The sequence below is a fragment of the Aythya ferina genome (genome assembly GCF_964211825.1).
Source record: "Aythya ferina genome assembly, chromosome: 7".
Lineage (NCBI taxonomy): Eukaryota > Metazoa > Chordata > Aves > Anseriformes > Anatidae > Aythya > Aythya ferina.
In genome coordinates, this window is record NC_140302.1 from 19,865,043 (window position 1) to 19,935,924 (window position 70,882).

Sequence of the window (70,882 nt, forward strand, 5' to 3'; positions counted from 1 at the left end):
CCAGGATGGCTGGGTGCCCGAAGCAGTGATACTCAGGGTGAGCACTGCTGAGACTCACAGGAGAGCAGGCCACACGGGAGCTGTGCAGAGCGAGCTGCATGACACAGACCTGCTCATCTCCTGCTGCAAGTACCCTTCTCCAGGCTTTTATCTCTTGTAACTGAATGACTGGGAAGCCCCGCTTCTCTGTGTCACTTCTCTGCTATCTTTTTGCATTATTCCACCTCTCCAAGGGACTGAAATACTTCCTGTTAGCCAAGTCATGCAGATGGTGAAAAAGGAGAATGTGAAATGAGATGTTCTGTATTTCTTTGCTTGCTTGACATGCCATCCCACAGCTGGTGCAATGCTTCTCCAGCACCCAACGAGGAGATTAGAGATTTGCATTCCTTGCAACAGGTAAGCTCGATTAATAGCCCAGAAGAGCAGATCTTTGACCATGAGACTTGTCAGGTAGGGACTTTCTTTATCATTCTGTGTTTGTGCAACTCCTGCACAATGCGGCCTTATCACAGCTACAAGAAAAATGGACAAAGACAAAATCAGACTGGGAGATGAAATACAAGAAGAGGAGAGTGCAGACTGGTACAGTAGGTAGGGGTAGATTGCTTTGCAGGCAATCAAGAGAAACACTGGAACAGCTGGGCTAAGGAAAGGACTGAAAGTTACTATGAGGACCTTAATTTTGAGTGTGGACACTGAGCATAATGGCAGTCATCCATCTGCTGTTGTGGCTGTAGATTCTGGCATGCAGCATTTGATTCCTATTAGCATTCATAGTATTTATATTTTGAAAGAAAAAAAAAATCCTTTCTTTTTCTTCCTTCTCTTCCAAATAGTTTACATAGAACTATTTTACTAGTGCTCTGCCCTGTGGGAAGGCTCTAATTTGGAAAACATGGGCCCGCCTATACAATGGGGCTTGGCATTTGCTCACGTAAGTAGTCCTCCCTTTGCATAGGAATTGTACTATATAATCTGAAGTCTTTTATGTGCCTCTGTGGTGCTCAGAAGTAGGCAGATAGCGTGTGCCGAATATTAAACTTCTGTTGCTTTTATGTGTAGCTGTGGCACTGCGTGTTGAAGGAGTTGGCAATCTGGCAACTCGAGTTTTGTTACACACTCTGAACAACATCCAGAGCGTCCTTTCTTCAGCTTCTCTGTTTTTACAGGCAATGTACAAACATGTTTCACCACAGCCAAAATCTTCTTCCAGGCACTGCAATAAATCATGCAGCACGTTCGGCAGCTGGAAGTGATTGTGGATCTTTGGGTGGAAGACTCACACAAGCTTTTGAGGTTTCAGTCAGCTACAGCAGCATTTTAAACCTCTGCCCTGTTCTTAGGTTATGTTTTCTGCCTTTTGACAGCCTGTGCTAGACATTGCCCTCAGTTCAAACTGGAGGTGGGCCAATGTGGTCCCATCTGGGCTTGACAAAAGCCTGAAGCACCCTCTGGGCTCTGCCAGCTCACAAGGCCAGCAGGCCAGGGTCATGCTGCCTGGGTGCTGGCAGTCAGAAGGAAATCATAAGAGGTCACTGCTTCTCATAGGCAGCTTCTGTGAGGAACGGCTGTGGAGAGTGAAGCTGGAAGGAATGTGAGCTGAGGGCATGCTGATGTGCCAAAGGGTGGTACTGTGGCAGGCAGTGAAAGACTTCAAACTTCACTGGTGGGAATGGACCCAAGAACATAAGCCAAGCAATTCAGCAGCAATATTCAGGCAGCTCCTCTCTGAAAGGACTCTGATCCTGCTCCAATACAGCAGATACAAAGAAGAAATGGAAATGTCCCACCACCTCTGGAAACAGAGCCCTGGCCCTGTTCCAGAGAGCACCGACAAGGGTGAGGACATGGTGGTACTGCTGGGTGGCAGAGTGACAGATGACCCTGAGTCACCAAGACTTGCCACACGAGCTGTGGCTGCCAGGCTTGGGAGGCAAGAAGAGATCTTCAAAGAGCTAGAGGACAGAATGAAGGACAAATGAGGGTCTAGGGCTAAAGGAGACAGAGGAAGATGCTCCTACAAGACCACCAGTGTGAGCACTCCTGCCAGAGAGCACCTACGTGAGCAGGACCTGTGGATCAGGGACAGGGCCGTGGCCTTATCTCTGTGCCATGCCTGTGCCCCTTCAGCTGGAGGGCAACCATCCTGACAAAAAGCACAGGCTTTTTACCCCAGAGCTGTCTCCTGTGTAACAGCAGGAGCCATCCTCAGCCTCGGTCCAAGCAGAGCTGGGACGGCTGACGTACTGGTGTTATTAATCACAGGCAGGCTGAGGAATGCTCCCTCAGAGCAGGGGCTTTCTGTAGATGGGTTTCTAAGGCCAGAAGGATTGTTAGCTCATCGGGTCTGACCCCATCCATAACAGAGGCAAGAGAACTTCACCCAGTGTCCCCTGAGAGCCCATCAAGCTGTACGTGGCTAACACCAGAGTGGCATTCAACACTGCTCTAGAGACAGAGAAAAAATCGGGGTTTCCCCCGCCCCCCTTGAGGAACTTGTTCCAAAAGCTAATCAGTTCCACGCTTAGAAATCTGTTTTCAGTTTAATGTCTCTAGCTTCAGCTTCAAGATCTTGCTTTTTTTTTTTTTTTTAATTTTTTATTTTGCCTTTGCTAATCTCAAAACTACTTATTTGTTTTGTCTGAGAGGCTCTGGATGAACCGAAAGCAAGTAATTTCATAAAACAGGAAGATGTTCACTGGAAGGCAGGACTGACCCTCATCATGTAGCATCACAGCAGCTCCTAGGTGACATCCTCAGCACTTCGTCTTTCCAAGAGGATGAAGTTCTGCTTCTGTGCTTTTAGCAGTTTTCCTTCCTGGCTCTTCGTTTGTGGCACCCCTTGATGCAGGACAGGGCTGGGGAAACACAGGGGGCATTTCAGGCTCCTATTCAGCCTGGTGGTTGTTGAATCTCTCAGTGCTACCCTACCTCTCCACAGGCTGCTTCCTTACTCTCTCCTAACTCTCCTCTGTCTCTCTCTTTGCCTACCTCAGTCTTGACTTCTTCCCTTGACTCCATCCCCGCCATCTCTTGCAGTGTCCTCCACACCTCTCTTCACAAGTCCTCATCTTTCTCCCTTTTCTGAGGCGGGCCCCATGCCCTTCTCTGTCCCCTGTCTCCGGTCTCCCATATCCTCCTTTTTTCTAGTGACAGAGGATTTCACCCTATGCTTCTCACCACCACGGACACATCCCTATCTTCCCATTCAAGCTTGCTGTCAGCCATGCAAAGGTCTCTTCTCCAGCTCACTTCTTTTCACATCACCCATCAAAAAGATTTTACCTTTTTCTCTTGCTCTGTACATTTAACCACAACTTCAAGAAAGGGAGTCCTGTTTTCCCTTGACATAAGCGCTCTTTATTTCTGTTGCTCAAAAAGGGGAAATGGGGAATGAGCACTTTTATGAAAGACATGTAGACAAGCAACAGGAGTTTTCTTACTCAAATCAGGCTCCTTGTTTAAAATGTGAAGACAGCAACTCTGTCACTCCTTCCAAGAAACTTTAAATCATATTCTGCAAGCACCTTCCCTATGTGTCTTGTCCTTGCTGTACTAGACTGTAAAGCAGGCTCTCTCACCTTAGTCAGGCTCCTAAAGAGCACAGGGATCTATCAGGATGGTTCTGCCTGCAGGACCAGGCCTTCACATGGGTGATGATCCTGGATAAACAGGAGGGACATTTCCCATGCTGTCTTCTGGCCTGCTCGGGCCTAATTTATCTTGCTCCTAATCAGTGTCAAGATGGGTGAAGCCATGAGTGCAGCTGATTTCCTTCAGCTTGTTAATATTGGAAAGCTGCCTCTGAAGAGGGCCAGATGTGCTAATAAAGGTGGGTTCACCACTAATTCCAGGCAGCCCCTTGAATGTGCAGTTCATGGATACATTGCCATGATGTTTTGCCAAGGAATTAAGAAACAAAACCTTCACATTCTAGAGAAAATAATTGATGAATGACACAGCACAATGCTCCACTGAACATGCGGCCTTTCCTTAATATTAATGTGTAATTTTGTAGCTAATTACTCCCAGTGCATTTCCTGGTGGCCTGGGAATCTTTCACGGAACATCTGCACACACAATTACCTGCTCAGCTTTTCATAATCTCTTACTAAATCATTGCTGGATTTGCAAGGGGACCATCAGGCATCTGAGCTTCCTTTTCCCTTTTTTGCATGTCTTTTGCCTCGTGTCAATTTGTCCAATATTTTTTGAGTAAGGTCAGTAAGACTCAAGTGCTGTTTCACTGTCGTAAGATACTTAATTATCTCCAGCCTTTGCTCTACCCAGTGCTGTACATGGGGATGGGATTTACCTGTGCTGTTGTGATGAGCTGAGGACTGGCATGTTCAAGCAGGGCAGCTGCAGAGGGAGCATGCTATCTGTCCCATAGCCTGCTGCCTGCCTGCCTTGACCCTGCTGTGTCCTGGAAAAAGCAGCCCCCAGAAGGGCATTGTTCACAACACCTGCTCTTTTGGTATTCCTCAGGGTCTTCAGAGAAACCGTCCCTTCCCCAGCATGGAGCTGGCTGATGATGACCTCTTTTCGCTGGGGAGACTGGGATGCTGGAGCAAAAATGATGAGCCATTTCCCACTGTACCCACTGTAGTCAACTTAATGTGGGAGAAAAGTTGTTAAAAAAAAGGAAAAAAAAGCATAGGCATCTGTCTAGGAAGGAAGTGTTTAAGCTTTTCCTTCTGAAGATAGCACTGGTACCGCCAGTCTGGTAGGCTGCTGCTCCCTGCAATCTGCTGGGCGCTTTGCCTTAGGCCTTAGGTTTCCTGAAGGGTCAGAGCCCAAAAGGCTGCTTGGAAATATCCTTGAAAGTGGATGCTTGTGCTACATCCAAATGGATTTCTGATGGGAAGTGTTTAGCTGTTCATGTGTGATGACAAACCATGAAAAGCAAGTAATCGTCTCATTTAGATAGCCTTTTTTATTAAGAAAACGTTAAGTGCATACACATTTACTGGAGAAATTACAACAATATAAAAGTGTTTATTTTCAAAATATTCTATGAAAGGAGTAATTTCAGAAGCATAATAAAACTCCTTCATAAAAGCTGCCTTACAGGAACACAAATACAAAAACCTTTTCACATTATTTGGGAAGTTTTTTTTTTTACTTAATAAAAATATAAAGTACAGTATTCACCACATTCTGACAACACTGAGCTCTTAAGGAGTGGAAGATGGGAGGTTCATGCAGCCCTTTCCTCATGATAAATATTTTTCTCTGGCCACCAGTTTCATGTTTGCAGGCAAGACTTGTGTCAGTGGGAAGTTGGTTAAAAAAATAAAATAGATTTTTAGATAATAAGTTCTCAGACACCCCTTATTACTGTAAATCATATCACTCAAAACAAATTGCCAGAGAAAAGAAGGACCCTCTGTTTCTGACAAAGGGAAAATATCAACAAAAACTTCTGTAGGAACTGCATTTTCAACAAAATATGTACATTTTACTTGGAATATAGCCTTCATTGTAAAAGACCAATGAACATTTGCTCAAACACCACATTAGTTAAAAACACATCAAGAAGTGATCCTTCATCCTTCCTCAGGCAGAATTCAGATAAAATATTCATACATACAAGTATAAAGCTAGTATAAATAATTAAAAAAATGGCACAGCAATAAATACCAACTATTCTTCTTTAAACAAACAAACGGACAAAAAAAAAAAAAAAAAAAAAACCTTAGGATTTGACAGCTGCACTTTAAAATATACCACACGTGACATGACAGTTTCACATTTATGGAAGCTGCTTTTTCAGCACCAGTTCAGTGTTATCTCTTTTCCCTCCTTCCCTTCACGTGTGGTCCCTACATCACTCCCATCTCCACATGCTTCCTTTCCCTGATTCGGTCTTTGGTCAACAGTTAGAGGCAGAAAGGAAAACCTAGTGCTCTCCCTGAGGGGGGCTCTGTTAGTGCAGCTTCTCAGCCTGCTGGGACTGCGGTGTGCACAGGAGGAATAATAGGGCACAGGGCAGTGAGGAAGTGTGATGCAGCTGTGTGATCAATGTCCCTTGTGTGCAGGGCACAGCTGCTCTTCCTGATACAATGGTTCTCTTGCAAGTAATGCCAAGCAAAAAGCAAAGCTTCCCTCTCAGGGTTGGAGTTTGGACTAAAGAAAGAAAAGGTTTTGATGAGGTTCTCATGTAAGTCTTCAGTTACTCCTGGCCAGGTCTGTACCACCCCTGCGTTCGCTCTGTGCCTGAACTCACCCCTGTGGAGCTGTGCTCCAGCTGAACAAGGGACACAGTGCTGGCCCCAGGAACAGCCCCATGCCCTGAGTGGTCTTAGCTACATGAGCAATGAATTGTCATTGGCCCCGCTCACAGAGTCTCAATAAATGCCTGAGGACAGACAGCCCACAGGCACCCAGAAGAATGTCACCTGGCTGTAAATGTTCCGTAGCATCGCAGGGGGTCCCTTCCTCCCCACTCAAGAGCAAATGTCCTGCCTTTAGCACAGTCTGCCCCTGAAATGACCACAGGTTTGCCCCTAGAAGAGGAGTTTGTTTGCCCAGGCTGCAATGTGAGTTTGGCCTGTACCCAGGGGCCCTTCCCTGCTGGCATTGACCTCATTCCCTGTTAACTGGGACTGCAGCAGGGCACTGGCAAGGCTGTAGAGCCACAGCCTGTCACTGGGCAGCCAGTGTGCCCCTTAGAAGCAAAGGATGTGAGCTCGTGAAGGATGCACCTTCCTAGGTGAGAAGGACACACTTCATGTCTGTGTCAGCATCAAGATTCGCCCACTTTCCCCAAAGTCAGTCCTGTTCTCTTGGCAAACCACTAGCTGTTGCAGATACATGTGCAGGGATAGCAGTGGACCCTAGGATATACAGCACAGCCCAGGGAAGATACAAGAAACTCTGGTTTTCTCACAGAACTTCTTCCTGCCTTTATCTTGACAACTGAGGTGCTGACCCTACTCACATAGAAATCAGCAGCTCACCAAGTGCAGCGGTGCCAGACCTTCCAAACTGGAGACAAAAACATTTAAAGCACCAGTGTGGTGATGGTAACAATAGAAGAAATGTCAAAGTCGCACACACACATTTTAGGCACAGCAGTTGATTTCTACTTCAAAGTAAATGAGGTGGTGTGGTCCCAGCTGAAGCACTCTCTCTAATAGCACCCTTTTGCAGAGAGGAGAGTACTTACAAGATTTTTACCTGAATCCACATGGAAATAAGGTAGTCCCCGGGTAGCCAAAGTGCCTCTTTGGCATTAAAGATGCCTGCCACAGAAAGGAGTGTCTAATGAAACACCCCTTTCAGTGTTCCTGACACAGGCTGTAGGTAAGAGGGAAGATCCTGTTTGAAGCAACCCTCCAAAAAAACATACAAGTTACAACATTTTTTGTTTACAATACAGACACAGATACATACAAACACAAGTATTGTGCTGCACAGATGTGCTTCCCCCCAGATCTCTGTGTGCAACACAATGTGGTTATCATGGTACTTTAGGTGTCTTTTGCCATATACTATATAGCAAAGGTACTTCCTCACACAGGTGGGAATCAGGAGAAATAAATTTCTGGCTGAGAGAGGGAACTGGTGCAAGAAGTGGTATTTGTTCCCAGGTGTACTTTGCAAAGAAAATCCCAGAGGCTGTGCCATTCACCAGCAAGCAGAAGCATGACCACCAGTGAACAGTTATTGTTAGCCTTCATCTCCACACCCAAGAAGCACCCAAACTGGGCAGACACTCAGTATTTTCTCTCTTGCCCCAGTTATCTCTTTCCTCCAAAGACATGGCAGACAACCTCTCTGAGATCTACACAGAGCAATCAAAAATGTTACTGCCTTCAGGCAGGTGTGACTGACTGTTCAGTATCTGAGGCTGTTGGTGAAGGGTCACACGAAAGCTCCTCCATCTACTTCAGCACAAAGCCAGCCGATCTGAAATCACCTTCTGTGGACAGGTGGGAACAGACACCTGGTGCATGGCAGCATCTTTGACTCCTCCAGCAGTTTGCAACATGATCCAGCTGTTAGATCTTTAATAACCCATTCCTTTTTTTTGTGCTAAAATTTGTCATCGGAAACACAGGAACATAGGAAATGCCAAGTGACATCAGATCAGTGTTGTGGCTCCTAACACGCTCAGCTACTACAAACCGAGTACTAGCACTGTGCAGTACCAGATGTGCTTTGCCCCGGCTGCTCATAATTGCCACCGAGGTCTATGGTCTTCAGAGAATGGCTTAGCCCTGCAGCCTTGAATTCAATCCTCCAGCCAAAATACCTATAATCACCACCCCTAATAACGCTGCCCACTTGCATTGCTATCTGATGCTTTTTAGCCTTCCTATGTTCTTGGCCTCAATGACTTCTGGGGGAAAGGAACTCTTCCACTACTTACACAACAACATTGCACTGTACAGTTCATGTCCTTCTAGGTTTAAATCTCCAGGAGACTTGCATGAACCAAAGAAAGTTAAATAAAGCAGGACCTCTACATAGCAAAGGAAATAAAATATTATATAATAACATAGGGTTAGTTTAAATTCATATTTGCCCTCAGTGCTAGGTAATCAACCAACTGTATAAAAACATATTTTTCTCGAAATCTAATACATCTTACTATATAAAAATAGCACTGTGAAAGCAAGCCAATTTGTGAAAAAAAAATAATAATAAAATAAAAACACCTTTGGAAATGCATGAAGCGTTGCTTTTGTGCTGCATGATAACAGTGAAATGTATTCATTCCCTAATACTGGTTATCTGTTCTCTGGGTCCTACAGTAAGAACTCCTGTAGACGGCTTACAATGCTTGCCTCTTACATCTTGAACCTCCTGTTGATGAAGAACAGAGTGAAACACTATTAAGGTCTGTTTCAGTTGCAAAAGCTTTGATATCAGGCCTAGTCAAACAGCAAATTTGCATCTGGACTAACCCAAAGGCATTTCTTTTGCAGTCCCTCCAACCAGTATGCACCAAACAGTTTGGGAAAAGTTCTCCACAAGGAGCTGCTGGGGCCCAGAAGGGCAAACCCAGCCACGGGAGTTATTTTGGGCAGGTTGTGCTCGTCACAGTTAGTAAGGTGTTCAGAGCTAATATAAGAGGAAGGCTGGCTAGGAAGCTTATTCTGGACTTGAAAGCCAGAGCAGAGAATTATCGGTGGGCAAAGACACTTAGAAAAAAAAAAAAAAAAAAAAAAAAGGCAGGAAAAGGACGGATTAATCATCTGTGAGAGGTCCCTGTAACGGAGCGAGTGGCACTGGGAGTGCCTCCTCTCCTTCCCCACCCCACAGCTCTGCTGGAGAACCTGGACTGCATCTCTTGTGCTCCACAGGGGTCTGCAAGGGTGCCAGGTGTCTGTGTGGGTGGAGGAACACAGAGAACAGCCCACACTCTGCTCTTGTTCAGCTCCCGTGATGGGGAGGATGGAGAGCGGAGGCCTCAGACCGGTGTGAGCATGGTACCCAGGAAGAGTGGTGTGTTAGGGATCACAGCACAGTGCAAGCATTGTGTGGGTGTGGATGTGGACTGGGTTCACTCAGAACAAGGAGCCAGGCTGTGCTGGTGGCCTCCAGCTTTTGTCTGAAGTGACCCCTATTCCTGCTCCAAATGATTGATCTTTTACCATCCAGACAAGGTTACTAAAGCTGAGCTACGAGTGTCAGAGGGTAAACACCAGGTATTCAAAAACCCTGATGTCTTGATGTCTTGCCTCGCCTACAGGAGCTACACAAAGATCCCTTTCAATGCCTGCTGGGCAAGTAAGACTGTGTGAACACAGTCAGCAATGGTTGTGGCTACTCTTGGTGAAGGTAGCCTCAGAAAATTCATCTAGGCATAAAGAGGGTGACTAAACCATAAGAAAGATTTTCCTTTTGAAAATATTCTTTCCAGTATCCCACACTGGTAGCCCTAACTCTTTTGGTGCAGGAAGGCAGGACACACTATCCTGATGGGACAAAACAACTTGGGACACCCAGAGGGTTGGTGTAGGTAACACCAATCTCTGAGATTGGTGTTAACTCACCACTGATGCAATGTTTCATGCTGTCACTGCCCAATGCTGCATTTGTCATTGAAAAACACCAGTGCCAAATTCACAGCTGTTATTTATAGTTTAACTCTGTCACTTTAGTAGTGGAGGAATAAGAACAGCTTAAAAGACAGAGGGCATCCCAACCTTTACTATACTTTTGACTTTGGCTTTGCTTCAGGGCTCTTTTGGCCTCTTTGGGTATCAGTTCATCAGTAAAATGGGATGGCCAGGCTTTAGGCAGCATCTCTACAAAGGAGACTGCAAGAATGAGGCAGCTCTTGCCCAGAGACTGCTGACATTAGAAACCATGGGGATATTGCACAGATCCCTCTGGGAAGTTCAATATGGGTAAAATGCATTATCCCAAATGTTTTTGCCCAGTCCCCTCCTTGCCCTGGTCTCCCTGTGGAGGAAATCAGGCATACAGATTGGACAGGAATCAATGTCCTACTCTACGTATGATTGCAACCTAGTGAGAAACAGCCAAATATTTTGTTGCATTCCTCGTGTTCAGAAAACTGAAATATGCAGTGCCATTAAAGCATGGCCACTTTGAAATGAAATAACTTAGCCAAACTCCCCCTTGGTGTGACAAAACTGACATCAACACAGCCACACTACAGCTTTACACCAGGGTTCAAAAATTCTGTCCCATTCACCCCCACTGCCACTGTGGCTGAACTTTTCCCCTGCTCTAAGAGCTTTATCTATATAATACCCCTTTGCAGGGAAGGTAGAGTTGTTATCTTCAACAAACATGGGGGAAAATGGAGGCCTGGACAGGCTAATGTATTCGCCCAGTATCATATAGGATGGTCTGTGGAAGAGCAGGGATGTGAACCTGGGGTATCCCAGCTCAGAAACTAATGCCTCCTACCATTCTTTCTCCCTGGAGACTTTAGTGGTGTTGCACGGGAAGGGCAGAGTGGGCCCCGTTTCTTCTGTTGCTTTTTTTTATGAGTGCGATGACGTGGTCTAAATTAAAAGAAAAATACAAAGAGACTGCCGTAAATTATCCATATACAAAGGCCTTATTCACATTTATTCTATGTCCCCTTCACATCTTGCTGGCAGGGTGAAAATGAAGATAACATCCCCCTCCACATGCTCTCTGCCTCAGAGGAACACAAGGCAAATGGACGTGCCCTGGTGACAGGCCATTTGCAAGTCCTGGGGCCAGAAGTTTTTCCCCAAAACACTGACACCTCCCCAGATGCCTGCCAGAACTTGTTAGCCAGGAGCCTCTCTATCAACATGGCACCCAATGAGGTACAACGAGATTGGAGGGGGCTGGATTTCTGGCTTCCCACCCACCATTTCCACCAATATCCACAAGAGCCGGTTGTTTTTCTATGGGATTTATGGGCAGTCAGCGCCTTAAAATGAGGCTGTGGAAACATTAGCCTACACTGTACCCCACTGTGCAGGGCAGCCACCCAGCACATGCTTGGTGGAAGTACCAGGAGGCTGTTGTTTTGGTGTCTTGCACTCCAGCCCTTATTTAGTAATGAGATTAGAAACGAGGAAGAGCTGCCACACTTGGGTTTACAAGTGCTACGGAGGAAGGCAGCAACAGGGCTTAGCTTTCCTCATAACCAGCCCCTGGAAGTCAGGAGTTTCCTTTCCTTTCTCCCAAAGGGCTTGGAGGAAAAGCTTTTCCTATTTGGCTTTGTTATTTTCTCCAGATCCATCAACTCTCTTGTCTGTGCCAGAAGTAACAACTGAGCTTAATGGACTCCAACATCTTGGGCTGAGGGGAAGTTTTGAGCTGGGACTATGTCAACGTGACAATGGACAAGCCAGGATCATTCTCTGATCTCTGCTTATTTTGGGCTCTGTGAACTCCACAAGGGCCTGATTTTGCAAATCCTTGCATGAAGGGAAAAGGGAAAGACAGTCAAGGTGGGACTGTAAATGAGGACTGGGATTGCCTCGAAGTGGTAAAGGATTTGCTAGCTGATTCAAGAAAGGACTGATTTGCCCCTTGTCTATAAAATGGATGAGTGTTGGATGATGTTGGCCACAGCAGTTGCACAATGATTTTTAAAGCCAGTTAAGGAGTTTGGACTCCTGACAGCTTGAATGTATTTTACTGATGTCTCATAAGTACATATATTACATGGAGATGTGATGAATATCAAGCAATAATAAAGGCTAAGCAGGATTAATGAGCAAAATAATTCCCTATTAAAAACCATATCTACTTTCATAATCACCTGTATTAGACTACTATGCTCTATGACCTTTTGATTGCCTTTAGCTGCAAATTATAACACAGAATATACTCTCAAGTGGAAGCACTGGTATTGATTAAGATGTCTTGACAGTTTGGATTTTACTTAAGCAATTACAAGAGCCCTTTCTACAAAACGTATTGATTTTATTCCAGAAAAATAAATTCCCATGTACAATTGGGTTTTCATAACATGAAACAATTAGCCATTTTATTGCTAGTGCATATAGGGTAATGTCACATTTCATACAATTTCAGTACAAGTGAAAAAATATAATATATGGCTGATTGAAACTGATAGCTACATTAACATTTATAGATCTATATAGATTTATTTTACAAGCTGTTAGTAGTTTAGAAGGATATCGGTGTTTTAAACTACCAACATTCATATGGCTCCAATTCAAATATATGAATTGCTTGATGCGCTATAAATATATTCCAAATACATTTTGTTGAAGAAGTCAAAGCTGTGCACTAAAATATATCAAAAACATGCCTCGTGAAAATGCTACAGACAGAGCCCTGACTGTCTATGGAGCATGAAAATGCCACTGATGCTAGCATTAATAGTTGGAAAATGAAAATAATGCCATGATTACTGGGATTAGGTGATGGAGATGTATGCTGTGATCTTATTTAATAGAATTGGGACCAAATTCTTTTCTGTTAATCAATGTAAATCAGGATGAAATCCACAGAAATAGCAGAGTTGCTTCTGGATGAAAGTTAGGTTAACCAAAAACCAGAAACTGGTTGGAGATCAGGTGTAGGCTCACTGGTTTCAGTAGAGCTGGCCCCAGATCTTCACCAGTGGAAGTGAGAGCAGAAGGTGCTCCAGCTGTGTTGTTCCCCATGGCTGGCAGGCAGGATGTGAGCTTATAATCACATTTAGCCAACCCTGCAAATTTCTTAACTGCCTCCTAAGTTTCAAGTCTTATGAACAGCACCAAAGGCTTCATTGGGGCTGACAGCAAACAGAAACTTAGGCAGGGACTTGAGGATTTTCCAAGAATGGGGAAAAAAGTAGCCCAAGCCCCTGGAAGAGTCAGCATGGGCCACATCCTGCTCTTAGATTCAGCTGTGCCCATATCCAAAGCCATCCTGCCAGTATTAACATGGATTACCTCTGCAGAGAATTTGCCCGAAGGATGAGAGGGCCAAATGCTGGCAGCAAAGAAGGCACTGAGCATCAGATGAGATGGGGAGAGCTGGCAGGGCTGGAATCACAGTCAGTTGGTAGCTGGCTTTCCTCCCTCCTCCTCCTCACTCTTGATCCCAAAAGGGCCAGATAGAAGAATGTCTCTGCCTTTGGTACCATTTTTCCCCTTGGTTATTGTAAAACCACAGGGTAAGAAAGACTTTTTCTTCCTTTACTCCTCTCTTAGAGGATGTGTGTGCATAGCAGACAGTGGAGGGCGTTCAGCTACCTGTACGGCCTCACACCTGCCCTGGGGCCATACCCTTCCCCACCTTTCTCCAAGAACTCACTGTGTTTGCAAATGACTTGATTCCAACCCTGCCTTTACCCTACAGAGGCAGCAGGGACAAGGTTCAGCACGGTTACAGCAGGTTACTGAGGGGTGGCAATGTGGTGGCAATGGTGGGAGGGACTCTGAGTGCACAGGTGGGCTTGCTGGCCAAACTGCCACTGCAGGACCAACTGCAGCCTGGGGCCCTGGGGCCCATTGCTTCTTCTCATCTTCTACTCCAGCAAAGCTGAAGCACTCCCCTGCAACTCAGCACAGAAATGCTCTATGTGCTGCTCTTGCTCACCATAAAATTTGACTGAGATAGGCTGGGTCCTCCTCAGGATAGCCATGACCAGCCACTCGCAAGGGGAATAAAGTTGGAGGAAAAGAGTATGAATTCGCCAAGCATGGCTGGCTTTGTGGGAGAGCCTTACTCATGGCAGCACATCTTGCCTTGGCCGAGATTATTAGCACTCCACAATGGCCAGCAGAGAAACAATTTTTATTGCCAAGCTTCACTCAGCTTCATCCGCCTGTGCAAGCAGACCCCCAGTGTAACATGGAGAAGGGGCTCCAAAGAAATTGGAACAATACAGATTTTGAAGTAATTGTAGTTTTGCTTGGGGAAGAGGAGGTGTAAAGGAAGCATTTTCCTTGGGAGAACGGCTCTTTTTAAAAAAGGATGAGTTGGGGACCTCAGCACAGAATCTTTAGGATGGATTTTGCCTCAAATCCCGGCAAAACTCTTAGTTTAACATTTAGGATATACTAGAAGCTGTTGTTTTAATACAGACTAGGTCAACTCCAAACCCATCTTCAAAACAATATCTGATTCCACGAGTACTTTGTCCGCATGCTTAAAGCCAGCCCTTAATGTTCTACCCTTGAATAACTCAGGATGTGTTAGCTGTTAAGTCCATTTGTCTCTTGCCTTACTTGTTTAAAGCTTTCTCCAGATATTCCTGGATCCACTTTAGCTTGGGATCAATGCACACTTGCTTGCTGTTGCTCTTGAGCCTTGCACTGCCAAAGGAGAAAAGTCAGGGTGAGTCTCGTGTGTGGCACCCCTCAGCCCACACCCCCCCACACACACCTTATTCTGCACACAGGTTTGCAACCCTATTACACACAGTAGAGCTGTGTCCAACTTCCCTGGGTGTCAGTGCTGCTCTCAGATGACTCCTGAAGAGGCTGGGAGACCCCTGCCACCCTCAAGGAACCTACTCTAAATACAGTTCAGAGCACTGGTAGGGTTTGTCATCCCCAGTGCTGATTCCTGTGCTGGGGTGCATGCTGAGGAGATGACATGCAGAACTTGAATCTAAGTTTTCTAATTCCTATCTAGGCTGCTACATGTTCAGTGCTGGGAACAACTAAATTTCATTTGAAAAGATTAGTGTGGTAAATACAGGTCATTTCTGCAAGGAGTTAATTAAGAACATCTTTCAGATTCAACCACAAAGTAAATGTTTGCATGTTTTGAAGATGGACACCAAACCATTTCTCCTGAGTGTCCTGAAAGGGTCTGGTCACTCCTTCACTTTTTGTTTTACTCTAAGGCTACTCAAAGGCTACAAGGCTCTATACAAGGCTATCAGGCTACATGCAAGAAGATAACCGTGTTCCACCATAGTACCAGAGACAAATTTTCCCTTATATATTCAGTCAGCACTGGAAAAAAAAAAAAAAAAAAAAAAAAAAAAAAAGCAGAAATTTCTTGAGGGGCTTCTCCTGCATGTCTGAGCTGCTCCTTCCCAGCCATACTTTAGCTAATTTGAATCTGCTAAGAAGTCGCAGAAAAGGGGACACCTGTCAGAAGAAAATTCCCTGTGATGACCTGGGATTTGGGCTACCTGCATTTTTCATACAGGAGCAGTATGAACAGCTTGCCACCCATACGAGGAGGTCTGACCCTCCAGGGCCTCTGAAGAGTGCAGTGACCCCTCGCTTTCCTCAGAAGGCCCTGCCTCTGCCCCAGCTGCTCAGAAGCCTCCCCTTAAACAGCCTTGCCATGTAAAAGTGCCAAGAACAGCAATTTCATGGAAATGCCCATAGGAGTAAGTTCAGTTCTTGCTTAAGCATTTTGTTGAATCGAGGCCAAAATGTTCCCGACTTCATAAAGCGAAGTCTGCAGAATATAAAAATGTGGAGTAAGAAGAGGTCAAAAAGGCTCCTTGGTCTGAAGTTATGCAACAACACAGTTGTAACATAAACACATTGAAGATCCAGTCCTGCAAGCCCCGTGCCAATAAAGTGATGAATGGGCCTAATTCATATTTCCCTTACAGTAGTGCCAAGCTGGAGAATTTCCAGTGAAGTGATACCAACAGTGAGAATGGATTTGCTGATGTTAGCAGTGCTGGGCAAGTACTAAGCTGGCCGTATGGAGTACAGAACCAAAAGCACACATAACCACCCTCCCGCCACAGGAGATGGAACTCCCCTCATCAAGGATTAAGACACTGATTTTTTAGACATTTATTTCAGAGTCTGGCAGCCCCTGCTGCTTGCATGGCTGTGGCATGTGTAAGGAGTGCTCGTCTGAATGGGCTTTGGTGTATTCTTTAGGATGCAATTAAGTGCATGCTAAAAATGCCTATTTCCATGTGTTGAAAAAGCAGGGAAATTGGGATGGGCTTCGTAGAAGCAGACATCCACAAAGGAGAGTTCTGGATCTGGGGAGATGACTCCCAGTGGAACTGGAGACAAAGGCCTGCTCTTACGCTTTTTGTTCAGGTACAATTTCCCTCAAATATAAAGGGAAATGTACTTGATTGAAAAAGTCTGAGCTCTTTCCGTAAAAATCTGTATGAATTCAGTAACATTCTCTACTCTTGCAAACAGCTTTTAAGTCACTCAGACTTTCACTGTGTAGCATGTATCTAATGAATTCAGAGTGCGGTTGAGCTGAGAAACCATTTCAAGCATCAAAATGATAAATTAGTTTTGATTCCATTTCAACTCCTCTTTTAGCAAAACTCAGACTTTCAGGAGCATTTGGAGGGAAGTTTTTGGTTTAAGTACCTCACATCTGTAAGTAACAGAAAGATGGTGACCTGTAGGTTCATGTGTTCTGTGTGCTACTGGATCCTGTTCCAAACAGACACACTTGGATCAGGAATGGGGCAAGAACACACACTGTGTTTCTGTATTTCATGCTCTTAACCATTCTCTAATGACTATGATCCCGCATTAATTAAGAGAAGAACTATATACTGTATCCAATATTAAGTGCCTGCTGTTTTCTTGAATCTACTCCAGAAAATTCCAGATCTTCTACAAAGCCTTAGCATTGGGACCCTTATGACACCGACTGACAGTCCCAGAACACAAATCCATACACTATTTGCCTTTTGGATGCTTGCCTCCAAAATTGTTTATAGGTATAGATCAGACTTAGTCACAGCTGGTTTTGCCATTTTTCTGAATGGAAATTATTTCTCAGCTGGGTTTTACATTTTTTCTCACTGTCCTCCACCAAGTCCTAAGGCAGAACCACACATGAAAATGTAGATGATCTACACAAGAGTGGTTTAAAAAAAAATAAATCATATGAATAACAAATTGTTCATGAATTGATGCATGCCCTTAAATACATCTGTATATTCCTGAAAAATACCACATCAGTTTTCTTAATGCAGAAATGTTTTGGATGACAAAGAATGGATTTTTACAGCATTTAAGTTACAACTGGAACAGATCAACGTGAATCCACACAGAGCCAGTGCTGGGAGCACTGCACAGAAACCCAGTGCAGTCACTGAGACCCCCCTTCCAAGGTCAGTAGAAGTTGATGGTAGTAATGCTCCCTTGCAATTAAAAGATGAATGCTGATTTTTGTCCCTCTGAAGGAGGGAGTCACCCATGAAAAAATGAACTCAAATTACCCCCTTAAAATCACACACAGAAAATAAAAATCAACAACCCCATTTTTCTGAAAACCAGTGTTTCTTTTTAGCAAAAATGGAGAGGTGATTTTCCATTGGGAATGCACCTTTTCTCTCCTGCTGTGATCTGTGACGTACTGGAGCCAGACACTGCCTGCTAAGTGTGACCAGACTCAGATCACTGTAAAAATTTTTCAGTTAAGGTGTGAAGCTGTATGTACAAGGCAAGGGACTTCCTGCCTGATGTTCCTACTCACATACCTGTGGGAGAAACATGAGATCACAGGGAGCTCAGAGATGGAACACCACTAGACACATCCAGAGCTGGGTTCTGGGGACAGGTTGGGGGGTTAAGCAGTGTACAGGGTAAAGAGGTGAGCTGGGAATCATGGCATGAGACACTGACCTAACTGCAGCAAGGGGAAGAGCTGACCAGCAAGCAGAGCAGGAACCAGCTCTGTGATTCTCCCTTTTGACCCCCTAGATTTGCACCCAGCTGGAAAGAGTGAGAGACTTACACAATCTGAAGTGAGCAGTTGGGGGTGGAGAGGATTTTGAGGTGCTTAATGTTGGCTCTGGCCACGTTGCTCTCGTAGAATCGACAGGGACATCGGTAAGTCAGGCTGACGGGTTTCTCTGTGGGACACAGGGAGAGAAAAGACATGTTACTGCCTCCTGCTCCGGGGCAGCAGCACAGACACACAGACCAGGCACGACAAAGTCCTCTCTTGCCTCCCAAATATGCAGGTGGAAAAGAAAAAAAAAAAAAAAAAAAGTAGAAAAGCTGTAGCTTTGGAAGAGCATTTGTCCACAGCTCACAGCTCAATTCTTTCACCCCACTACCCAGCCTTTTAATCCTGGTGCGTGGGATTTTGGAAGACAAAAGAAGAGGGAGAGAAAATGGAGATAAGAAAAGAAGAAGAGATTAGAATAAGGAGCCCCTCCATTGTGCGGGGATGCTCCTGGTAATTAGACAAGATAAAGGCCAAAAGAGGGGGCACTTGTCCTCAGTGTTGTTCTTGCCAAATGATTTTGACCCGAGGCCAAATTAGAAGGTAGCCAGAAGAAAGCAATGAATTCCAAAGAGATCAGATCAAACCAGCTCAGCTCAGGTGCAGGCTTTCAGGAGGGACTTGCTACAGAAAAGCCCGGAGTCCTTCAGCCTTTCCCAGGGCCCGGTGGCTGACCTTTCCCCACCGCAGCCAACCCTTACTTTCGGAGATGCTCGCACAAGGAGATGCGAGCAGGAGACGTGAGATCACAGTGGTTTTGCAGGAGAGATTTGGGGTCTTTTGAACTTCCTCCAGCCCATGGCAAAGTAACAGCAACTCGAGGAGACAGCTATCTGGCGCTGAGTTCCCCGGGCACTCATCAGGGACCACCGGGCTGGAGGAGAGTCTCATCAGCAGCATCACGAGGTTCAGAATTAAGTTTATCCCCTGGGCTAAAAGTCAGCAATATATATGCATGCAGAACTGAGGAAAGCTGCCTGGCTTTCAACACAGCATCTGATGATGCAGCCCTGCTAGATGATTTCTCCATGGAAGGACTTAATCACTGGCAACCAAGTACACGTAAATGAAGTCCTTGCTCTGTGTGGAAGCTTCGAAGCCCCATGCGCAATACAACACAAACACAGCACCTTTGCCTGGGAGTCTAGAAGGAGCTGCCTAACATTTTCAGCCTCTGGGAAGAAGTGAATTCATAGAGAAGGTCCTAAGCCACGAGGCCTGGCTCATGGTGTTGATGGTCAGATCTGTATCTGACAGGGCTTTAGATCCCACACAGCAATCTGCCATCCTGTGTATGTAGCCACACGGGAGCACTAGCAGCATCCAAGCCCTGCTCCCTTAAAGTTAGATGAAGAGCTAAAGAGCAGGAAAAGGCCTGGAATCCCTAAGCTCTCTTCTAGGAAGGTGAGAAATGACACAGCTTTTCAAAGTGCAGCTGATCTGCACATATTGCATATTTACTAACACCTGTCCCTAGCACACATAACCACAGACAACCTGGTGACATTACCCTGTCCTCAGGAAGGAAAATCCTTTTTTTCTCCTGAGCACTTCTAATGAGAGAAGAGCCAGGGTTTGATCCCATTGACAGACAGGCAAACACAGAGAAATTCATCAGTGGGGTTCTTCCAGATTCACACCTGAATCAGGACTAGAAGTTAACAAAATTGGAGGACATTTTCCATCAGTTTCATGGCAATACATCAGTCCAAATAACGATATAATTTATGAGTGAATAAATGGGAGAAGGAGCTCCCATCTGTCATGTGAAGGGAGCAGGAGGGCTGCAGGGTGAGCCCCCAAACATGTGCTATACGGACTAGTGCTAGTGAGGAAGGGAGGGAAAAGCGCACTAGGATTTCTCACTGCTTATCTGTGCCTGAGAGCTATGCGTAAGTGCACTTATATAGGAAAGGGAGGCTGAAACTGCATGCAGTCATATAGCAACTCTCAGCACAACTGAAGAGGAAGCACCTCTGCAGGCTCGTACTGACAAAGTGAGTTTAAGCTTTACCCTAAACAGCATTCAGATCTGTGACTTGCGAATGCAATCCCATCTTCTCTGAGACCAGGAGAGCGACTTTCGATCCCATCCCACTCACTTGAAATCAGGAGAGAAAGCTTAACCATGACCAACATGTCTCTAAATCCCGAAGCTGTTTCCTGCCCAGGAAAAGGCATCCAGCACCGCGAGGCAGAGGGGGTGCCCAGCACTGGGTGCTCTGTCACCCAATGCAAGGCGCAGTGACAGTTCCCATGCCAGCACAAGAATCCCTTTGGCATTTCTGTGTTCCTTGCTCGCTGACCAGCAAGAGGCATGGATCAGCAGGGATGGCAGCACAAGTACCGGGGCAGTTCTCAGCACCATTCCCAGGGAACCGACATCCCCTGCCCCTGCCCGGCTGTCGGAGTGTGGCTGTGGCTCACCGAGCTCACAGCAAACCTCCTGCCAGGGAAACCCAGCACACACACTGCTCCCCGACATGGGAACCCCTACAGCAAGAAGCAGACGGGACACTGCTGGTCCTGCCCCGTGGCTGACAAGCGCATATTTCTTTATCACATTTCAAAATTTGAAACAAATTGTTCCACATGTAGTAAAGCTGACTAAGCCAGTAACTCTATGGGCTTGTACTGCAGGAGTGGATGCTCCATGGGTTCCCCGATGTCTAATGAACACTGAGCACAAGGTGAGGCTACTCTCTCGTATGGTCTGTTAATTGTACTGTTACATGAAAACACCCGCTTAGCTTTCATGAAACTGATTGTGCATAAAGCTTTTGGGAACTTGATCTGTCTAGCACATTTGGTTGAAATGGGTGACAGAAGAGCTAGACGCTATTCAGACACCTCACTGTCACTCCTGCAGCCACACGTCCTTAGATAAAAAGAAAAAGAAAGCAACTTTTTTGGCTCTTGACTAGCAGGACTTATGTTTTTAATAGTTTGACTGTTTTCTGACCCAGAGCTGAGTTTTGCTGGCTCTGAACACCCACCCCTGCTGACAAATTCTCTCTAACCCGATGTGCTCACTGAAATCTGCCCCGCAGGGTGGACGCTTATCAAGGCTGGCCGGTCACAGCGAGGGAAGCTCTGACCAGGAAAGCAGGCTGGGCACGAGAAGACAAACCATTTGAAATTATGCAAGCATCATTTTACTCCTGTTCATCCGAGACTACATTTGGTGGTATCAGGAGAGGACTGACAACTTTTTAAGTCCATAACTGCTCCAGTTCCCTGGGGGATAAGATGGGGATAGGCAAAACCAGCTTTACCAGGACGGCCGAGAACTTGGAGCTCACCTGCCCTCCAGGACAAGACAGCCCTGCATCTGGATCAGGGTTGAGAGCACTACTTGATGTGCAAAGAAACAGGCAAAAAGCTGTTAGCACCACAAGCCTGTGGTGTCAGTCCCCTTACACCAGTTTTTCTCCGACAGCTCTAAGCCGTTCCTCGCCCGAGCAGCCGGGACCCCAGCGCTCGCCCTGCCATGAAGACACCGCAGCGGAGCGCCCCGGCCACACGGCCTGCCCCCGCCTTCGGCACCGAGCTATTGGGATCATCGGGAGCAATTATCTCGCTCCGGCTAAACAAAGGGTCACTGGGAGGGGACCCTTCCCCGCCCCGGGGGGGGAAGAACACCCAAGTTTCGGTCCCCGGAACGGGCCAACGCGACGGGACCGGCGGCTGCTGAGGACGCTCGGTGCCGAAGAGGGGACAAACGTGGCACACCTGTACCAAGGGAGGACCGGAGTTTCCGAGGCCGAGAGACCCTCAGAGGCTGCGGGCAGGGGTCCCGCTGCTCAGAAGCCCCCGCCCGGTCCGGGGACCCTGCGGGGACTGGCGGCCGCGGTGGCAGTGCCCTGTGGCGCTCGCCGGTGTGCTGCCCGTATAGTCCCGGTGCAGTTCGGGGTCCCCTTTTTGCTCCTCGTTCTCAGAGCCCCCCAAAACCTCCCCGCGGGGCTGCGGGAGCGAGCAGGGGATGCCCTCCGAGCGCCCGCTGCTGCTCAGCCCTGCCCCGATCGAGGGAACGGGAACAGACGAGGCACGGGACCGGCCGCCTGGTTCTCATTTCTTGCAACTTTTTTTTTTTTCGCTCTCTTTAGTGGAAATCAAGGCGCACATTTTGCAGCCCAAACGCCTCCCTGCGGAGCGAGCGCTGTCGGAGGCTCTCAGCTCCAGCACCCCCCGCATACCCTCGCCCTCCTGCTCTGCCTGGGGCTTTCCGGCGGGCAGGGGGGTCCCGGCGGCATCCCACTTACCCTCCGAGAGGGAGACGAGGGCCAGGGCGAAGGCGAGCAGGGCGAGGGCGCGGAGCTCCATGCTGGGCGCTATACTGCTCGTCCCGGCGGCGGCCGCGCTCTGAGCGAGTCCCCTCCTCCCCTGCCTCTATAGAGGGGCCGGGGGAGGGGAGCAGGGGGAGTAGCCAGCCTATGATTTATTGCCCGTGGCATGTTATTACATCCTTCCTCTGTTAAAAAATGCTTGGAAAGGGACCAAAAAAAGAGCGAGGGCTTTCTCGCTCCGCCAGCACCGCGGTCTCCCCCCTCCCCGGGAAGCAAAGAGCCTTCCCCGCTCCCCCCCACCCCATCCCGGCCGATGGGGCTGGGATCTCGGGCACTGCAGCCAGCCCGGGCCGGGGCAGAAAACTGCTGCTCCAAAACCCCAGCCTCGGCCGGCTCCGGGCGTCCCGATCCCGCAGGTCCCGGCCCCGAGCCGCCAGGCTCCCCCCGGGGACGCATCCTGCCACGGCTCGGCCTCCGCAGCCGGAGGAGAAAAATCCCCCTTCGCTCCCGTGGGCGAGAATCTAGGCTTACACCGGCGCCCCGGACATCACATCCAGCGCCTCATATGAAGTATCCTCGAAGAAGTTTTTCTCGGGGATTTTTTTTTTTTTTTTTTTTTGGGGGGGGGGCAAAGAGAAGGAAGCTTTCAGTTTTGCTTCTGCATGCTTAGCTCTAAATACCACCTTTTCACCGTATTAGCCGGTCCCAGTTCTCCATCTGCTGCCCCATTTCGCCCCCTTTGTGTTGCAGATGCTGCTGGGCTCCCTGGCACCTCGGCTGAAAACCCCCAGAGCATCGAGAGCCCCGAGGTCCCAAGGGTGCGCTTCCCCTGAGCTATCGCAGCATTGTCAAGTGTAATTGACCTAAGCATGTCCTCGCTGCCTGCAGTCCGAGACCATGGGGCCCTGTTTGTTGGCATTCAATACTTCAAATAAACATCGAGGCTTTGGTTGAGCTGGGACCCCTCAGCTGCATTTAAAACAGGCGCCCTCAGAAAGGTTGGGATGGGGAGGGGACCACCGGGTAAAGCTAATCCTGGCCTGGAGGTGTTCAAAGGACAGGTCCACGAAGGCACCAAAGCCAGCAGCACAGCCAGATTTTACCCCGGGTAAAGCTCTCTCTGCCACAGCACAGCAGGCTGGAGGCATTGGCTCGAGGGAAATGCCTGCACTGACACCGGGCTGGTTTCCTCCACCGGGACACAAGCTGAAAGGCAATTCTCACACCCAGCTCCCCTAAACCTAGCTATTTGTATTTCCTTGGCTCTGTTTGCCAAGGAGCCCTGAATTTGCTCAGGCTGATCCTTGCTCTCCCCCTCTCCCTAGGCGAGATAGCACAGTAGCGTAGGAACCCGAAGCACTGAAGGGGCCAATAATTGCCACTGGTGCTCGCTGCGGGTGCTCTGACAGTTGTGACATTCTGCAGGGATGGGAGAAGTGCAGGCTTAATCCCAGCGCAAACACTGCTAGGAGCACTGCTGTCCCGCCAGCGCTCCGCCTGGCACACGGGGACGTCCACCATGCCATAAACGAGTGTCTGCTGCAGCTGTTACCGGCACGGCGAAAACACACAGCCCCAGGATCTCATCGAAGGGGCTGGATGGACACAGAGTGAGCTCAGAGTTACATCTGAGTAGTGTTCCCCCTTCCCCCTGCTCCCCCAAACACACACATGTGCTGCAGCCGAAGCAGAAAACTGCTGGGACCCTAGGAGGTGCCTGGTGCCCTTCAGAGCTGCAGCATGCAGATACAGGGGTCCCCTACACCTCCACACACGGTCAGCTTCAAACAGCTCCCCCAGAGGGGCTGCAGGGGCAAGCTGGGGTAGCTGACCCGCACCCAGCGCTGCCTGCATTGCTTTGCTGATGCAGTCCTGCTGCTAGGATGAAGAAAAAATCTTCATAAAAGAACTGAGCTCACCCGAACAACGAGAGATTTGTGCAAGCTGCGATACTTTTTCCACTGAGAACAAATCGTTACCTACAGCACAACGATTCTGTGTTTAAGATTTAAGCAGCAGGAAAGCAACAAACACAAAGCAAAACAAATCAAAAAGTGAAAAAAGAAACTCAATGAGGGTCTTGTCATTTGCCCCCCAATCTAAAACTATGATCTCAGGGAAATCTAAACGATTTATATACTGAAAAGAAAGTTGAGTGACTTGGTAAGGGTTAAATCCCACAAAAAGTTCATTTTAACTTCATGTTAACCCCCACAGAAGTACCTCATGCTCTTCTGAAGGCTCAGAACAGGCAGCCTGAGCCCTCGGTGAGCCGAATCCCACCCCACTCCCAAACCAACGGCAGCCAGAGCTTCCTGGCGGCCACTAACTTTAATCTCTTATCTGAACACTAACAAAGAAAGGATGAATTCAGAAATCTTAAAAATAGACCTGCTGGTGATTTCAATGCAGCTTAAGAGCCTTTTCTAATAATACCATATTACAAATTTTTAGCCTATTTGCATCAAATTACATTTCTTCTTAAACGGGAAGATGATAACATTTCTGCTGCTTAGAATTTTAGACTGGCATAACTCAGCACTGAAATCATTATCGTCTGAGCTTGCTTTAGATCCCCACAGATTATATCTACAGTAAGCCATTTCTGGCCAGTACAACACCACTCAGTATTATTAAGTTTTTTTGTTTTGTTTTGTTTTGTTTTTGTGAGTTAAGGATTAAGCTAAGTGTCCTTGAGTTAGGAAAATAGTATCCCTGATTTCATCTTGTTCTCACTAATGCTATTTGACTGTGATCTCCCATAATATTTCCTGGGCTTATTATCTGTAACTAAACGTATCATTTTTTGGATGGCCACAGTTTTCATGAAGGATTTCTGTTTAAATGGAGTTAAGATTCACTGTGCATCTCAGCAATTGAGAATAAAATACATTACAAATCAAGCATGTAAATCCCAGGAAATTCAGTGATCTAGAGTTAAGGTAATTTACATTTAGAAATCTCTATGTATTAGGCTGTAGGACTGCACAATTAAGATACCAAATCAACCTTATCTCTGCTTTGCTGTAACATCATGCAAGAGCCCTGACGATAACAACTAGCACAGATTAGTATCTTTGATGCAGATTCTTTTCAAGGCACGATTTTTTAAAGAATGCTTAAACTGCTTATTTCCACATGCTACGAAGCTGTGACAGAAAAGAAATGAAAGAAGCTAAAATGTTAACATCGAAATTGTTTAACTATTGCATGGCATCCTTAGAGTGCAGAGCTGAGAGTTTTTGGAGAATTTCAGCGTTCTGATATTTCTGTGTGTTTATATTCTTTTCTAACTCAATCTAACACTGAAATTCCTTGTGTTATCATACTTTCAAGCAATAATAATAAAAAAGCATCCACACAAAGCTCTTCTTTCTTTAGTTACTCACTATGTATCTTTACATTTACCTCCGTCTTACTGCTTACTGTCGTTCTTGTTTGCTTAAGAGTTTTGTTTTCTTTTGTTTTTTTAAATAAGCCTTGTTTTTGCAACTTTCCTACATGGGTGATATTTTTTGTCTGCACTAGTAACCAGGTGAAAGCTTGAAAGCTTTCCAGTATTGCTGAGCACTCAAGCAGCAGCCATAAGAGGACAACTCTGGAGTAGCTTGAAGATCTTTCCTGACTCCTGTCTTTGACCTTCTTGTTTGAAGTGCTTAAAATAAAGATTATTTCCCTCCCTATTGTCCTGTCAAGGTTCCAGCCTCCTCTTTTACAAATGTGAACAGAGCTTTTAGTATTAAGTATTTGCAGCAAAGTAGCATGAACTACAAGAAGTGATTTGTTGGATCTGTCTGCCCTGCAGAAGGAAAAAAAAAATAATCTCCCCAGATCACCAATTTTCAAACAGAATCGCAAGAGGTCTGCTCTCATTGCAGTAGAACAGCCTCAAATATTCGTGTATGCAGAGAGATCCATAACACGTGTTGGCCCCAAAAGATTCCTTGGAGGGCAGAGGGAGAGATCAAATAGAGGTCAAGTGAATAACTGTTTATAGATGGTTAACTAGAGTGACAGAGAACTGTGGTAGCTGCTTTTCTAACAGTTTAAAAGGTTTAAACTTGCTTCCCTGGGAGCTTTGCATGTGATTCCAGTGCATGTGAAATTGGCCCTTAAGGGCAAAATTCATCCCTCCTCTCATCCCAGCAGAGCACATCCCAAGATGGTCTAACCTTTCATGAAGAAACTCAAAACGTGATAAATTTTGCTTGGTTTTAGGTTTTGTTACAAACATCGTTCTTGGCCTCACTATGAGGAGTTTCCTGAAAGCTTGGGGTAGAGCAGAGCCAAGTTTGGCGTGCTCTGCCTCTCCCCGACGCTGCGGAGGGGATTTGGTTCCAAGAGTGCTTAAAACTGTGTGGCTTTGCTTGGGTTTCGCTTGGAGTTTTCAGGTTCACTGAGCTTGCAGGCCACTTCGAGGAACCTAGACCTCAGCAATAAAGGTTCGCTGTTCCCAGCAAGAAGAGGCACCTGGGATGCTTGGCCAGGGCCAAGCTCAGTGCTGCCTTTATGCTCTTTCCATGGGAAACTGGTGCAGAGAAGACCAAAGCATCACAACAGAACAGACTTGTGTCTGAAGGGAAAAGATCTAAGCCCAACTGCCAGGTCAAAATGGTCAGAGGTCCTATGGCACCCATCTCATTTCGTTTAGGATTTCCCTTGACTGCACAAATACAAGTCGTCTGTCTCTTGGGACTTTTAAAGTTTGTTTTTAATTTAAGATAGGCATGAACAAAAAGCCATAACCCAAATATCTATACACCACAGGGATTTTCAGGCTCTGAAACAAACTTTCCAGCTGCCTTCTCCCTCAGCAAGGTCTAGGGGCCTCACGACTTTGTCTACATTAGCAACTTGTGTGGTGTAGTAAGAACAGACTTAGAGAGCAAAGCAGTCACTCCAGCCCATTTCAAGGGTTTATTTCAGCATAGTTGTAGTCTGGTCCCAGACTGAAGGCCTGCTCAGTGACTATAGGACGTGCCCTTCTGCAGCAGCTTTCCCAATTTTGTTTCATCCCAACGCAAAGCAGTTCACACTGAAGACACAGAGACAACTCTGCGATGCAAAGTAAGTAGGGATATAGCTTCAGGACGTCCACTCCAAGGGCACATTCCTGATCCCATTTAAAGTCCTAACGTGAGTGCAACCCCAGGGCCAAGAAAGCCGAGGTCCATCACCCACCTGCATCCCCAGGGCACCCGCCCGGAGCTGCCGCAGCGGCGCGGGGAGGCGGGGGCCGGCGGTTTAGGTGTATTTTGGTGCCCTCTAGCGACTGGACACCAGGCACTGCTTGAAAACCCATCATACAAAGCCTGGCAGCATCTGGAGACAGACTCAAACTTTCGTTCTATTTCGCTTTTGTTTTTGATTTTTTTTTTCTTTCGATTAATATTCAGGAAATGTCGAAAAATTAATCTTTTTTTTTTTTTCCTTTTAAATGCGTTCTTATCATTTAAGAAGTCCATTATTTTAGTGGTGTTTTAAAAAATATTATCAGCTATTAAAACTGAATAATAGCCATCCGAGAAAAGAGTAACCATGGAGTTATATCACATAAAAGCCCAGATTAGTAGGTAAGATAAAAGTGAGGGAAAAAAAAATAAATCAGGTAGGAGGCTTTGTCTGGGGAAGGGGAAGGAAGGCACGCTGTGTGCCAGCAGCTGGGCGTAGTGCTCAGGCAGCAGGTACAGGGAGGGCTGAGGAGGCAGATATTGTAACTAAATCCATACTGCATTTACAGAGTTGTTCTCTGGGCTACAGGCAGCTGAATTACTCCTGCACTGAAGTGAGGTCCAGCGAGTGGCTTGTTTGTGGTGATGGAAACCTCTCACTTGCTGGAACTGTTCTGACACTCGTCGTCTAGAGTTGCTAGATGGTAAACATGTTTAGTTTGTAATAAACATTCATTAATATCACTTAACATATGTGTCACTCACACGACAAGGACATGTGTCATGCAGGACCAGAGCTAACTGGGGTGTGGCTGTGATGTGTCAAATCCTGATCGTTTGATCACTCACTGGATGTGCGCTTTGCTCCGAGCCTTACCAGATCTCATAACCAACAGCAGACAGTGTAAACCCAGGTTTTCAAAGCCATCTCCTAAACCTTTTCTTCACTTGGAGGGAAATAGTTGGTCAGAAATAAGTCCCTGAAGTACAAACCCATGACCTGACTCTCTTCCAGTATATTAGAAATATCAGCTCCTCGTTCCTCCCCTTTTGAGTAGGTCTGGTCTTGTGGCTGCAGCTATTCTTCCTCACTACTTCAGAATCTGGGTTCAAGAGATTATCACCATACATCCTGGAACACAGAGGGAATGGGACCGGTTGGTGCTTCTACAGATCTTTCATCCTAATGGATCCCCAGGTGCTTATAAAACTTCAACCATCCACAAATAACATCAAAGAGTCTCTCGGTTACAAGACCTAGAGAAGTACAGTAAAGCCATCTAACCAACTTGTCTCGGCGCAGGGTTGTTTCTGCTAGAATATTTATTGGCATTGTGTTCAATCTGTTCTTAAAAGTTTTTATAGATACAGCTTCTATTTCTTCCCTTGGGAGTCCTTTCTATAGTCCCACAGACTGTACCTCTTTTTTTTTTTTTTTTTTTTTTCCCCAATGTCTCTATTTTTCACTCCTCCCTCCTGGAGTGTATAAATTCTGCTTACACTCATTTACTACCTTACAAAATCCGTCTCTGGAGATGCTTTCTATTTCCTCTTTTACTCACACAACCAAATCGTAACTGTCAGTGTCATTTCATTATCTTATATCGTGAGTCCACAAAATGTTTTTGTTGATCTCATTTCTCAAACAGGGACCGACAGTTATTGATATGCAGGCGGTAAGCACTTGTGTCTTTGTTAGCTCACCAAAGGCAGTTTGGCATGCTATTTTCAACTAGGCAAAGAGCATTAAGGTAAGGAACTCATCCAGTCTGAATTTCATGCCAAGAAGTTCACCTATGATTTTAATTAACCAGACTGCAATACAGTTGTGCAAATGACGAACGTTTGATGAGCTCTTGTAATCTCAGTTGTAGGGGTTGCAGTCAATTCAAAATCACTGACCTCAGAAAAAAAAACAGCATATTCACAACAATATGAGTACAGGAATTGGTTCCTCCAGACTTCCGTCATTCGGTAAAAAACACTGAAATGAAAACAAGGCAATTTGGAAGAAAATACTTCAGTTTCACCTTACTCTTCATTTACGCTGTTGTTCACACTTTCAGGAAGGAGACAGCTCAAAGTGCTCATATGTACGTTCACCCTTGCACCTTCGCTCTTACGAGAAATGTGAGAGTTGTCTTGTTTCATGACATATACCTTAAGTTAAACGCTAACATCAGCCTCCCACGAGGGAGTAAAGTAGGTGTTTAAATTTGGCATGGCCACCCCCTTCACACATGTATACAATCAGTTCCCCGACATCTGTATCACAGTTGACTTACAGCTTGCTTGGTGTGTGTTAACTTAGCATGTACACGAAGCTCTGCCTGTGTATTCCAGGCTGAGGGCCCAATCCATGGCTCTGCTCTGCCTCCACACAGCAAACACAGCACAGAGGCGTCAACATTTGTTTGAGCTCTGCAGCAGGAATTTCCCCCATGCAATGAGGAACCCAGTGCTAGTCTACCTGGTGCCTTAGCTCTCATCCTGCCCTGCTGCAGCTCCCTCAGTGGTGGTTTGGGCAGGACTGGTGCTGGCCCCAGGCTGGCTGTGTTACAGCCTTAAGGGGGCAGGACATCAGTGACAGCACAACCAGCTAACTCGCACTACAACGGTTACGAAGAACCCAGAGGAAGATGCATGAGAGCAGCACAAAGGCCACACTATTTCAGATCAAAGGTCTGCGTAGCCCAGAAGCCTGCCTCCAGCAATGGTCAACAGCAGATGTTCAAGGGTGGAGGGCAAGCATGGCTGAAACTGCCTGCAGTGTGCCTGCTTGGCACGTGGCCAAGAGTCTAGGCTCAGCCTCAATGAGGATGTGGAGCTCCTGACTTGCCATGGATTTTGGCAGTTCTGAGCAGGTGTCACATCATTTGATTTCTGTACAGCATCAGAAACTTCAATAAAAAATAAGGAACTCTATGACAAAGACTGTTGAAGACTGCTCCACTGTCTCTGAAAAACAACTCAAAGCTTCATTCCCCCCTCCACAAACACTTTTACATAATTTTTTGAACTCCTGCATTATCTGAAAAACCACAGAAGGCATTTATGGACATTTTAAATATTTGTCTGGAAGATAAAGTCAGGAATACCTGGAGATAAGAATGATATTGAACTTTGCTTTTCCAGCAGAAGTTGACTACAGTATCCCTATGCAATAAAATACTTATTGATAATCTCATGGGGAAAGCTAAAATAGTAGAGTTACCTGGACAGCATACACCAGAAAGACAGGGAATTCACATCAGAGAAAGGCTTTAGGTTTGCAGAATTGGTCCTAAAAATACTAAATCCAGAGCATTATGATGGAGTTTCTTCCTATGACTAGACGGCAGATTATAGTTAATCAGTTTTTCCTGCAAAGAACAAACAGAATTTCTGCAGTGTGACCATCTAAGGACATAAATGCTATTTTTTGCAATCTCCTTTCCCAGAACAACAACACAGAAAATTTTCTCTGCTCCTATAACTGGGGGAAGGAGAGGAAGGAATGTGTCTGGACCAAGCAATTCTGCACAAGAGGCCAGTATCTGATGTGCAGGCTCGTAAATGACACAGGAAGATTTTCCCTGGATTTACAGCCTCATTCATTCTGTGGGGGGCTGTAGTTTTCCCTTTTACATTTTGTGGAGGTGTTGCATGTGCTCTCAAACAGCAGATCTGATACAGAAATGGGGAAACAAAAGCCTCTCAGATCTCCTACAGAAGGCAGCTTCTTCCTCCCAAGCAAACACCCTGACCAGGTGGACTGCCTGCAGCTGGGATGCAGGAGGAAGACTGAGTTGTTTAAAGGTCATAAAAACCCTTGGGCCCAGCTTTTATTTGTGAAGAAAAAAAAAGGAAAAAAAAAAAAAGAAAAAAAAAAGTGGTAGCAGATGCTTCTCTGCACTACTCCTACAGGTGCCAGTGAGAGCAAACCTGCCTGAGACGTGTCTACACTACAGGTGAAGAAGAAATCAGCTGGGCTGGCTGTATAAAATGTATCTTTATTTAGACATTACCACAGTGGGGTTCCTTATGGGAATGTCTTAGCACCTCACAGACCTTAGAAGAAGGGGTCGGTTCCCTGCACGTGGACATCTGGTCACTGTAGGCCTGTGTGGCACTAGAAGCCTATATCTAAGCACTGAAAACTCACCCAAAGGACTCTGTCCTTGCTTCCTATTCCTATTTGAAGGATGGAGGAACCAAGGCAGGTCGCTATTCTGGACAATGGCTGCAGGAGCGTCCTCTTGTTCTGGCGGAAGCAGTGCCTGGGACACTGAGCCTTGCTTTCTAAAGATGCTGAGAGCTGCTAGCTCCAGCTGACCTCAGGTTTTGGTACAAGTGTTCCAGCTTTTTGCAAACAGCTGCTGGAGGAGTGCTATGGCACCAAAAGCTATTTATGGAATTTGAGATTACACAGAAAGCCTGTATTAAAGCCCATGCTCTCATGCGGTACAGTTTACTGCAATAGCTGCAGTGATCTGGAGCTACAGTATCTTCTTGTGAAAGCTGGGAGACTTGCAGACGTTGCCAGAGGTAATTAATATTCTGTCTTCCATTTACCTACTACAAATGATGAAACTGACCCCAAGCCCCCCACAAAAACACATAGAGCATGCATGCTCTTGCCTACTGCACTGACTTGCCCTGATCAGGTCCACCATACATTTAACCCCCACAAACACACACACGTTTACTCATACAGCTCAGCAAGTACCTGCTGTGCACCTTCAGCTCTGCCTAAGCCCAATTTCGTTTTAGTTCCATGCTTGGGGAGCAGGGCAAAGCATGTTGCAATGATCTATGCAGTTTACATCCAATGGCCCTGGGAAAGTATCTTGGGTGTCTACAGGGAAACCTAAAGTTTCTGGCCTGCACATATGCAAGGCAGCAGCAACATAAACAAAAGCAGCTGAAGCACATGGCATGGTGTCTTCTGTCTTGACTGACACGATGGCAATTGCACCAGAGCATTGATTATCACTGATCTGTGCTGCCCCTGCTTTGCTGCCTGGGGCCTCCAGAGGAAATTGCTGGGAAGAGATCAGCGCTGAGAAGCAGCAAGCACAGTTCCAGGCACAGAGAGTTCAAGGCTATCAGATCCTTGGTGGCCTGGGACTGCTGCCTCTAGAAGGGTCAATACAGCAAGGATTAACTCGCTGGCAAAGGGCCCAGTGAGTGTGGGGCTTCCTTCCAAAACCTCCCAGCCTGAAGGGCTTTATTCAGCCCTAACTCCAGATGCTACAAAACAAGAGGAACAGGAATTTCCCAAACATTTACTCTGTCAGGCTTGTGAGGCTGGATGAGAGAGTGGGAGGATCATGCTCAACAGGGGAAACAGCAGCAAGGTAGGAGACTGCAGGGGCACAGACAGATGAGCAAGAGCTACCGAGTACCTGCCCTGGGTCCTGACTCAAAGATATCATTTTCATTAATTTCCATTGCCAGCAAGCCCAGAGGTTGCCTAGGACAAGCCTGACAGCTGACTTTTCTGGCCAGTCTTCTTTTTCATATGTCTGCAACCCCCTCTTATTCCTTCTCACCCCTTAGCCTGTTTCACCCATTTATACTCTGTGGCTTTATTTTTTTATTTTTTCCTTTTTCTTTTTGCTGCTTCAGTCCTTTGTTTCTCCCTGCCTTTTCTTGCCTTTTCCCTTTCTTTGTCCTGCTCAGACTCTGTTCTGCTTGTCATCTTTCTCATCCACAGCCTGCCCTTCCAAGGTGCTCCACTCCCTTGGAAACACTGACTTGAGAAGAGTAGCTCATGCATGGGCTGCTGGAGACGTGTAAGCAGCAGCGTTGTCCTTGGGCACATAGAGCCTGCACCCTTCTGAGATGCTGCCCATGACACCCTTTGAGGTCCTTCCCAAGCAATGGCCATGCATTCAGGAAGGAAGGCTCAGAAATATCTGCCATCCACGTCTTGTGATCTGTGGGAGTGTCTCTGTCTGAAGGGACAGTGCTTTCAGCATCCCTGTGAGACCTTCAGACAATACGAGCTCTCTCGCATTCTCTTAGAAAACATATAATTTGTAAGAGCAATAACATTCTAGGGATAAAAAGTGTTTCAAGGTTTTTAGACTGTAAGGCTACAAAGTCCAGGAAAGGATCTTCTGGGCTGAAACCAGAAGATTCACTACAAAAACTCTTCTGATTTTGCACCTCCTTCATCCACTTCTGTTGGCAGAGTTTTCCAAAGCCAGGCTGCTTGAATAGTTAAGAATTTTCTCTTAATTGTTGCTTCAGTTTATCCTTCATTCATTTATTCCTAATTTGTTCTTGCATGATAAAACCTATGGCATAAGGAATCCCTTCTATCTCACTGAAGGGCAGATATTTTAGCTGTTTTCTGGGCGCAGTTTTTACAGATTTAGCAATCACCAATGTTTTGGTGCTTACATGTCCAGCACAGTTAGTACAGAAGTCACAAGAAGGACTATCAGCTATGGTCCTGTCATACAATCTTCCATGTCCTTCTTCATCATATTTCCACATGAATGGGGTTATCTAGCTGGTGCTATCTAGCTCTGGAAGGTTACACTTCATTTAGATGTATTCAGTAAATTCTCAGCTCCACTGATACTCCATCTTCTAACAGCGAGGCTAAAAGGGCACAGGAATGTTTATGTTGGTTTAAGGCTCAATCATAATGTAGGGTTTTGTCTGAGTGGAAGTGCAAAATTGGAGCAGCTGGCAGAATTCAAGAAAACTATAGGATTCCCTTCAGATCAAAGGCAGGCACTTTCCTCTTCGTTCCCACAAAATGATGTTAAGGAACTCTGTTGTGTGCCTCAATGACAACAATAAAAAGTCGTGTTTTCCTCCCCTAACTCTTCTCCTTTTTAAATTGGATTTGATTGAAATTTTTTCATCAAAGCTTTTTCAATGTACATTTGGGCTCTTGATGAAGCAAAAAAAAAAAGGTCTCAGTGTCTTTGGAAACATTCAGTTTTTCACTAAGTAAACAAATCACATTATTTTTAGAGAACAACAGCAGCCAGGGGAGAAGAGAGGGAGGATACCGGGTCTCAGTGGAAAGGCAATATATTTTGTGTCAAAATGGAATAGTTTTCAACAAGCTGGAGGAGATCATCACATGTTCCTTAATTTCAGCTTTTGAAAATCTCTAATGTCAATCCCAGGAAGTGTTGACAACTAACAATTGGTCTCTGCTTGCTGGTTTGTTGACTCCATTGCTGTTAACTCCCAAACATGAATCTGAGTGGGGACTTGCATCTGAAGTTGAAATACATGCATGTACCAGTGGTCCAGAGTAGAAATTTCATTTCAGGTATTCCCAATTTGATCATACTTCTTGAAACTCTGTGGGATTTTTGGAAATTGTTAAGAGGGCCTCTACTCTTTCCCTAGCAGAGTGGTCATGTGTAATATCAGAAGAAAGCTCCCTTCTGTTTAAAAAGTTCTTGGTCCAAGGAGAAACTTCCCTCTTTTCATGGATGGCTGACAGTGTTGTACATAAACTCTGCCTCTTCTTCAACTGCCTGGAAGCTCTCTGGTATCTGGATAACCTTATTTCAGAAATAAGAGATCCTGAGCCCCTGTGAAGAGAGACAGAAGTGTCCCCAGAGCAGAAGAAAGAGTGTGGTTGAGCAGATCCAGCCCTGAGAAGACATTTGAACCTGCCTAAGCAATTCTGATACCCAGTAGTGCTTACGTTCAGACTCCCAGGTACTGGAGGTACAGACACACAGATGCCACAAGCTGGAGGAACACAGCTAAATTAGAAGCTTTGTTTGTTTGCTTTGTTTTTGTTTTGTTTCAATAAAAACCACCAGGATGATAAGAGGGCCACCGAATCCCAGTGACCTGAATGAGAACTGCAGTTCAGCTTTCCACCACCATGCATTGAGCTTGACATGTGTTGTGAAGATAGGAATAGCGCAAAGAGCAAAACCAGGTAAGGTCTGTATGGAAAAGCAATGCAAACCTGGTGTGAGGGCTCAGAGGCAGAAGACCATGCAGAGAAGGGACTCTTGGAGGAGTTTCATTTTGATGTCAGGCTTCTCTCCTTTACGAGAGCCAGTGATGAATTTTGCACCACTGAGTTATGCTGTCCTATGTGGCTGTAGCTCTGTTTATTTTGAAATCTTTCTGTGGTGGAGGGAATTTACAAGCCAGCAATATTTCTGCTTTATGGCACTTCCTTCATCCACATTCCTTCGTCTGGTCATTTACATGGGCCAGGCCCACGAGGAGAGGTCAGGGGGGCACCCAAGTGGTATCTAGAGGCTCGGAATGGAAACATGTTTTCTCACGCAAAAATAAATAAGGGAGAAATGTTTCCATTGCAGAAGAGAACAAAGGCTGGGATCACAGCAGAAAGCAAGCAGAGAACAGCAGGCTGCCCAGCCAAGGCAATTAACAGCATTTAACAACGGCCATTCACTGTATGTAACATGTCTGTTCTAGTGACTCCCACTTCGGTTGCTTTAAATGGCAGATGAAATGCAAAATGAAATTGCAGTTATATCTGAGCCTGCACGAACTACCACAGAACAATCCGAGGTGCAGGTACGTATCTCCTCTAGGCCGCATCTGAACACTAAATGGGAACTCCCCTTGAACAACAGCTGAGGACTTCACGTTTGAAGGGGCAACAGACAAAAAAACAAAACAGTTCTCTTCCAGTGATTTCTCATTCCTGACTTTCTCAGGAGCTGTATGATCATCCCAGCTGGGAACACTGTTCAGCTAGAGCTGCCTGAAAATCTACTTTTCATCTAATTTCCTCATTTAAAAGTTTGCAGCAAAATGAGAAAAATACCTGCTAATTTTAAGCCTATAAACTCCCAGACAGTCTTACCAAAAGCTCAGACAACCACTCAAGCCTAATGGGTCTACAAGATCAGCACAGCCTTACTAAAACCTACCAAGCACCCAAAAGACTAATGTGACTAGCATCACAGCTGAGGTAATTCTTCTGATCAGGCTCCCATTTCCAGGTGTCAGCAAGGCACCTTACAGAGGTGCAGACCTAGGGGAAGCTCTGTCACTATGCTCCTTACCCAGCAGACAAGTCTTAGCTCCGCTTATGTTTGGTTGTGCATGCCTGCCTGTGCAAGTCTGACCTACAGCACGGAAGACTTCCCCCCTCTGTCTGCACGCAGAATGCCACCTGCAGTGGAGGGTCTCAGACACTTTAATACCTTCCACTTAATTGTTATGAGTCCTGTTGGTCTTAATTCTGTCTTCCCACCCCAGGATGGCTGTATTTCTGCTTTACATTAAACAAGTAATTCCCACACAGGCAGTTTGTTAAGTGTCCTACAATGAGAGACAATACCTTAGAAAGGCACAAAGTGTTGATTTATCTGAGGTTACTGGCTCCAGCACGTGGTTTAAATCAGATTCTGGTCCATGACAGTGATATAAGAGAGAACCTTGCTTAATAGTAGTGAGGGGAACACATCTCCCTTCCTTAATCACACACAGATTTCCAGTTGGGAAGAGCCTGGGCTGCCTATTTGTCCTTCATTATACAAACCATAAACACACATTCAGACACACAGAGCTCATCCATCCTAAACATCTATCAAGAATTCCAGATTCCTCCACTGCAAACCAAGACCTTCTTTATTATCACATCCTTCCCTGAAAATGTTTACAAACTAACTTCTGTTCTCATCCCATTCTCATCTTTTTGCTGAAGAAATGAAAATATCAGGTTCCCAGAGAAGCTGCTTTTGAGGCTGCACGTAGACATTGTCATTTGGGTAAGTACAGAAGTATAACTTGCAGGGATCTTAATGTTTAGTAAACTTGATTCTGAGCTTTGGTTTCCAGAACAGAAAAGCATATTTTTTCCCCCTCCAAGGTCTGATGCTGGATTTGAACATGAGAACACAAGTAATGTTATCCACTCACTGGCTTTTTGACAGCAAAAGTTGAATCTGTATCCTCTTGTTCTTAGACAAAGGTATCAACTAACTGATCTAAATGATTTGTTCCAAGCAGCCTTTTGTGATTCAGGGGGCTAATGACAGTAGAGGGGACAGGCCTGTACCCTGAGAGAGTTGCCACATCGCTAAGATTCATCTCCTTGCACACAGAATTACCTAGGAAAAGCTTCTCGAAGCTTTTTGTCAGAGAGCAGTACAGGGTAAGTTTGGCATCAATCACTCGCAGCCAAAAAAGCTGCATTGATTTAAGAAATTCATACTCCATGGGTCTGCATGGCTGCCTCTTCTTGCAGTATTCTAATGCAACAACAGTCCATGTTGTTGCTCCCCATCAGACTAGCATGTACCATCTCCAAACTGCAGCTTGGTATTGCACTGAAAGCCATGAAGAGTGCTGATCCAAATCTGATTCACAGCTGGACTGTTGTGCGGTAATCTCTTCCCAGTGAAAGAGGCTCAACGACAAACAGTTGGACAACTGTATTATCTTAAACTGCCATGGCATTTTAACAACTATATCAAAATCTTAATCAGATGGGATGTTTCCAAGGGCAGAAAGCAGGATTAAGGGCATGTTTCTTAGAAGCTCTTCAGAGGAGCTGGGCACTTCACGGATATCTGTGGCCTTGAAGAGAGAATCCAAATACCGGTCATTTGGCTCTTGCCTGAAATATCCTTGCCTTTTTTTTTTTTTTTTTTTTTTTTTTGGCAAAGCCAATTCTGCCAAAAAGATTCAGAGAAAGCTTTTAGGATTGTGTTTACCCTCGGATGTAACTCAGACACGACATTTGTAATGTCATCAGAGCAGGACTGCTGACGTGAATAACGGTGTTGGCAGCAACTTCCATGGGACCAGGACTGGGTCCAGTATTCACATTTCCTAGGCATTCTCTGCTAAACATTATTGTACATAAAGAAGCATTTGTTTGGACTCCAGATGTTCAAGTAACCTCCTGTCATATTCTGTCTGCATCCCAGCTCTCCCATCTGTGATCTGAAGTGTTGCAAGGAAAAAGTGGAGGGATTTATTTTGATCTCACTTCCATCTGTTTTACACTTCACTGACTCCCCTCTTGATTTGCACCAGCGTTTGAGAACAGGGCTAGAGAGTAACGCTGCTCATACCAGTGTAAATCCAGAAGACAGGGGCATTTACTCTGAACTGACCTCAGGCAATTACTTGCAGAGTTATTTGGGATAAACAGTTGTGATCCAGGAAATCAGCAAACCCCGTGTGGGCAGTTGTTCAGGGAGAGGAACATCTGCTCTGAAACACTGCAGTTGTTACCAGTGCTTAACAGATGGGCACCACTGCAGCGAATGACTGAGAAATGTGAACTTTACAACTTTTCTGAGCAACCCACGGCAAAGTTACTGCAGCATATCCCGTGCTGATATCTGTTTACTCAGAGAGCAGTCTGAAGGCAGTCCTGACCTGGCAGCTCTGAAGGGGCTTTTGCATCAGTGCCAACCTCAGTTATAGGACAGAAAACTGATGAGCACTGCCCTTAGTGACTGTGGTTATAATCAATCTTATAATCTGTGAGAATGGCCCCTGGTCATCAATGGTAAGATGCTCCTTATGAGTGACAGATAACCCTGTGCGTTTGCAGCAATCTTCTCCTTTCAGTTCCTGAGGAAATGCCCTTCTACCCCAGGGCTCACCTGCACCAAAACTCACTGTGGCTGATGTTGACGGGATATCAGAGGGCAGAGAACTGCTCTCACTAGTTTGAAACCAGTCAAAAATTAGCATCAGGTGGGTCTATGCAGGTTCCTAAGATAAATCTAAAGTTGGCACCAGCTTGCATAGCTCAGTTATTTATCTAAAGCTTCAAGGTGGGTGAAGATGTTTCTGCAGGCAGCTAAAGGCTCCTGATCCCAGCCTTCACTTCTGTAAGCACTCTGCATGCAGAATCCTGGCTGGGATCACCCGGCATACGAAACAGAGACTTGAGTTCCAAATGGGTAAAAGGTATCCACGAACCACAAAGGGAGAAGCAAAACAAACAAATAAAAAGCACTGTCCAAGAAATTCAGAATGACAAAAACCTTCTGCTTCTATCTTCACTCTGGCTCAGCTGAAATGGGTGGCTGACCCAAGGCAGCGGGGGGTGGGCTTTTATCCCTTCGTGCTGCAAGAAAAAATTCTCGGAGCTTTGTTGGAAAGAAACCATTAACACAGGAAAGGAGAATTAACGGAGACTGCAATAATCCTTGCTACAAATGAGATGAACCCAGCTTTGTCCCCCCAGCTGCATCGTTGGAAAGCCACCAAGGGAAGCTTTTTGGACACACAGATTCTCAAGGGCCTAGTGCACAAACCGTGTCACACAGATTACAGGAAGTTGTCTGCAATGTAGCGTTAACATTTTTTGCAGGAGATCTGAAAATTTCCATGCCTGATCCAGAACAGAATCCCCTGGTGCTTGGCTATCCTGTTCTTCCCCAGGCTTGGCTGCTGGACCAATCCTAACACAGCCAGCAGCCCAAGGTGATATCACTTGCTAACTATGAAGTTTGGGATTGAAATGCCTTGTTCTTTCTCATCTTGCTTGCCAACACTATCCCCCAGCTCTAGTCAGGGCCTCCTATTTGCCTGAGAACTAAATTTAACTGAAGTAGTAATAAAGATGCTTTACATGCTCATCTGACACTAAGAAGCATTGGTGGGCAGATTATTGGCATGTGGAACGATGATCTCTTCTCAGACTTTCCATAATACTGTGACTATTAAGCTAAAACATCATTAATAATATGTCATTTAGCTTGCTTTTGAATGGTGGAGGAAGGACTAAGAATATATAAGGTTGAAGAGACCAAGGGGAAGAAGCTGGAATCTTTACATGCACTTGGCAGCAGGCAGGGAGACAAATCCCAGCTGTGCACATAGCACACTTTGATGTATGTGTATGGTGTTGCACTAGCACATCCATTTCCAAACGTATTTACTCATGGTGGTAGTCCAGGCAGCTGGTGCGTCCATGTGCTAGTCAGATAGGCTAGGAAAGATCCTTGGTCAGCAAAAGATGATGCTGCTGGGGCTGTGAAGAAGCATGTGTGTTCTCTCTGTTGGAGTTATTTCCTTCAGCTAGCATCTCCTGCTGAAAATGGGAACTTTTGACTTTAAATTTTACTTTCAAGACAGCTAAATCTTCTATGGATTTGAGGGATGTAATTTTCTGCTGCTGATTTTTCTTGCACGAAGATTGGGGAGCATGAAGGCTGAGATACTCTGGGCCCATTTAAATACAAAGTACCAACCTCAGGTTGCTCTTTTTCTGTGTCCTTTTTTGTTTCAAGAAAGATATTCATTCACCTCTGAAACTGGCTTTCAAAGGGAAGAGATGTATAATAATAGCAAACAGGAGGTAGAGTTTAGGCTTCCTCCCTACATCCTAATGTAGAACTAATTTTGGGAAGGCACCTCACAAGGCCTTCCAAATCTTCCAGCCTCCTCCAAATCTGCAATATTGGACTCAAATCTGATTAGGGCTGTGCAGAAATGACGTTATCAACACTGTAGTGCACTTCAATCTCACACCATTTCTCCAGTGCCCTGTAATAAGTGCCCATGAGCTGAAGCAGGCCTGGCACTGAGCCCCAGCAGCCCCTAAGAAGTGAAGGGGAGCCCTTGGTATAACAGAACAATCATGACGGTACACATCAATTTACCAAACTAAAAAAGTACTCACTTCATAGCATAGCTCTTGATTTCCCTGGCCAACTAGTTGTCTTTGTGGACTCTTGTATATGGCCTTTAATGGTGTGTCAGGGCAAAGATGAATCTTCTACAGCCATTTGACATTGTTCAGCCCTGGGACATGTGGTGGTCTTCACCTGACAGCCAGGTGAAACCATCTCTACCACAATCACACTCTCCTTTTCTTTTCTTACACTGTGTGAACTGCCTTAAACATCCCAAAACTAAGTATGTACCCAAGGGAGTAGCTTTTACGGATGCAGGTGACTAGAGAAGTGCTCTTTACACCCTTGACACTGTACTTGGTCAGGACCAGCCAGGTCACAACTTGGTGCTCAGCAGCAGCCTGTGTTATTGTGCCCATTGCACCATGGCCACTCCAGGTTCAATTGGCAAGCTCACATCCAGCTGACAGAGCATCAAAAGGATTTGGTAATTAGCTACTAAAGCATTGAGATCCCAGCAGGTGCCACCTGCCGTGGCAAGCCCTGCTATGTTCAAGAGAGGACACTTTGTTCCCCATCAGTTTTGATGCTCTTTTTATGCTCTAGTGTAAGCTCTTAGATGCAACAACTGCTGTCACAGCAGGTTGGATTTGTAGAGCTCTGCTGTGGGAATGGATGCTGCTATTTTTAAAAATCCATTTTACATAAAACTCTACCAGAAGGGAAGAATTGCTTCTGGCTCAAGATCCCCTATGCCTGGACAAACCATCTCAGCAAATGCAGAGTGCCATGAAATAGAAATAATGGAAATAATGACAGCGCCTTCGTCTAGCAGGCGGGACGGACACTGCCGGAGCGATGGGCCCTTCTCCTGCAGCCTGAGAACAGAGCGCGTCTCATGGGAAAGCACAGACCTGTAACCCTGACGTGCGAGTGCCCTGCCTTATGGACGGGTTGTGACTGCCTGACACATCTTTACAGCTTCTCTCCTGACTGCTGCGCTTTCATACCTCATTACTCATGGTTATTCTGAGGTATATATTCTGGTTGGGTGGGAGAATATTGCTTTTCCTTCAGTTTTTTTTTTTTTTTTTTCTTTCTAACCAGTGACCAGAGCTCCTATATCTTCCATAGACCTAACTCAAAGACTTATGTGTGAGTTAGTGTAAGATGAACTTTTTATGCTTTTTTTTTTTTTAATCACCTAACTACAGCCCCAGGCAGATACACCAAACAGTCTAATTATGTACCTGGAGCAGAAACTAGCATCTTTTCAGTTACAAAACTTGTGTCTGACTGGCATCTTGCATGCTCCTCTTATTTTATATTTTTGTTGTTCTTTACCACTCAGGTAATTAATTACACCAACCTATGACTGGACACTACTCTGACATACCCTTAGCTACATAAACAATTTAGGTCAAACCAGAGATGATATAAGGGAATCAATATGGAAGGACTAAAAATAGAAGTCCCAGAGCAACCCTCTCCCACATTACATACTCCAACAGGCCAGGAGGATGCCGTGACTGATGAGAATTTGGACTTTCTCTATGACACCAGGCCTTCCTTCACCAATACAGTTTTGTGATGCCTCTCAATAGACAAAGCAAGGACAACACTCTCATACAACGGCTTTGCAATGGTTTTACTTTTGCCACCAATTACTGATGAAATTATTCAGAATGAAAATATTTGATTTGCCACCTACAGACATATAAAGACAATATGTCCTGACAATAAGGCATCATATCAGAAAAAGTAGCAACAGCCCTCTCATCATGACAACTAGCATGGCTGGGTCACAACTTTTGCTGATTTTGTACTGTGTGCATTGCATTCAGCCCAGAGGCTTCCAGAACGGACCTGGATACTACTGTATTGAGGTCTGCACCCACACACAGACTTTAACAGATCCTAACCTTATGACTTTCAGGTTAAAGAAAATTTTATTTTCTACATCTCTGCCCCATGCCACCCAGAAGAATCCCTGCTTCTGAAGGTCAGTCAAATACATTATATATATATATGCACACATACACACACACACAAATATATATATATATATGTATATATATATATATATATATATATATATATAGGCTGCATAGATTTGTGAGCAGTAATGCTGTTCGTAGCAGTGTGGGTAAGAGAGAGTTAAACAAGTTTTATGTTCAGAGCACCTAAAAGGGTCAAGGGGTCACTTCCTTCACGTGTAACCAGTTGACCAGGTGCAACTGAAGAATTTTCCCTTCCTCAAAAGCCTCAAGGTATAGACCATTTCCCAGAGGTGGATAATTAGATTTAATGGGCCAATATTTTTTGGTTAGAGCAGAATCTAAAAATACTAAATGCACAGTGGCTAGAGAAGAGTGCAGAGATTTGTTTGACAAATGCTGCCCTCAGTTCCAAACTTATATGAATCCTCATTTAGAATTAGAGAGGAAACAGAAAGGGAAATGTTTTGTTTGAATGCATCTGAAGTGTGTGAGTTCGGCCCTGATTTCAATGAGTTATTTCTGTATTATCTCTTTTAAGCAGCTGCTCTTTCCTTTGGGACTCCTGTGATCTGGCGCCCAAGAGCACATTGTAAAAGCTCATCAGCTTTCCATGTCCTGGAAACCAACTCTTCTGCCTGAAGCAGGTAATATCTTTAAAGCATGTTAGAGAATCCCATTGCTTGGGAATAAGATGAAAAAAAATCACCATATATTCCTTTTTGGTTCTTTGCTATGGATACAGTCGATCTGAAATGTTTACTACTAGCTTAAAAAGGTAATTCTCCATTGTGGCTCTATATAAGGAATGATACACACACCTTGCTGGAGCCAAAGGCAAAACCTCTCCTTTTTTTCAAGAGGACTAAGACTGCACTCCAGAAATACAAATTCTAGATAAGAATTTCAAGAACATGCAAGCAGAGATTGCCAGTCCAGATTCTGAAAGGCTCCACCAGGCACTGCAGGGCCTAAAAGACATTTTTACAAGTGGATATTTTCCTACAACCCTAGATCCTAAGCAGAACTGAGGTAATGCGGGCAGACAACATTTCCTGGACTCTATAGAAAACAAAGAGAGTCAAAGCTCCAACACAAGTTAACTGTTGGTGAATGAAAGACCTACACCACACTCAGTTTGAGATTCAGCCAGTCAAAACTTAGGTTTCTAACAATGAGACATCCAGATGAAGAAAATTTTCCTAAGCAGCCTGTATCCAGATGACACCAGCTGATGGAGGTTGACACTGCCCTAGAAAGTGACTTATTTCACCCGGTTTAGGTTGTTTCTTGGCCCTGTCAGTCTCTCTCTGCATTAACTGGGGATTAAGACAACCAGGTTGAGTAGGAGCTTGACCGTTAGTTAGAGCTTAGCTGCCTAGTTAGATAAAAGGGATGCCTGTTCTACTACTTGTGAAAGTGGCACGCCTTTTCCAACATAGAACTTCATGGATATTTTCAGAACTAGTAAAATTATGATACCTGAAGACAATAATCTTTAGACTCATGCTGAAATTAGTGTGAACAGAGGTTTTGGATTATATTTTTAATCTTGTATTTGGTTTTGTTTCTCTTTTATTAGCAGTGGTTTAACTCAACACCTGAGAAATCCTGCATGAAAAGAAGGTCTTCATTAAAATTTCAACACCCTTGCTGCTTCAGTTGAGAGTTGGGAGAGCTCCCACTATGCATGTAATTGTTTTTCCATAGTAAAACACACTTTGCTGAAGGATAATTGATATGAGGCTTAAAATTCTAGCACCGACATACAAAGAAAAGTTATTAACTTCTCTAAGTATTTGTATGGGCCCCTGATTTTGTCCTCTGGAGTCCCATCATGTTCTTCAGGGGTGGGCTAGTAAATTGTCTTCTTGGCTGCCTCATTGGCCAAGTTCACCCACACACGTCTCATGTTCCAAGGAGTCTGATCCCATAGGTCTGTGTAACGTAACCAGCTTCTCCCCTGCAAATGTGCAATGAGAACATAACACCATTTTCTTTCTGATCTTAGATCATAGGCACAGGCAATTGACTGGCCTCTGAACTGATAGAGAAGAGTAATCAGGAATACAGAGCATGACTGTATCAGTTAAAAGGTGAAAAAATGCAGAGGTGTTGACTACATATCAGTATCACCAGCTGAAACCATCCATGAATGTACTCCTTGCTGGTTGTTAGCAGTCTGTATCCTGATTAATCTATTCCTCAAAACCACAAAAAAAAAAAAAAAAAGGGCCCTTCTAACCAACAGTTCACAGAGTTCTGTCTTTACTCTGCTCATAAATTAAGGGAGCAGGGCTGAGGGAACACCGGGCACCCCTCAGCCTCCATCCTGCTGAACCCCCACCCACCCTTACCTGCTGAGAGAAAATCTGGTGCAGCTCATACAACTTGCTCAAATTCCTACAGCTCTCTTCATCCTGTGCCATATGAGTTACATTAGAGCCACCTCAGCTATTCACAAGAATACAGACGCTTTCTAGCCCAGAAAGTACCACAAGACACTCAGCTCTATTGTGTTCTCACTTACACAGCCAGGCTAAGCCCCCAGATGCCTTGCTCCTGCAGTGGAGACCTCCCAGATGTGCTTGGTGATGTCAGAACTGAGTGCTGGGCACTGGTAATTACTCAGATGTCCTTGACCCACCCTTCCCTTACACAGTTTATGACCTTTACTTCTAATCAAGAGAGCTAAGGAGAGTTCAGTGGAATAAGGTAGCAAGCCTCCTACTGTGGAAAAATGGAGACCATGTTAAGCAATACTAATTTCACCCAGGTTAGAAGAGAGTGGGTCCCATGCAGATATTTTCTAGGGTCTGCTCAATCCAGGAGTAACAGAGTGAGATCTTCCTGCATTAGTCCCTACACCCCAGAGAGGATCAGAGCACTATGACAGGGCCACTAGTGAGAAAATTCCCAGGACCCCTGCTGCCTCCTTGCATCTGCTGTGCAGGGTTTCAGGTCATGGATAACTGGTATATATGGGTATGCAAATTCTGTCTGCAGCGCTGAGGAGTTTCAGAGCTGCACATCAGTCCAGAAGACAGCATCATCACAGCTGCAGTAGGGTTCTCTCCAGCTTCTGGAGTGATCAAACACTGGGCAGGTGTAAAGGTGGTTTTAAAACCACCCTCCTGGGATGTGAGTCATGTTCTGTGCTATCTGAAGGCAGAACACAACCTCACTGGGTCAGGCCAAACCTAGAAACAGGTCCCTAAAGGCATGGCTGTGTCTTTGCATATGGTCCATTCAAAGCTGTGGGACAACATATGGCCACAAACAACTCAGTGCCAAAGATTTCCCCTGAAACACAGATCTCAACTTCAATAAAAGCAATCACAAAGTGGAGGGAATAGCACACATTAGTAAAGCCCCTCACCTTGCAATTGCTTAGGGTTGGCTATGGGGGACTGCTAGAGTGTTGATGTGCAGTAGTGTTTGGGTTGGGGCCGCGCAGCTTGATAGCATGATCTAGGGAAGGTGTGGAGTTACTGCAATTATTTACAGATATTGAAAGCCTGTGTGTGAGCCCTATGGAGGACAGACACATTTACTGAGGTGCTAGAAGGATGGAAAAGAAGGGATACAGAAAGGAAATGAACAAAACAGCAAGGCTATCAGGAGGAATTTGCTGATATTACTCAGAGGAATAATCTCATCCCTGCTTCAAACACATAAAACTAGACTGGTAAGAATTGCTAAAAAAATATAGAGTAGAAAAAGCAAACTGGACTCAACTTCCTAGTGTGGATTCTGAGATCCCAGGAAGCTCTTTCTATCATCTCCAGGTTTCTCTGAAATTCAGGATCTTCTGGGAATGCTCCTTCAAAATTATGAAAAGGAGAATTCAGTAACATTTGTCTACTACTGTGTATTCCACCATAAATTGCATTCAGAAAGAAAAAAAGATATTCCTAGAGACCTGTAAGGTCTTGTTAAATGAACAAAACCAAGAGGGACTTCCTGCCTGGATGTCTTTGTGTTGAGATTATCCAAGACTCTTTCTTGACAGAGATTCCCCAGATTATTATTAGCATTGTTGTTTCCTGCAATAAAAAAAAAAAAAAATCCTCAAAGATTAGTTTGAACGAATGCTGAATCTGTGCTTCTCCAGCCAGGGAGCCCATCCCCAAGACTGCTGGAGGCTGTTTACCGCTGCTTTATGTTAGCTTGTCACTGATAGATTGACTGAATGCCTGACCATGTCCGCCTGCCAGAGATCAATGGCTTCCTCCAGAAAGAAGTAGCCTGGGGGAAGAAGGAATGCCTGGACCAAACAGCTTCCTGGTCTCCCATGCAGTTTATGGGTCTGATACTCTTCTTCCTTATCTCAGGGCAACACCAGGGTACACCTCCATCCAGACTGAATAGAGATATGCAAGTGTTGCTATCAGTGCAGAGGTCATTGGTAGCTTAAAGATCACACAGATCTTGCTTTTTTAGGTTTCCTAAACATTATCAAAAGAACATAAAGGAAAATAAGGCAAGGAAGACAACAGGCTATGCAGCAAGTGATGCATGAGCTTTACAAAATGTAGATGTCTGGATCAGTACCTGAAATAACACTGAAGTTCACTTTTGCACCACCCTTTATGAGAGAGACACAACTTGTAGAAAGTCCCAAAGAACACTGCAAAGACTGTCAAGGGTCTATAGCACATGAAGTGTGAGGATAGGCTGAAGGATTTTTTCTGAGTTTTTCTGATCTGGGTAAAAGAAGGCTAGGGAGGGGAGGAACTGATTGCATCTTCTACTTGAAAGGGCTTGTAGAGATGAAACCAGACTCTTTTCAGGAGTACATAGTGAAAAGACATGACAATGGAAAAAGGTTGCAACAAGAATAATTCCAAATGGATATATGGAAAACATCCTTTAAAGACAGAACATGTAAGCATTAGAACAAGTTGGCAAAAGATAGAATATAGAACATAGAACAAAACAGCATATAATAAAAACAAACAAACAAAAAAACCACAAACATAGAATATCCATCCTTGGAGACTTTCCAAAACTTCCTTACATGAGACCCTGAGCAATCTGATCTGACATTGAAGCTGGGACTTCTTTGAGCAGACAGACTAGATGAGCACCAGAGGTACCTTCTGATATAAAATCTGTGATTCTATGATTGTATTTATACTACTTGAGCCTACTGAATCAGGCTGCAAATGCCATTGAAACCATTGAGTGCCACTGTCTCTCACTAGCATGGCATCTGTCTCTAAGTGGAAGAACAGAGTTTGAGTCAGATTTTTAGAAACTGGCAAGCTTTGTGTGCGCATTGATCTACCCATATCCATGTTCAACATGTGATGTGAAGTCAAATAGGCTTATTTTAGAACTTTACTCTTCACTGAGTTCAGAACACCTGATGAAGCAGCAAGCATCCAAGCTCTCTAGGAAAAACCCCATAGGGCTCAGGAAAAAAAAAAAAGTGTTTCATTTTGGATTTTAGATCAAGGTTTAAGGTTCAAATTGGATTTTTTTTTTTTCTCCTTTTTAGGAATTAGTTTGGGACTGGAGCAGCAATCTTGTTTGGCATCTCCTCCCACATTAATTTTAACAGTTCTCTTCCACTGAATTCAATGGATTTATTACTGATATACATGAGGATAAGCACGAAGAATATTTACAAACACCTGTAAGAGTAACACAGAGTCCTGGCTTTTTGTGTGCCTCCACCCTACTGACTCAATCCTGTGCTAGCAGAGCCTTATCACTCCCACTGTGGGCAGCTGTATTACCCTCTTCTTCCCCCAGAAAGAGAGGGCAGGAGATGCAAAGGAAGAAACAGTAGGAGAGTGGTTCACTTACTTTGGGACCCATTCCTATATCAAAGCCTGTGTTACATATCCATCTGTGGTTAATTATGAAGTCACAGAAACTAGAAGACAAAAAACAAAATCCAACAAACTGTAGCCTTTCATGACAATAGAGTAGATTGTTCCTATCACCTATTTCTCCTTATGCCCATTGTATTCTCCACTCTCTTATTCAAATAAATCCTTTATACACCCCACAGGTCAGTCTAATACATTCAGCAGGAAAGAAAAACAGCTACAGCTCAGATACAAGATTAGACACACTGCAAGACAGAAAGAAGCAATTGCCTTGAACACAAAAGTAAACTGAATCCATCGCTTCAACTAAAACTGAGCCCCTAACCATATCTGGGCTTTTTGTAAATTGTGTGCCAGCTTCAATTTCTCTGCTAGATCCCAGTGTGGAAACTGCTTTTTGCCTCTACAAACTGCTCTGTTTTAGGTGGATATAGGGCCTGTCTTTTCTGACCTGTGCCAGTCACCAGAAAAAAAATTCAGTGACCTGCCTGAGGAGTGACTACCCCTTACTGACATATAAGTGATCTGCAGAGAGCTGATGTTGTGCTGCTGGATCTTCAGGATGAAAAAGGACATCATCCAAAAGCAGCAGGACACAGAACTTGTTGTGTAAAACTCCTGGAATGAGTTTGGTCCTCTATCTCTAAATACCATGTTTGCATATTCCCTCGCCAACTAAGCTCAGAGGAGCTGTGCCTTGGAATGGGACTGCAAGATGAAGAGCCAGGCATTTCAGCAGCACAGCTCAGAACTGCTTGGATTAACTTCAGTGGAGTGATGTTGGATGACACCACATGAGGATATGGCCTCACAATATTTGACATCTGCCCCTCAATGAAGGCAAAGGATTTCTTGGCACATCTCCTACCTTCAATATTTAAAAAAAAAAAAAAAAATGAAAATAGCCTTTATTGCTTTTTAATTGGGATGAAGGAGGGAGTATGTTTTCTTTGGATCTTACTTCAAAACAGATGATCGGGGTTGCCGAAAATAAAGAGCCTTGTTTAGGCCTCCTCTGATCTTACCCGCTAAGCAAAATAAACTCAGATGGAAGCATCCCCCTCCACTCATGCTCTCAAGTGCAGGTCATTCCCCTTGCAGGTTTATTTGAAAAATAAGAAACCGAAGGTTTCAGTCTGCAGTGAGCAGTTGCCTGTTCTTAGGAGACAGAGATAGGAGCACTCCTCTCCAAACACTGTTTTTATCCCCATACAGTCAAAACAAAGACTAAAGTCAAGAGCACTCACCTTTGAGCTGTATCTTCTGTACCTTCACATGTTACACGAAGTCACTCTGAAAGGTCATTGACTGAATACAGCACATACTGTAAAAGCTATCATATCAACCCTGTTCCTCACCTGTGTCACCTCTGTTTAAGGCTAGTAGATCAAAGATGGGAAATAACATGCTGTAATACTGACATGGAGCTTTCATGTTTTTTCTTCCTTAGCTGTTTTCTTTAAATAGAAATACTGCATTCAAGCTGAGAGGACCATTTCCTGCCCTTTTTCCTTCCCCTGAATATGGAAAATTGAATCTTGCAGAGTCCACTGTGCCTACTTCTCAGTTAAATTCAGGACAGAGCAACTAGACACTGAGTAACAGGAGCACATACGATGACCAGAACTTTTGCTGCACTTCTGAAGAGTCATTACACTGCTTGCTGGGCAGAATATGTTGATTGACTACATTCCCTATAGCATATAGCTATAGAAGTGTATAGATCCCTTCTTTTCAGTGATAGAGCAACTGGCTTTGAGAGTCACCTGAATTCATTAAATAAGGATGTGAGAGACTTGAGTATAAATTTCAACCTGATAGTCCACCATAGGATTAGGATATCAGGCCCCAGATATAGCCAAAAATTACCAGAAAGTTCATGCACATTAGCAGTTTCACAGGGTGAAAAAAATTTGAAAACACCCGTCATCGAAACCTTCTGTTACAATGCATTTGAGCTCTCAGTATGGTTTTCTGCACCAATACATACTTCACTTTACTAGACACCAAGGACCAAGAGCATCAGAGGCCTAATTAACTTTTCATTCTAGAACAGGGCCTTTTTTTTTTTTTTTTGCCATGTACATACAGGGCCTGGGGGTGCATTATAGCCACTTAGTGTTCCTTGTGCTTTTTTTGTTTAATGCTAAAATTTTGAGACTTGAAAAATATTTGTCTCGAATTATGTGCTTCATGCTCCCATTGTCCTCTGGGCATGTTCCTACCTTGGGCTGATCTCCTGTGGTGCATGATCACCTCTCCTCAGACCTTGAGGTGAAGCAGCAGATGGCATATCTTTACTTCAGTAAGGCTTACTGACACTACCCCATAAGACATTTTCATTAACAATGAAAGAAACAAAGGCTAAGTGAAACTACTCAAGACTCAACGCCAAAATGATCAAAAAAAACCCTCAGAGTTATCAATTACTTAGACTCACCCTAGAAAGATATATTGAGAAGGATTACTCAACGGTCTGTTCTAGCTCTGGCACTATTCATTTTTTTTAAATGATAGAATAGGTATCTTCCTTATAAAGTCTGAAAATAATATGAAAGTAGCGAGATAGAGCAAGGCTCAACACCGCAGCAGCTTCTTTGTAAAATTCAACAACTTTGGCAAATAACATCATGGTGAAAATCCACAAGACAGAAGACCAAAGCCTCAGAGGTGTTTGCATTCTTCAGATGTGCTGATTTAAATAGGCAGCAAGTACCCGATAGCAATATGTAAGTGTATTTAAGGTGTCTAACTCACATCGAAAACCCTTGTGCCACAGGGAATTTGTGCCATTGAGGAGTTAAGCCTGAAGTCTTCTGTCCACCAAAAAGAGACAGCTAAGGTAGCTGCACCATAGGTAGCTCATTTGTGCTTTCCCCCAGCCCCCAAGCTGCCAATAGATCTAAGTCTCCACTTCCCTTTGAATTCTGGTTTCTATGAACTTTTAGTTTTGATTTCTGTGCCATTTATGCTATAAGCATAGACGTTTTGTTGACAACAGAACTGCCCCCCCAGTTGTCTGAGTTCCTAAGCTGATAATGAACCTGAGATGCATCAGGGGTGGGCTGAAGCTACAGGCATTTGTTGCTTAAACCATTACACAAGGTGTTACTCTAATTACTAGCGGAGCCCGCAGGGGGTGGATAGCAGCTCACAGCCCAGTGCAAAACAGCAGTCCCCTGCTTCAGAGATCAGATTAGCAATTGGGTGTAGAGCAGAAGGGAAAACAGGCTGGGCATGAGGGTGGTGGGGGACTGGACAGCATGCTGGTGGGAAAGAAGCCCTTGCTTTTCCTGTCCGATCCTAGCACCTCAGCCTTGGCCATGCAGCCCCAGAAAGCATCTTTAACCCCTCCAGGCTTGAAGAGGCTTTTATTTTTAGAAAAAAGAAAAAAAAAAAAAATCAGTGCCATATGCGTCTGTTTTAAGCAAAGACAAAAAAAAAAAAAAAAAAAAAGCAAAAGAAAGAAAGGCTTATGAGGTTTATAAGCAGTGCAAATCCAGGGTTATTCCTTCACTAATGGGGTTTGTCTGGTGTTACCAAAATCTGAGCCTGGGCCACTGGTTACTGGGAACACAATGGAATTTGAAGCCTAATTAACAAAAGAAATCCCTTCACCTGCCTTTAACCAGCACACGTTTTCAATTGGGCTCACAGCCACAAGTGGCTAAAATTGTGCTAAACAACTCTATTCAAGAGCATGTGGCAGAAAAATAGCCCCCTGAGTCACAAGCCAGAACCAGATGCTCAAGGGAGCACAACAATCAAAACAAGGCCATGCTCAGGGCTGCGGGTGAGGGGAAAGGGGAAGATAATTTTCCTAAGAGAAGACCTTAATGCCCCAAAGCCTGGTTAGCTGGCAGGCATTACCAGGCTTGTGGGAAGATGCTGAGGCTTGTGCTGGTGACCATGCCAGCAAGGAGAGAGGGGAACAAGCATCTCCCTCCCCGATCCCTTGTATCCTCACTGTGTGCAGCCAGGACTCCCACACAGCCTCTTAGATAAAACCCATGCGCTCCCAAGTGGTGTGGCTGATGTCTTGTCCCTTTACCTCAGTAGGTAATTCAAAGGAAAATGTAGAGCAAACATCCAGAAAAAGTAATAGCAGAGCCAAGTCATTGACTGTTTGCTCCTCAAAACAGAAAGGTTTCTGTCCCTTCTGAGGAAGACAGAAGTCTGCCAGCCACCTGATTGTACCCCATGACCACGGTTTGCTCAGCAGCGTTGCTGTATGTTGACTGCCCCAGGTCTAGCTCTTCAGATGCTCTTGGTGACAGACTGTAACAGCCTGCTACCTACTGTGACCCTGAATCAAAGGGCTCACAAGAATTACCACTAGGCTGGAGTTGCTCCTCTTCTGTAGTTGAAATGCAAATGTAAGTGGCTAATTACAAACTCTTTTCATCCTTAGAAAGGAGCCTTTTAAGCATCTATCTGCTAGTCACCAGCAAGCAGTTGCTTGCATTTTTTCTTATCTAGGAGGGGGAGAATGATAACATCACCTGAGCACCTTCCCCCACACACAAAAACACACACACACAAAAAAAATAGGCCTCCCTAGCTAAACACCACTGGTGTTATCAAAGCCAGCTCTGCCAAGGACCTTCTCTTCCTGACAGCACAGCCTGGGGAGTAACACCAGCCCTGTGTTGAAGCCGTGCACTGGAGAGGACGGAGCTGCACTGTGGCACCAGGAGCAGTCCTGCCCCAACCGTTACACAGCCACTGCAAGTGTTACCTGGAATTCTTCCAGCTCTAATTTCTACTAGCAAATTAAAATAAACTTTACTAACTTTAAGGTTGTTACAAGTCTACCGGAATTAAGCCTTGCAATACATATTTCATACAATAGCCATAGCCAAAAGCCAACGTGAAAGAAGCTGCAGCTTCTGATACCATCACACATCTTTGTAAAGATGGAATTGGATTACTGCAGAGATACACACTCCACCACGCCTCAAATGCTGCAAACACACGGGTGGAGAGGCAGCCAACCCGCTATGCAAATCCACTCCGCAGCCAAGCAGAGGGGAGCTGGGAATGCAGAAGGGGCAGGTTTCGCTTAGCCAAGTGCTTGAAAGCAACACTAGCTATGTGATCTGCCAATTCTGCCAGGGGCAAGTTTGGGATTCAGCCCAGCTTCTCAATAACCTCACAACGTGCCAAGGAATCTCATGCATGCTGTGCTGCTAATCAGTTGGCGTGGGTCCTGCTGGCTGCTCAGTCCCTGCCCTCACCTCCAGCTGGTGACAAGCAGAGGGGCTCCTGGGATGCCAAGCCTGTACCTACCAAACCTACTTCCAGAACAGATTGGCAGCCCTAGCTCTCTCCCCACAAAGGCTTTGTGTACCAGAAGGCCAGTCCGACCAAAGCAGGATTGCTGAGCCTCTTTTCCTGCTGTAAGCTGCTGTAAGAGGGCTATGTGCTGCATGGCAGTGAGGAAGCAAAGACATCAGTGATGCATCCACCTTGGGCTCTCCTAGAATTTTTTTAGAAGTAGGTTTTCTCCCTTGGAAACATCCACAGAGTCCCTTATAAAGATGACAGTCAAGTCATAACATTACCTACATCCTAAATTCCCCATTCTTCTCTGCACTGTTGCTGATCATGATCCAGCCAAGCCTACAGACAAGCAATACCTGCCCCTTGATGTGGAGCATGGCTGGCAGCACTGACAAGGAGTAGAGATGGACAGAACAACAGCAGGTCAGGAGCAAAGTGCTGGCCAGGCAGGATTAGCTAGGAGCATGAATCTGAGCACACAACTCATTCATGGGTGCAGATGGGAGCAGAATGAAGCTGCCTGCCTGCAGAATGAAGCTGGCTGGAAGAAAAGTTTCCTGATAAAAAGAGGGTGATGACAGATCTAAGAAGGCAGAGACAAGAAGTCTAGGATTTAGAAAGAAGGGTTGGGATTAAAGGACTTGGAATAGGATGCTTGAGGAAAGTATAGCAAAGCATGGAGAGACAAAAGGAAAGAACAGGATGAAGGGGAAGGACAGAGAGAAAGGAAAATGGGGAAGGTTTGGGGAGATAGGTCAGCATCAACCAATGAGAAAGGTAGCGCTTGTATGGACAAGCGCACATGAAACACAGCAGTCCTGCTGGTAATGTGACAAGGATGCCTTTCAGACACTGATACCCAAATGCAGAAGCCTCCCTAAACCTCATCACTGCCACCTGGGTCAAGCCATCTACCAGTGGAAACATGCCTGTGGATGAACCATAAAAGGGGATGCTTTGCTAGATTATTTTTAATGTCATGATTAACATCAGTTCTTAAGTGAGCTAAGCTATTGCAAGACCAGGGTCCCCTGGCAAAGCATACAGCACAAGCTCTCTGGGCATAAAGTGGATTTTTTCAAAATTTAAGTTTTAGTCCCTAGTTTCTAAACCTGGGTTCACAACACCTCACCCCCCACCCTTCCCCAAGCTTAAATAGGAAGATGAGGAAGGAAAATTGTTTTACTGCCTCTTGTTGCTTTGAATGCTGCAGAAATGGAGGGGTTGGGCCAGCTGGCACTGAACCTAAACAGACCTGACTTTTGCTTCATATACAAATCGTGTTAGAGCACAGGTCTATGTCTGGCTAGCAGAAAGAACAAGCGACACCTGAAAATAGGGAAGATGATGGTTTTGAAAATTTTAGGCTGGGATTTTTGACCTTACAGTGGAGACTTCGGTACACCATTCCATTAATTTCAATGGATATCTAAATTCCCCAGTAGGCTTTGAATAACCTCAAAGTTAAGTTCTTATTATTTGGGGATATTTCCTTTACTTGACCTAGGTTTGTCCTTTCACAGTGAAAAGAAAGAGGTGAAAGGAGTGTTCTGTGCTTTCTGTTCAAAAAGAGCTGTGCAAAGGCTTCCTTGACAAAGTCTGCGGTGGTCATTGTCATGCTGCCTTCTCTCCCAAACACTCATCTCAAGCCCCCTGAATGCTATTTGCTTGCCATGTTGCTGACAGAGATTGTACAGATCGCTTGGGAGAGGACAGTAAATCATAACTATATGACAAGCTGCTTCTGACAGCATGTCCCTCTTGTCCTGTTCCTGCAGCCTTTTGGACTTTGTTTTATGTGTTTTTGTGGTCTGAAATATTCTATAAATCTCTTTGAACCTTTCAGAGCCTCCCTTTGTATCTCACTCACACAGTTCTGCAATTACCTATTGGACTGGGAAGGTCCAGAGCTGACAACTTACTTATAGCCTGGCTGCAGTTACCGCACCATTTCACTAAGCAGCCAGCTCCTCATTAATTTTCTGTATTAAACTTTTATGAAGAAAAAAAATATTTGAGCAGCTATAGAAGATGCATAAAGAGCTGACACAAAGCCTCAAGCTCAACGCCTTTCCAACTGCAAAAACATCTCTATACTTCTGGTTATTTAAACAGAAGAGTTCTTCCTCAAAGAAAAGTAAACACTCAAAAATACAAGTTCTGTGAGGCAAAGCAGTTCACCTAGCACTCAGCAGGGACTGAAGATTTCAGCATTTTCTCTTTAAGTCAGCTTCTTCGTGCCCTCCTTTTTTTCCCCCCTCTGTAGGATATAGATATCATAGCAGGACTCATTCTCCTAGTTAAAAATTATCTTTTTGTTACAGATATGTTTTTTCCACAAGGAAAAAAGATACATACTTTGTTTGAAAAGTGAAAATGGGGGTTGTACACTGAAAGGTAGGTTGGCTTGAGCAGTTCTGTAGATAAAACTAGTAATGAAGAAAGTCCTTTCTCTGCTCTGCAGCTGACTCCCACAATTGATCTACATGTTGGGGTTTAATGCTAAGTTGTACATGTATCACCACAAGCTCCCAGCTCTCCATTTTGCATCAATGTAAGTTCATCCCTCAAGCTTATTGGCATGCAAGTAAGATGTACACTAGTGTCCAAGGCAGCTGAAATGGCTGAATTACAGCAAAGTCAAAACCCAACCAAACAGTAAAAAGCTAACAAGGATTCTTCACTCCTTTGTGTGTGTGGTGGCATGGAAATAGCCAACACTGTTTCAGAACTACAATATCTTTTTTTTGGATTTGTAATCTTCAGTCTTTGTGCTAGTAGGTGTTTATTTCCATAGGCCTTGTCTTCTGGCTTCTGTCATCAGGGCACTTTAGAAAAGAAGAGTTGGACTTGATGATCCTTAAGGGTCCCTTCCAACTCAGGATATTCTATGATTCTATGTAAGGGTGAATGCAAGGGACAGCAAGGAAACAAAGCGTAGGAAGGAGTGGCAAACAGTAGCAGGGGGACCATGCGAAAGATTGAGCATTGGCAATGCTAGAAAAAACAAAGGTCAGATCCAGTGTCCACAAGGAATCAAACTAGCCATGGAAAGGGGAAACAGCAAAGAAGTTAGAAAGGGAACAGATGTTTTATGGCCAGAGATGACTGAGTAAGAAGAGGTATTTCTCTGCGTATGATCCTTTTGCTCTGTTTCATGTCGCTTGGGGAAGATACACAAGGAAGAGAGGCTGCTGAAATCTCCACCTGTCAGCAATACTGCCAAAACCTTCATCAGTCTTGCACGTTATATTCTCTCCCTGACACCCTAGGAGGGGGTGAGATTACTTTGTTCACCCTTATCACCCTGCTGAGACAGCGCTACGATACATCACCCACTGCCAGCCACTCCCTGTCCCCGTGTTGTCCCTGCCCTGACAATCCCCCAGCACATGGGGAGGACACGGAGCACACTGAGCTATGAGCCGAGGGGGATAGCAAATACCTGCAAATCCCCAGCATCAATCCCCCTTTCTGCACCCACCCACCACCACTGTGCGTTATCCATCTGGCAGATGTAGCTGCTGGGGGACATGATGGCAGGCAGGAATGACCTAAACCCTACAGCATGTTTGTGATTGCTTGCAGAGGTTGGTAGTTCATCTCAGAGACCTGCCTCACAGATTTGCTCCCACTCCTGTACAAGAAGTAAAGACATGCAGCTGTTCAGCTCAGGCTGGTGACACTGTGTCCCTCCCACAAGTAGGGATGGAGGTATGAGACAGGAGACCCTGTTACAAGAAAGGGTACTTTGGGGCTTAAAGCATGCAGCCTTTAGGACAACCAACCTCAATTCCCAGCTCTACTCCTCTCAAGAGTAGATCTCTGCCCTTACTCTTTGCATTGGTTCACATCCACAGCTCCCATAGACCAGTCTCACCTGATTGTCTCTTAACAAAACACACTATGGCTTTGTGCTGAGCTGAGACTTTTGGAGAGGTCTAGGACACTCCAAGCAAATACATCCAAATCAGAAAGCATTAATTAGATTAGTTAAGACTTACTACTTTAAAAAAATATATATAAATCCATAAGAGTGAAGAAACAGAAAACTCAAGATGAATTGCTGTATTAATGCTATTCAAACAGCAAAGTCATATTCGATACCCTGTATATAAAATTGAAACCTATGCTCAGTTCTAAGAACATCTGAGAAATGTCGTTATCCGTACTTGCATATACATTTCAGAACATTGTAAGCTAATTTCATTACATTATTTACTCCTTAACAATTATTTCAATCATCTTTGAAATGGCTGAAACATATGGCTAACATATGGTTTACGTACATCCTTGTACGACATGTGTAATGTCAGAATTATTTTAATCTTATCTGATTACATAATATTGAGCAGTACATTAGTAACATGTGTTTCACGATGTCCCCTTCTGTATTAATGATATGAGGAAATGCATGAACATAAAAATCATGAGAAATGGAATAAAAGTGTTATGAGTTTAAAAAGGACAAGTTAGCCATGAAGCAATGACTAACAATGGCAAAGCACTTCCAGGTCTAAGGAACCTAAACTGATTAGCTGCAAAATGCTTTCACTTGAACATAGGAAAAACCTTGGAGACAAAGAAAAGGATTTTGTTCTTGAGTAAATACAGTTAGACATCAATTCTATATCCTTCGTTAGACACCAATTTTATATCCTTCCTTATAAAGGGTTTAATTTTGAAATCATTCTAAAATAAAATAATACCCTAATTTAATTCTTTAAAGCTCCATGAAAATGGTACTTATTACAGGTAAGACTACTAGGCAGCTGGGTTTCCTTGGAAATGAACTGTTTTTCTAGTCAGATTCTTTATCAGGGTGAATACTGCCCAGGCTGTGCAGACATCTGATATACCTGTAGGTCAAATGCTTCCTTGAAAGTACAGGAACTCATGCAGGGCTACCTATGCAGCCAGAAATCCTCTACACACATGTGAATCAACTCAGTAGCAACTCCCCTGAACATACATGCAGCTCTTTTGCTCAAGAAATTAAATCCCTGAATCCTATTTAAATAAATAACATATGGAGCATACACACACACACACAGTGTACCTGCATTTCCATGGTTCTGTGATATACTTCAATTTAAAAACAGTCACCTCTGAAAGCAGACCCTAAAACCCAATTCTACAATCAAGCCACTTTTTAGATGCAATATTTTCCAAAACAAAGCTTTTAATCTCCTCATACAATAAGTAATCCAACGTTGTCACCCCTGCATTTGAGGTCTGCTTATCTCAGATTAAATGTATGATAAATCACTATGTCAAGTGAATGAATACAATTATGCCATTTTATCTATAAACTTGACATCCTTAGCATGCGTAACACTGGCTTCTGTGGCTTGATTTTTAGGACTTGCTGAATTACAAGAACTTTGCATTTTGCCCAGGAGTTGCTATGGAGAAGCTTGAGCTCTCAAAGGAGCAAATTTCCAAACAGCTGTTTGTGGGCAGAGTTGAACCCATTGCTAATACAGAGTCCATCACTTGGAGCAGGTGGCACCAACATTTTGGCTATCAAAACAACTCAAAGAGCAGGTTGTGCTTCTAGTGTAGGGCCCTCAAGGGAGGCAGAAAACACAACCAGGATGAATACCTTCAGCATCTTAACCCAGAGCTTCCTATGCAGTTTCCAAGACATGAAGATCTTGCACTGGCATACTTCCCAAGAGACCCATTTCTCATGCTGAGAGGACATCCTTCTCTTAAAGCACTGCTAGGTCTCAGCTCTGCCCATCATTGCGCTCATGGCTGGTGGGATAGCGAAGTGTAAGCACTGCTCTACTGTAGCAATCCTTCTTCACAGTATGTATTCTAGATGTTACAGCAAAATGGAAACAGCTGAGAAAGCTCCTGTTTTACAGGACAGTGGTGTTAAGCTTTTACTGCTAATTACTGTTTCTTAAACAGAATGATGTTGACTGAAAATCCCCTGAACCTTTTCGCCAGGAGTCATTCAGAGGAAGAAACATGCCTAAACAACTCGTACACCCCCCTGGGGCATGCTAGAGTTATATCAGATGAAGAAAAGGAAGCATGGCCAGCACAGATCCCTGCGACCAAAGGCACCCTCTGTACCTGATAAAGGCCGTGCGTTCTAACAGATAGACCTGCAGATGCTCAAATCCAGGTCACAGTGCACTGGCAGTCCACGCAGCAAGGGCATGCTCTTAATCTCACCATTGCCCCACTCCAGCTAGCAGAAGGGAAAAAATTAAAATCCTTCCACAGCCACACTGCGAGTACTGATAGCAGTGTGCAGTCAATCAGAGGTCCTTCATCTTGGCACCCGATTTCCACCACCACCCTTCCCTGCAGCTTTACCCCGTACTAGTCCTTTGTTCTGCACCATCTTACACAGCAGTAAGCCAGGGAAATTCAAGTCCTGCATTTCTCAGGCTCTGGGACCCACCAACTTCAGCATTTAATGAGCTGCCTTCTCCTTTGACAAGTATGTCTCCAGACAGGACAGTTTTGACTAGAGCAAATATATTCCACACATGTTTCTGATTAGGATCCACCCTGTTGTCCCAATATATTGCTTGCATTGCTTTATATCATGTTATACAGGGTCAGCCTCTAGATCCACATGTAACATGACATAATCATCAACGACAGGGTGCAAAGCCCCAGGGCAACGCAGAAAGAGAGGCCCATGCCGGTCAGATCAGATGTCCACGGGCAGCTGCACACTTGTCACCTAGGTGACACGCAAATAACATGTCCTGTCAAGTTCCTGCCTGCAACCAAAGCAGAGTTTTGACTTCATCTTGTTAAATTGTTTGTTCTTCCATTAATAGCCAGCACAGCCAGAGGGCCAGGATAGCCACACAGCACTTCCAAGAGATGTGTCTTTGTCTCTGTCCCGTGATTCTCAGGGCCTGCAAGCGTGCCAGGGAGTACACAAGACCTCAATTTGCTGTGGGACATGGCAGTCACTAAAAACTCATTCTTATCTGCAAGTCACTAGGGCAGAGCTGGTACAGGCCAGCACCAGTGCCAATGGTGATGCTGAAGAAAGCTGTGGTCTTTCTCTTTTCCTGCAATATGCAGGGTTAAGGCTTCTCTCTCAGGCAGAAAAGGAAGAATCCTCATTATCCAGATAAGGATCCTTCTCCTATTAAAACCATTAGCAGTTTGGTATCCAAGAGCCTTCAGAAATGAAGGTCTGCAGCCTTCTCTGCCACACACTGAGTACTCTCCATCCCTGCCATTGGCCTTGGCAGCAGCATCCGAACTGCCCTTACTGGGGTGGTTTCTCTCCTCGTTTTGCAGTGTGTTGGCAGAGATCTGCTGAGAGAGGCTGACCCACATGCAAGGGGTTACTTCCACCTATGCTTCCATAGAAGCAACAGCCTAAGTACTAGTTTAGGCTGCACTGACTGCATATTGTCTGAAGAAAGCTGTGTATTTCATGACCTCCAGCATAAATTCCCTCACTTTATCTAATTCCATCCCACAGATGGGAAATCCAAGGCACCAAACAATTCTGGGACACGACTCGATGCCCCAGGGAGACCTGCCTGCCTTCACAGCCTCCAGCCCTGTCCTGTACGTTGCCAGTGCTACCTCCACCAACTGCACACACCAAAGCCAGAAACCACAGGCTTCCTGCATTAGTGGAAATGCTAAAAATGAACTGAACCGACCCCAGCACAGGGGGCTGGCCAAGGCCTGTCTGCAGAACAACATCAAAGGAGTTATCAGGGTGGAGGAATAACACAAGGGACTGAAGCAGGTGATCCAACTCCATCTGGGCTACAGGGCTCGGGAAACTGCCCCGCAAGTCCTGCTTTCCAGCATGGGTCGTCTCTGTGGTGGGGAACATTTTCCCTTTCTTTTCTGTACCGCGGTGCTCAGCTGCTCCTGCATTTTGCAGGTGCACTCAGCTGAGACTTGTCCCAGAGCCTTGCATTCAGAGCAGATAAAAGCTCATGCCTCCCCCTGTGCCCATGTGTCACAACAGTGTCAGCCCATGTCACCACACGGACGTGAGCTGCAACAAGGCCCCTACACAGCCCCAGCCTGCCAGCCACTGAAGGGAAGCCTAAAAACATGGCCAAATGGGGCACCTCTACACCGCACCAACAGCCCAACGCAGGCTTTATCCTGTGTCATTCACAACATCTTGCCTGCAAAAAAGCTCTGGAAACAGTGTATTTGACTTGCTCAAAACAAAGGCATTTCTCTAAACATGTCCAGGATGGAAGGCTTCTTCTAGGCTTACACAAGCATGACTGTAATCATAATTTGGCCTGTACCCTTTTCCCCTCAGGGCCAGACAAGCTGTCTGCTGTACATTGGACTAACACAGGGGTATTTGGACTTCTGGTAAACCTCCACCTGGTAGCTGTGGAAACAATCCTATCTCCTTACATTTATTACTTGCTATTCACTTTTTTTTTTTTTAAAGAAAAGAATGCTAGTCATCTAGTCAGATGAGGTGGCTCGGAGAACTTCCTAGCAGTCAAAAAATGCTACTAAAAATGCTACAAGGTTCTTGGCTGTGTCCTGTCAAGCCAAATCCAAGCCTCATCAGTTTTCAAAAAGTCTCTGAAAACACATTCAATTGATATGCAATCAAACAGACAAGGACACTGTGCTGGAGCCAGCCAGTTTTGCTGCAGGTAAAACATGCCTGGGTCTAACACACAACTGTGCTCCCCAGCCAGCAGAGCTATTCTGGAGTCACACAACCTAGTGCACACACACAAACACGTTATCCCCCATTAGGCCAGTCTTTTTATAAAATTATAGTTACACGTGACACAGACATGAGAGATGGGGTTAGGACCTGGCTGCCACATTGGCAGTCTGTCTGTAAGAGGCCCAGTGCAAGGTCTGTCCTCCTGTGCATGCTCCACAAACACTTCCTTCCCACCTAGCTCCACCCCACAAACACACAGACCAAACAGGCCCACTTAGATCAAAGCAAATGTGGAGTATGACAAGGCAGGGGGACTCAGCCTGTCAGCAGGGGCTCACCAGCACTGAAGCACGCTAGCATCCCAATTCCTGCCAGCCCAGCACTCCCCATACCTGCAGCCACTGCACAAACCCAGAGCCCCCTCTAGAAGGACATGCCTTGCCAGGGAGCCTTCACAAGCCCTGCCAGCTGAGCAGAGGCCAGCAGGAAGGGCTACCATATCCAGGAGCCTCCAGATGCAAGCACAGCAGATCAGGAGGGCAAATGCACGTGCTCGGGGCTGTGGGTCTGGGACAACCCCTCCCCAAAGAGCCCCACACACTGAGGGCAGGGGGAGCCTCCTGCCCCTTCCCACCGTGTGTGTGGGCCAGAGCAGAGCAAGGAGACAGACAGACAACCCCCTGCCCCAACCACACAGCAGCCTGAACAGCCAGCCATGTGCTGCAGGGCAATTAAGTTCCTCATTAGCTGTAATTAGCAGGCACCTGACACCCTTTGACAGAAGGCCAGCAGCGGAGGGGCCTCTGCCTAGCAGGAGAGGGCCAGTGGGAAGCAAACTTCTGTGGCTGGCTTTATCAGTCCCTCTTTCTCCAAGCTCCCCCGCCTGTGCTGGAGGGGCACCAGAGGCAGCACCTGTGAGCACGAGCCCGATGCACAACCCCAAGGATTTAATCAGCCTGGGGGGCAGACCTTTACTGCACAGGCTGGAAATAACAGCCCCAGAGAGCTGAGCCTTGGGCTGAGCTGCAGCCACTGCCATGGGCTGCTTTGCTGCAGCTGTGTGCTGCCAACAGCAATTCCCGTTAAGTATCCCACCCTCCTGCCTGCTGCTTCTGCTCTCTGCAAATGTACAAGCCAACATTGCAAAAGCATCCTTCCCTGGGTGAGGTCTCCTGCCAGCCCCCTCACACAGACAAAATCTTTATGCAGCAGGAACTGTGCCTCATGCCCCCATGGGCAGGGAGACGAGCCGATGCTCTCCTGGTCCTCAGCAAACCAGGGCTGCTGGAATAGTGTGGAACAGTCAGTGAGAGTTCACTCTGCTTTTTGCAGCAGAAAGGCTTTGGAAAGGCCTCTTGAAAGCCTACCCCGTCAGTCACCAACCTGTTTATTGTACGCACACATCTTTTGATTAATTCTTTAGCACCTGGCCTTCACTTTGCAGCATGAGAGCTTCCTGCAAGCCTTTACACATCTATCTTCAGAGATAAACGTGAGGGAAGGGGAGAGAGTAGCTCTTGGACAGAGCCGGCCTCTTAAATCCTCAGCTAACTGTTAAATCCCTCCCATGCTTAGTGGTCTCCAACTGGCTCTTTTGGCCATTCATTATTTATAGCATGTGTCTGGCTGTATGGTGTTTCATTAGCTCTGGAGGAGGACAGCAAACGCAAGAGTCCCATGCTCTGCGTCCTTAGCCTCCGAGACTCTGCAGGACTTCAGACTCTTTGGAGCTAATCCTGTGCTCTTTTAACTCACTTGCAGAATTACTCTTTCTAAGAGGGGAAAGGATCAGTCAATATGATCTACAGGGCCTATATTTTCACTCTGTTGCTGTCATATTGGGCCTGCAAGCTGAATGCAAAGAAAAGCTTACAGAGAGCAACCTACTGCAACAGTATGATAATGCCTTATTTATAGTTCATATTTAATCTCCACTGTCACAGCTGTGGTTCTTGCTGTGACACCACCAGAGCAAAAACCCCTTCGTAACTGGGTAAGCTCTTCCCACGAAAGCACCTACCACTCTGAGCATGGCTTCTTTTGTTTCTTCCTGATGAGCCTTCTTAGCTCTCTAATTCTCATGCTGCATAAAAAGCAATCAGAAACTCTCCAATCTTTTTTTTTTTTTTTTTTTTTTTTTTTTTTTTTTTTTTGGAGTGAGTGTGTGTGACTTTCTACTGCATCCTCTCTAATTTTTCTGCTTCTTTAAAAGTATGCCCTATTTTAAGATGTCCACAACAAGGTTTGGAAGGGGGTGTATTATCTTTTATTAGTCTAAATGATATAGCTGGAAAAGCTAGGCAAGTCTTCAGTTACTGAAGGCTTTTGCCTAATGAAAGATATCACTTTTCTCTGGCGTCCCTGCCTTGCTTGTAAGCCTTAAACTGCCTTAGCTTCAGCAATTTCAGTACCACAAAGAAAGCACAGAAATCTTAGACAGGCTGGACATTTAATCTGTACTGCCACAAAACAGCATTATTACAACAACTGCACTGCCTGGGCTGGTTTGTTGTTGCAGGATAGCTCACCAGTACTTGATAGCTCCTATTACTTAAGCATAAATCACCACTAAAACCACTTGTTTGAGTTCAAAACCAACAATGGCATGCCTGAACTGCAATAAATTGGTTACCCATGATAGCACAGAGAATCACCAAAAAGTACATTAAGTCAAAGGGGATACAGTAAATGTTTTGATAAGCTGTTGTCAGAGCACAAGGGAGCTACTTCTAAGCTATACCTTTTATCTCTGTCTTGCTACAGATAATGGCTGAGCTCTCTCAGCCTCTTCCTGATTTGTCTTCTCCTTGGCCTTTGAAAGTCAGGACTGGGGTAAAACATCCTCCCACCTTCAGGCAGGCTTTGAGGTACAGCTACCCAGGATGTCCAGCAGTTCCCTCAGCTGAGACCCACCAGTCCTCTTCCCCCAGCAGCTCATGCAGTACCTGGGGAGCACCCTAGTACCAGAATATCACATGCACAGAAACAAAACAAAAACAAAGCAAAACAAACAAAACAAAACAAAACAAAAACAAACAAACAAACAAAAAAACACCACATCAACACAAACATTTCAGGAAAGCATCACTCCTAAAGAGAACGAGGCAGACTGTAAATCTGTCCAGCTCAGCCCATGGCTCAGCCTCCCCTGCAGCTGGGAAGGTCTCTCTCTTCAGATTCCCTCCATCCGTCTTTTCGGCATTGGCCTGTCACCACAGAAAGCTGCTGACAGATGGCCCCAATTCAGGCAGCCACGCAGGAAATCCCCATAACCCATTATCACTGTGCAGGAATTCATCTCGCAGCCAGGCATCCCTGCCTACCAGTGTCTGCAGCTTAATACACTGAAGTCTCATCGTCATTATAGTTGCATCTTATTTATCCAGTTAAAAGAGAAAATCATCAGCAGCATGAAGCATGTGCTGCCTGGTTCAATAACTCTAGCAGCAGCTGCTTGTGCCGGAGGGCTGGGAATGGTTTGTTCTTTTTCTCAGAAAAAAAAAATAGACTTCAGAGAAGGCTGTAAATTTGCAATCAGACTAGTCCTGCCCTGTGGTCCTTCTTGCCCAGCAGCTTGCTCTGGAGAACAGCGCAGGGCTGGCGAAGCAGCCGTGAGATAACCGTTTTGCAGATCTCACTCCATCAGAGGGATTTCTCTACCTGTCCCCATGGCTGTCCAGCAGACACACAAATACAGCCCTGGCCCCTGCAGATGCCCTGCCACCAGTGTACAGGGACGCCTGCTGCCATTTCTGTTCCTGCACAGCCAGGGGCTGTGCCAACACAAAAGCTGTCACATCCTCCACACTAAAACTGAGTTGATATATCTACTTTGGCTTAAAACAAATTACACATTTGCAGCATTATACTGAGCAAACTTTTATGAGGAAACAGGGACACTGAGAGTGTCCCTGGAAACAGGGACATCTGCTGAAAAACAAAGTCTTAGGTTCCAATGAGTGAAAAAGTTATATTCTGGATCGATTATTGCCATGGTGCCCCCAAACCCACATTGTTAGACCTGTTAGGGAAAGGATGTTTATTTTATGGTTAAAGAAAGATACCAGGAGACACAAAAAGCTATTTGAGACATTAAATGAAAGCATTCCTGAATGGTGAAAACCATTGTGTACAGAAAGGGCACAGAGAAGGAGCCTTTGAGAAACCTGAATAAGAAAATAAATCTCCCTTTATTTGCCTTGGAGAGTCTGTTTTTTTGATGTCAGCTCAACATTTCTTTGAAACCTTTACCATCAAGTTGCATAGTACAAAAGGGAAACAGAGATGTTTGTTTATCAGCAGAGAATCACAGGCCAGTCTCTGCCCAAGACAGGCTCTGTCCTCTTTACAACTGCTGCGATGGCAAATACATCTCCTACCATGGTATTTCCCAGGTTGAGGAGCCCCGGCAGCAGTGTGCAAACCCCATCTGGATCTGGGGCACTCAGGGGGACAGTGGGAAAGTATTCACAGCAAAGGTTGAAATGGCTTGAAAGTGCATGTCATATTCTGTTCTTTATGAACATAGAAATATCCATTTTTTTTCCTGTTCATTCCCCAGGATGGTGGGAAAAATCACTATGTTTCCTGAATGAGTGAGTGGAAAAAAGACCATTTGCAGTAAAAAATGAGCTTGTAATACAAAGCTAAAAAGACAAGCTTAAGGTTTTTTCCATGTATACTTTCAGCGCAAAAGCAGCCATCCTATTAAATTCCTCAGTAATTTCATAATGTTAAATTCACCAAACACAAAAGCCTTAAAAAATGTGTTAAGTCCTTGACTATCAGGGGGCTACAGCCTATGACAACCTCAGTATTTTCTCTTCTCAGCCTCTAGCCCCAGCCATACCACCCTCACCACACGTCAGCCATGCAGAGAAACCAGCTTCCACCACAGTGGGCTCCCCTGGAGCCCGAAGGACTGCAGGGAATGCAGGTGGGAGGTTTGTGCTGCCAGCACCTGCCGCTGGGACAGGGCTGGGATCTCACACAGGCTGCTTTCAGATGGCAAAGGGTCACTGGCATGAGCTAGATTTGAGCTGGTTCCTAGAAATAAAGAAATTAAGCTGCTTGCTCCCTGTGTTTGGATTTTCTTCTAGTGCGTCCTCACTGGCAGTGGATGTATTTCAACATGCCCTCATTAACTCACCTTCCTTCTCCCAGGGATGACAATGCCCAAATGCATAATTTTCCTTTTACACAGAAAAAGTGATTTCCTGTCATCACCACTGCCAGCAGTTCTTGGCAATGCTTTAAAGAGAGCCTTCCCCCTCTTGAACATCATTCTATTCTTAGCAACCTCGCCCAATGTAATAGCTGTAGATGGGGATGTAGATGTGATTTGGTCCACTCAGCCAGCTGGTGGATCAACGCCACTGAGAGAGTCTCCTCACACCCAGGGTGCTCTGGGTGCTGCTCCTGGGGCCTCACCTGAGGCAGGTGGAGTGAGGGACTTGAAGAAGCAAATGACACAGACACAGAGCTGCAGACTGTGAGGGAGCAAATCCATCACTCCTGCAGGTGCTGGTTCACCTGAGACCAGGTCTTATGTGACTTCAGGCTGACCTTGTCTGCTGAAGCAGGAAAGCCCTGGTTCATTTTCCTCACCTTCACAAGCCTGAATCCCTTCAGCCAGCTTCTTGCTTTCAGAGGAAACCAAGATACACAGTTTACGAGCTCAAAAAGTTTTGTGCAGGTGATCTCTAAAATGAGAGCTATATACATCTCCCCTAGGATGACCTATTAATATTCACCCAGTAACTGAGCAAATAAATGAATGTACTTCTACTATTTGGATGGCTAAATATTTCCAATGATGGGTGTTATGAACAATGCATAATATGTTTGCTTTGGAGGGAGGCTAAGGATTTAAAGCCCATGTTAGAAACATTAGCTGCTGTCACTAATGTGACTAGCTGGCTTGAACATTCATTTTTTCTGATTTTTTCTCCCCATTTGCTCCAATTTTTCAATTAAAACTTAATTGCCTGCCCAATCACTCAGTGCTAAACTGATAGGGAGATTATAGGCTATCATAAAACATTCTCTGCTCTCATATTTCTCTATGGCAACACAGAGAAAAGGTCAGTTATGGTACTGGCCTACATGCTAAGCCACACTTTTATTGCAGATTGTAGCTTAAGTTTATGCTTGTGGCTTAAGCACTTGTTTTAAGAATGTGCATTGAGTGCCGGATAGTGTGTTTAAGTCCCCTCTTTCTTCATTTTTGCCTGTGTGTTTTCTAGGGAGCTGCATTGCCATCCCACCAGTAAAAATCAGGATCCAGCTCCTGGTGACATACTTCTTGCACTTTCCTCTGCCTGGGGTATGTTGATCTGTTTTTATGTCTTGTTTCCATATGTTACATAATCTATGGACATGTGAAATGAGCAAAAAGCAACAGAGCCGTATCACATCTAAGCAACACTTAAGTGGAAAGAAATTTCTGCAGAGATCATGACTTTGCTATTGAAAGCAGGCTGAGCATAGCCAGCACACAACCTTACCTGCCGGGCACAACAGCCTGGTGCTATTGCATTAATTTCCTTAAATAAGCCTGTAGCTCTAAAATGAGCAAGTACTTGTTTAAACTTGTAACCAGAGCAGTGGCTGGAGGGAAGCTATAAAGGGAGTTTGTATATATGTGCAATGATAGCAGCAAGAGAAGAGATTAGATAAACAGAAGATCATTTACAGCATCATGTGCCTCACAAACCTCTGCTGGCAGGAGATGTATTACACCCACTCCAAAACAATTAGCTGGGCTGACAAGCTGGGAATATTCACTGGGGGTAGGTAGCAAGGGTGATTTGTCTTTGAGACCCCTAGGCTATCAGAAGAGCAGAGGCCAGGGTTTTGCTGGCCTCTTTTATGGCCAGCTGTTTATTTTTAAGGATTAATTTATTCTTCCTTGTGGGTTTGCTGCAGTTGCCATGCTAAAAGAGCTGTTGTGAGCATCATACTCTTATGGGAGAAGCCAGGGAGAAAAAGGGATTTGGTTTCCTTGGTTTACTAAGTGGGTGGAGGTCTGTAGCTTGGATGTACCTTGCACAGACAGAGCAACAGAGCCTGGAAACAGCATAGCTATTTTCTGCACAGTCACATGGGGTTGAAGTGGCCATCCCTGAGCAGGCTTTCACTCCACCATGTCCAAAAGGGAGCATCAAATGTTCCTGAAAGATTTTCGCTTTGTACTGCTGTAAAAGTAGAGAGAACTATTCACTTGCATGGAACTTTTCTCCCAAGGTGCTTGCAAATTGGCTCAATGCTTTCCAATAGGATGGGGAAAATTCCCCTTTCATCTTCATTTTTGGGGTGGCAAATTTTACAGAAGCAGCACAAGGGTCCTGAGCAGGGTGAGGCAGGAGAAGTGCAAGGAACTGGCAGGGCTTGGGGGCCCTAGGAGAGGTTTCAGAGTAACCTTGTGCTCTACCAGCTCTCACCTATTCCACACAATGCTAAGAGCAGCCCTACTGAGCCCTTGCCATTCTCACCCATTGCAACTGCCACATACCGGGGAAAACCCCACACAACAGAGAACTACTACTACTAAGTATATCACAGAGGGTACAGAGCTCAGTGAGCCTGCTTTGCCCTGAAGAAGACTGCAGACCTGCTGGCAGAGCCCAGGAGGCCTGGTGCCCACCACCCAGGAATGGTCCTTCCAATGGTCCTGGTTAGCTGCTGGGGGAATCGGTGAGGCAGCTAACATGAACTACAGATTCACAAGTACAGCTGCTCTGTATCTTGGTGAAAAATATGACTTGTCATCCCTTCTCACAGATAGCAGACTGTTTTCATCCGGATCCTTTTGGCATTCCTGAGGATTGCCCAGATAGCCCGATGAAAAATGTTTGCAACCACTTTTCTGTATCTAATGCCTTTCCTCATTTGAGCCTGGTCTCATAGAGCCCATGGCATCGTGCCTATTCCTGATTGGAAGGCTGAAAGATTTTTAAAAGAAGAAA

General features: G+C 45.1%; 2 protein-coding genes and 1 long non-coding RNA gene across 12 annotated transcripts; 1 reads left to right on the plus strand and 2 right to left on the minus strand.

Moving 5' to 3' along the window:
* Positions 1-2,092: 2,092 nt before the first annotated feature.
* Positions 2,093-3,699, minus strand: LOC311439980. The gene is made up of 2 exons (XR_014695128.1): positions 3,585-3,699; positions 2,093-2,861 (listed from the first exon to the last, which is right to left on the minus strand). It is a non-coding gene; the product is annotated as an uncharacterized lncRNA (long non-coding RNA).
* A 1,222-nt stretch (positions 3,700-4,921) lies between these two features.
* On the minus strand, positions 4,922-22,545 carry CXCL12 (C-X-C motif chemokine ligand 12). 2 transcript variants are annotated; one of them, XM_084525882.1, is made up of 5 exons: positions 22,386-22,545; positions 18,130-18,247; positions 14,661-14,747; positions 10,897-10,994; positions 4,922-8,817 (listed from the first exon to the last, which is right to left on the minus strand). In XM_084525882.1, the coding sequence occupies exons 1-5, from the start codon at positions 22,444-22,446 to the stop codon at positions 8,786-8,788; spliced, it is 396 nt and encodes a 131-aa protein (XP_084382008.1). In that variant the 5' UTR covers positions 22,447-22,545; the 3' UTR covers positions 4,922-8,785. The 2 variants fall into 2 exon arrangements, with proteins under 2 accessions (XP_084382008.1, XP_084382009.1); XM_084525883.1 differs by lacking the exon at positions 10,897-10,994.
* A 10,284-nt stretch (positions 22,546-32,829) lies between these two features.
* On the plus strand, positions 32,830-50,362 carry LOC311439767 (uncharacterized protein). 9 transcript variants are annotated; one of them, XM_084525884.1, is made up of 7 exons: positions 32,830-32,919; positions 34,946-35,489; positions 36,002-36,103; positions 37,242-37,305; positions 43,076-43,141; positions 43,678-43,783; positions 49,159-50,362. In XM_084525884.1, exons 2-6 carry the CDS (start codon positions 35,449-35,451, stop codon positions 43,705-43,707), a joined length of 303 nt encoding a protein of 100 aa, XP_084382010.1. In that variant the 5' UTR covers positions 32,830-32,919; positions 34,946-35,448; the 3' UTR covers positions 43,708-43,783; positions 49,159-50,362. The 9 variants fall into 9 exon arrangements, 7 of the variants coding, with proteins under 7 accessions (XP_084382010.1, XP_084382014.1, XP_084382011.1 ...); XM_084525888.1 differs by having other exon boundaries at positions 43,681-43,783; XR_014694982.1 differs by lacking the exons at positions 36,002-36,103; positions 49,159-50,362 and adding an exon at positions 44,719-44,871 and having other exon boundaries at positions 32,846-32,919; positions 35,111-35,260; positions 35,368-35,489; positions 43,681-43,783.
* Positions 50,363-70,882: the final 20,520 nt, after the last annotated feature.

What these genes read in the sequence shown, in the direction of transcription:
- LOC311439767 (XM_084525884.1), top strand. Translation starts at nt 35,449, where the DNA reads ATGTGTTGTGAAGATAGGAATAGCGCAAAGAGCAAAACCAG. An exon ending in AGCGCAAAGAGCAAAACCAG is followed by an intron (nt 35,490 to 36,001) that starts GTAAGGTCTGTA and finishes TGTCTGTTCTAG; the next exon opens with TGACTCCCACTTCGGTTGCT. An exon ending in AAGAATCCCTGCTTCTGAAG is followed by an intron (nt 43,142 to 43,677) that starts GTCAGTCAAATA and finishes ATCTCTTTTAAG; the next exon opens with CAGCTGCTCTTTCCTTTGGG.
- CXCL12 (XM_084525882.1), bottom strand. Translation starts at nt 22,446, where the DNA reads ATGGAGCTCCGCGCCCTCGCCCTGCTCGCCTTCGCCCTGGCCCTCGTC. An exon ending in AACTGCTCACTTCAGATTGT is followed by an intron (nt 14,748 to 18,129) that starts GTAAGTCTCTCA and finishes CTCCTTTGGCAG; the next exon opens with TGCAAGGCTCAAGAGCAACA. An exon ending in GTCTCCAGGGAGAAAGAATG is followed by an intron (nt 8,818 to 10,896) that starts GTAGGAGGCATT and finishes CTTCATCAACAG; the next exon opens with GAGGTTCAAGATGTAAGAGG.